The sequence below is a fragment of the Xenopus laevis genome, chromosome 3L, assembly GCF_017654675.1.
Source record: "Xenopus laevis strain J_2021 chromosome 3L, Xenopus_laevis_v10.1, whole genome shotgun sequence".
Classification (NCBI taxonomy): Eukaryota; Metazoa; Chordata; class Amphibia; order Anura; family Pipidae; genus Xenopus; species Xenopus laevis.
The window spans coordinates 49,683,128-49,755,216 of NC_054375.1; the positions used below are offsets into that span (position 1 = coordinate 49,683,128).

Below are 72,089 nucleotides of genomic sequence, written 5' to 3' on the forward strand. Positions count from 1 at the left end.
GACCTAAATTCTGGGGAGTGAGTTGCAACTGCATCAGTGTAAAATAACTGGGACACTCTAAAAGAACTGTGAGTGAAATGTTCATTTGTTTATTGGCTTAAACTTGCCCAAGTGGGGCTGTGGGTCCTTTGGAAAGGACATTTTTCTTCACCAGCAAGGCTGTAACTATTTTGCTTTTATTGCAACCTCAGATGTTATGAACTTTCATTTTGTGTTTGAGCTTCTGAGTTAAATAAATGCACATGCAAAGATCAGCCGGAAACCTGGTGTACTGTCTCTTATCTTTGTGAAAGGCGCTGCTGCTACTAACTAAAGATGGCTATTACCCCACACTATTTATTTCAGTGTTTTCAATTGTAAAACAATGCAAAATGTCTCATTCCCGTGTGCAAAGTGCAGAATTCTTCTGCAAATCACCAAGTTTTTTTGCCCACAGTGCAGCTTTTTTCCTTGAATTCCCGCATAATAGCAGGTCACCGCTAATACTAACCATTGCAACTTGTGTACGGTGCATAATTATGGATACCAGGCCGCATTCATTTTGGTAAATGGAGTATAGGTATGGGACCTGATATCCAGAATGCTTGGGACCTGGTGTTTTCCTGATCTTTATTTGGAACCCCATACCTCTGCTCAAGCCTGGATTTGCCAACTGGGCACCCCAAGTTGTAATGCTCACTTTAACCTGCAAGTGTCACTATAAGCCTGGCAAAATCTCTCTCTTTAAAAGCAACTGTAGGCTTTTTTCAATGTAAATTGCTTTGCTAAGTAATCACAGGTATCATACTTTCTAAAGGAAAAGGTATGGAAATATGTTTTATAAAGGAATCGGATTATTCATATTCTCTTTTTATTATTATAACACCGCTAATTATACATCGAATTTTCTCTCGTACAGTGGTCCTGTGTTTCATAGAGTTTTGGTGCAGGAGGTGAAGGGACATAACTGAGCTGAATTTTCTTAAAGCCACAAGGGCTTAATTAAATCATTCCACTGGTTATGGGCGAATGCTTTGTACCAAGCAAAAAACTTAGAATTTATCCAATGCACATTTTCCTACATGGCTTTCATTTGTTCAAATGTCAACAAACAATGAGAATATGATTATTCATTTAAAAGGTGCAGTGCTAATTGCTTCTGCATGACTGTTACCCTCTCCTCATTCTGTAGCTGGCAGGTAATACACATGCAGATGGCCTGTACTGACACAAGAGTTGTTTAGGGACTGTCAGAAGATACAGGGCCCTGTGTGTTTCAGTAGTGGATGCATGTCTATGCCAGTAGAGCCCTCATCCCAATGGTCAGTGGGGTTCATTCAGACTCCTGGTACCACCCAGATTATAAACAAAATAGTAAGACTTGACAACATCATTTATCAAGGAGGCATAATATTGAATTTGTGTTAGACCTCCCCCATCATTTCCCAAGACGACCCCCGATTTACTAGAGCTTGTATGTGCATTTATTCTACATGGCTTTCTATAAAGGTTTCTGTACTTTTGAGCAATGTGCACGAGCATATATATATATATATATATATATATATTATATGTAGTTCAATGTGAGACACCTGCACTCTGTCCTCTGTAGTTCCTTGCCGGGTGCTCGGTCAAAAAGATATGTATCAATTGAAGATGGACCAGCACTCCGTTTTCTTTGTCAAAAGTGTTTATTCAATACACTGTGCATCCAACGTTTCGGCCCGCATTGGGGCCTTTATCAAGGATCCTTGATAAAGGCCCCAATGCGGGCCGAAACGTTGGATGCACAGTGTATTGAATAAACACTTTTGACAAAGAAAACGGAGTGCTGGTCCATCTTCAATTGATATATATATATGTATATATTTTATCTGTCAAACCGCCACTGCGTACAAAACCTCAGCAGCACTACTTTGTGTCCTCTGAATACCCTTTGATATTGATTACTGTTTAATCATGATCCCCCTGTGAATACTGGATATTATCTATAAAAGCTGCAAATCCACAAAGCATGATTGGGGCTTTTGTCTGAAAGATGACACTTTCTGCCCAGAATTCCAGTCAATGTGACAAGTGCAGTGCATCTTATATGATATTCCTATGTCGATATGTGCCGCAATTCTCAAAAAACAGAACTAACATGCACTTTTCTTATTTAAAATGTATTGATTTTAAAAGTACCCTTTTTCATTTTAATTAAACCTGGTGTTGCTAGATAAACCTTATACGCACCATACCAATCTGTTATATTCAGCCTCCTTCCCTCACCCTCTGCTCTCTCCAATGCTGTTATCAGATATTTTCCTTCCACGTGATTTCTTCTTCTGTATCTCCTCTGCTTTTCTATTTTTTTCTCCTTATTCTACTTTTTAACCTCTTATATACTTTCTTTTCTTCTAACCCACAATATTCTCCCTTTTTCCTTTTTTCTTCTTTCTTTACAGTTTTGTTGTGTTCCATGTTATACCTTACTTCATTCATTTTCTACCCCCCTTCTGAGCCTCCGTTTACTCTCATCTTCTGTTCTATTTACTATGTATTAAATATTCTGCTTTCCATTTTCTCTTGTGCTGTGTATAGTAGTGAATGTGTGAATACCTTCGGGTTACAGTGAAAAGACTTATTGCTATTCCAAGTCTTGCATGATATGCAGTAAGCTAATACTCCAATACAGATGTAGCCAGGGCTATCCAAAAAATGAATTCTCAGTTCATGTCAAAGGCTAATCAATGTATAATGGCTCAAGATAACATGAATACACTGTTCAGACATTCACCTTTTATTATTTTTACTACTTTAACAATTTCATTAACAAATGTGAAATTGTTGATGTTTGATGTTAATAACTATTGAAAAGTTGCTTTCTTTTAGGGTTGCTAGCTGCCTGGTTTGGACCCGGACAAGCCGGTTTTCGGGAGGACTGTCCAGGTCAAAACTGCTGCCCAGTTTTCAAAATAAACAAATAAAAAGAAATGGAACAGATTGGTTAGTGAAGAAAGGGTGTTATAGATGTGGAAAAATAGGTGCAAAGTGTGCAAGCATATATTAGTACAGAATACTTTTAAAAGTAACACAACAGGATAGATTTTTCCTATACATAGTTACATCAATTGTGACTCTAGAGGGATTATATATTTAGCTACCTGCAGTTGTGGCAAACAATATGTGGGCAGAACATTTAGATCTCTCAAAGAATGGGCTAAAGTGCATCTTATACCCATTAATTTAAAAAAGATAGATGAAGATAACCCTCACAATAAAAGAATTTTAGTCATAGGTAGACGCTTTATGTCTAAACACAATGGAAATTTTGACCAGATTAAATTCCAATTCATAGAAAAGTGTTAAACTAGGACTAAGGGGAGGCGATATTAACAGAATAATTGATAAAAGAGAAGAGTATTGGATATTTACCTTGAAAACATGTTACCCTCAGGTTAAATTGTGATTGGGAAGTCTCTTGTTTTTATACACATGCACATAAACATTCTCTTAGCTTCCAATGAGGTTGATATTTATTGTAATACTTGCTTTTACAGATTTGACTTGTAATATGCAAAAAATGTTTCTTTTAAAACCAGCTGATAATTTTAATTGATGTTGCTATATAAGACACAAGGCTGAACTATATGGTGCGCCTTCTTCAGATCTGACCCGCTGAGAGGAAGCGCATGCGATGAGACGGATGCGCCGAATATAATGTAAGGAATATAAATTTTGCACCTACAAACTATGTGCATCCGACACGACTGTCGGATGTGAATGCCGCACATTGAGTCTTCATACGACAGTCGTGACAGATACGTGCAGTTTGTAGGTGCGACATTTCTATTCCTTACATTATATTCGGTGCATCCGTCTAGTTGCATGCACTTCCTCTCATTGCATCTGATCTGAAAAAGGCGCACAGTGTAGTTCAGCCCATAGAGTAACTACTGATGCCAGTAAATGCCAGAATGAGGCATGAAACGTGCCAGGTGACCACACATGTCATAGAATGGGAAGTATGTTTCATGATGATGCCTCTTTATTGTTTTAAATATAGCCTGAAATAAAGCTTTTTGAATTTAATTGCTGTCTGCAGGACACTTTCCTTAACCTTCCTTGGCACTATTAGCTGCATTATTAGCTAAGGGCAACAAATTTGCATCTCCCCTCCCACAACCACCCTCCAGTTAGAGTTAGAATTATGTTCTGCTTCTATGATAAAGAGAACAGATCATGTGAAAAATATGAAACACATTTATTAAATTCAAGCAGGTCTGCAGAGGTTGCAACGCTTTTTTTAATTAAATGCAGCTCAGCAACTTGCACTTAAGTACCCCTGAATTTTCAAGCAAGCAGGTAACCCTAGAATTAGAGGACAGCATTGCTATGTGTATAGCAGGATGGATAGGAAGTGATACCTAAAAAGGCCTTTACTGCATGGAAAAAATATTAAGCATAATGTGGCTGCAACAGAATGGATTGTGTTTTGATTTGAACAAATAAGGAGAAATCCCCAGGACGCAAGTGAAAGATCTTTGGAAATAACTCTACTGCGCCCTATTTAATATGTGTAGAGGAAATACAAGAAGGTTTTGTGATAATGTGTTCAGGGACGGATTTACATAGCACTGTATACATTGCCCCCATCCCCTCACATTTCTTTCTGGACATGTGCAAATTTTTAGCATCGAGTCCGGAGTACTGGAGATTGGTGCACATGATATTATGAAAAATATTGTATCTCCTGCGAATCCCCAGTGCATCTGAACCAGTGTGGGTGTGGTTGGGTGGCATGCCGCCCCCCTAAAATTCTGCCACCCTAGCCGGGCCTTTGTGACATTTTCACAAATCCAGGCCTGAATGTGTTATTGATTGTTGGATAGTAGCTCACAATTTTGGAGACTAACCTTGGCTGCAGTTACCGTACTGAATCTGGCATTAAAAATACATTTTTAGGAGTCCTTCAAAAGTTGGTCCCTAACAGCGTTTGAGAAAAAAATACTTTGCAAGATTATTATGCGTTCAAACTCTCATTCTTTATTAAAAATATATAATCCTTTGCTTACCCATTAACAGGACGAAAAGCATTTCTTAAATATTTCATAGTGTTAACATATGATGAAAAGTATTCCATTCTGGAAAGATTACCTCTGCTCTTTTTTATTAACTTAATTCATTTCAATAATTCATTCCATGTCTACTTCGGTTAACAGGGTTTTGCTAACCGCTTTTTGTTCAGTCAAAAAAGGGTCTCCTTCTGAAAAATGATTTAATCCTTGTCAAAAGAAAACCTTTAAAGCCATGTCCCATGTAAAACCTTGTACTTACATAAATTGGAAAGTTTGGGATTTTCTTTCGTCATTATTCATAAGCGTGCATGTAATCCCCTGGTGTCTGCAAAGTTACTTAAAATGTTATTCAGTTTTGGTACACTTAGGGGCCCATTTACTTAGTTCGAGTGAAGGAATAGAATAAAAACAACTTTGAATTTCTAATGTTTTTTTTGGCTACTTCGACTACGACTTCGAATCAAACATTTCAAACTAAAAATCGTTCGACTATTCGATAGTCGAAGTACTGTCTCTTTAAAAAAAACTTCGACCCCCTAGTTCGCCACCTAAAAACTACCGAAGTCAATGTTAGCCTATGGGGAAGGTCCCCATAGGCTTTGGAACAATTTTTAGGTCGAAGAAAAATCGTTTGATCGATGGATTAAAATCCTTCGAATCGAACGTTTCTAAGGATTTAATCGTTCGATCGAACGATTTGCGGTAAATCCTTCGACTTACATTCGGCAGTCGAATATCGAGGGTTAATTAACCCTCGATATTCGACCATAAGTAAATTTGCCCCTAAGTTCTTAAATAAAAGGCAACATGCTATAAACTACAGTAATTATTTGCTATAAATTGACTTTACAGGAGTTTGGAAGCAATATTTGACTTTTACATTTCTTTTACCATTGTTATGGTAGAAGCTGCTGCTGAGCTAATACCCTATATCTAGAGCATGACCTATATAATACATTTTTTTGGTGTGTGGCATATGTATGTATGTATGTATGTATGTATGTATGTATGTATGTATGTATGTATGTATGTATGTATGCCCTGTTCTGTGAGAGGGAAAGGAGAGCTACTAATGCTGTATGGGAAAAGATTTTTCAGTTGACTGCATGCCACTGTGTTATTTGGCATAAGGAGTTTATTGCTGGACACTTAAGATTTTCCCACAAGGAAGCAAGTTCCCTGGTAGCAAGGATTGGCTACAAGCTACTGCCCTAAGGTCTTGGGGAGTGAGCTGCACCTGCTTCAAAGAGAAATCACAGGTAATCTCCAAAGGACTGTGAGTGAACTTTTTATTTGCCTGTTGGATTTAACTTGCCCAAGTGGGGCTGTGGTAGTCTGTAAGACTGCTGCACAACCATTGTCGGACTGGCCCACCGGGATACCAGGAAAACTCCCGGTGGGCCCCGGTGTCTGTGGGCCCTTGTGCTGCTAAACATTTGGCCTATTTCATGGCCATTCCCTATTTCTTTCCGAACAAAGTGGCTAAATAAATGGAATAATAGATTATAGTATGTAAAGAATAGGAGAATAGAGGTTGAGAGAGTAGAAGAAGAATAATAGTACTGAGAGTGGCCCCTGGTCTATGGTTCATTGGTGGGCCCCTGGTCTAAGGTTTTTGGGTGGGCCCCTAATGTCCCAGTCCGACACTGGTGCTAACAGTTAGAACATATAAAACTTAGAAAAATGCTTTTGCACTCAAGGGACTTTTGCAAGAATTTTTTTTTATTCTCTCGCTCATATTTTATATATAAATTATGTTTTTTTTTTAATAAAGGCTAGAGTGCTAGCGAAAACGACAGTTCTTTTTAATCATTTTTTCACTAAGACCTGAGAGTGCGGACATTGTTGCTTCTTTTGAAGACACAGCAGTTGACGTTCACACATAGAGCGACTCCCACTTCCCAGTAAGGCAGCTTAGTGTATATCACCAAAATGCTGAAACAGCTACGGTATATGTGGGAGCGAGGCTTTAACGTTTTAGCCCTGTGAAGACCAGGGGAATTTGTAGACTGGGCAGCACCACAGTAAATACAAAATATAGTTAAAACTATAAGAAAGCAAACTACTTGTTTAAAATAACTTATTGTACATTAGCATTCAGCATGTCTTATTGGAGCATGTGTTTAACAATTTCTGCTCAAAGGTTTCTATAGTAACATACTGATAAAATCATCATTATTGACATATATATATATATATATATATATATATAACAGTACAAGAGAAAGCCAGCACTCTCAATAAATGGTATAATTTGCCTGGGTGCAGTATCAAAATTTTAAGTATACAACCAACAAGAAAGATCCGCACCACCACAGTATAGCGATCTGTTTACCTCGGATCCCGGAGGAAGGTAGCTGATCCAGGAGAACTGATGGTAACAGGAACCTCTCTACGGCTCCGTTATTCACCGACGCCCTTTTGGGGCCCCGGGCTTTCTGCTGCGGAGGTGGTAGAGAAGCCAGGCGAGTTACCAGGAGCGAAGTAACAAGGGATCAGGCAAGGCGTAGTCAAGTGCAGGCAAAGGTTGTTTCCAGAAGACAGGTTTCAGAGAAGCGAAGTACCAAGGGGTCAGGCTAAGGCGTAGTTAAATGCAGGCAGAGGTCGGATTCAGGCAACGAAAGTTCGGAGGTCAGGAAAACAAGCAGAGGAAACTCGAACAACCAGGGCTTTAGTAGGAACTGAAGCCAGCTTGGGCAATGTGAGGAGGAAGAGGAAGGTATTTAAGGGAACAGGAACCAATCAGGAGCAGGCTGAGGAAGACAGACACATCAGGGACCAATAGGAAGCCAGGCGCCCAAATTAGAGGTCATTGCTCCTAAGTATGCGAGCGTCCATTCCTGCGCAGGCGTCCGATTTGACGTGCGCGGGACTCAAAACCAGTGGCAGGTGTTACACACAGGTCTTACATAAAAAATAAAAAAGGTTTATTTCAAAATGTGAGACTAACACTCCTCCGACACTTTGAGAAAGGCCTCGGAGGAGGCCGAAACGTTAGTCTCGCATTTTGCAATAAAACTTTTTTATTTAAGAACTGTGAGTGCGGATCTTTCTTGTTGTGTGTATATATATATATATATATATATATATATATATATATATATATATATATATATATAAATATATATAAGGAACGCTCTTTAATTCACCGGCTGTTCTAAAAACTCATGAAAGTTTTTTTTTTTAGCATGTTTGGAAATGTGCCGATATATTCATGAATGTCTTAATTTTCTTTGTATACAAGTCAATGCTTCTGCCATGTTAAGTAAGGCTGTATTTTCCACTTCAGAAATGTCAGGCTCTGCTGGGATTCGAGGCAGGGACCTTTGGGTTTCTGGGCCAGGTGAGCAGCCTGTAGGGTCGTTCTATTTCACTTCACTGGATATAGTTCAACCATGCAGATGGTTTGTATCATAACTTGCACGGTTATAGTTTGGTGCTGTGGGATGCAACTGTACCTTATCTGTACTTATACAGTATATTTTATAAATTATGTTGTAGAAATAAGGTTTCCATTTCTAGTGGATGTTTAAAGGGGTGTCTATGAAGATTCTAATTTATCCAGCTCGATATACAGTATCTAGTAGAATTAAGTCAAAGGCAACTGGACATTTAGGGGCACATTTACCTAGGGTCGAATATCGAGGGTTAATTAACCCTCGATATTCGACCGTCGAAGTAAAATCCTTCGACTTCGAATATCGAAGTCGAAGGATTTTGCGCTATTCCTACGATCAAAGGTATAATCGAACGATTCGAAGGATTTTAATCCATCGATCGAAGGATATTCCTTTGATCAGGAAATTGTTAGGAAGCCTATGGGGACCTTCCCCATAGGCTAACATTGGCCTCAGTAGGTTTTAGGTGGCGAACTAGGGGGTCGAAGAAATTTTTAAAGAGACAGTACTTCGACTATCGAATGGTCGAATAGTCGAACGATGTTTAGTTCGAATCGTTCGATTCAAAGGTCGTAGTCGAAGGTAGAAGTAGCCCATTCGATGATCGAAGTAGCTATATTCGACCATTCGAAATTCGAACTATTTTTCCTCTATTCCTTCACTCGAACTAAGTAAATGGGCTCCCTAGAGTTTTTCTTGAAAACGTTCACCACTCATCTGAGTGGCTTCTTCAGTTCAACTGAATTGGTAGGGAACTCCCTGGTATTCACCTTTAAATTAAATTTAAGTATGTTATACCATGGCCAATTCTAAACAACTTTTCAATTTGTCTTCATTTATTTATTTTTTAAAGTTTTTTTTTAATTATTTGCCCTTTTCTTCTAACTCTTTCCAGCTTTCAAATGGGGGTCAATGACTCCATCTAAAAAGAAATGCTCTGTAAGGCTACACACATTTATTGTTAATGCTACTGTCTTTCTACTCAGGCCCTCTCCTATCCATATCCAAATGAATGCATGGTTGCTAGGGTCATTTTAGACCCTAGAAACCAGGTTTCTTAAATTGCAAACAGAAAAGCTGCTAAATAAAGAAACTAAACTCCAAACCACAAATAATAAAAAAATGAAAAGCAATTGCAAATTGTCTCAGAATATCACTCTCTACATCATGCTAAAATTGAACTCAAAAGGTGAACAATCCCTTTAAGTCAAAATGTAGTGCAGATAAGAACTAGTGAAGAATAGGTTTATAGATGTCTAGTCGGAGTACCCATCAATCAACAGTTTACTGCCTCCTCCCACGGCATCAGTACAATAATGAGAATCTTGTGTGGCCTGATCACTGTCATCAGATCAGAATATATATGCTGAAATGGAATACTTATTCTTGGCCAGTATAATTCCATAAAGCTGTAAATGGAAATGACAGCTGCGGAAGTATACATGATGGTATGTGTGGGCAAACAGAAACACATAATTCCTAAGTCACTGAAAGGGCCTTTGAACACAAGGGAGTTATATAACAAACTGGCATCTATTGCAGTTAATCCCAAAGGGTTAACAACTCTCCCCCCCCCCTCCACACACAAAACGGCCTCAATTGCAGTGGAAACCTTTGCCTAACCCAGACTATTTCTCAAAACTCACATCTCATTATTAAACTTCTGCCATCTGTTCAGAGCCACAGTAATTATCCTTGCATAATAATGGAGCCGGATAAAACCATCCTTTCTAGAATATAGATTGTGGTACATCTCAATAGTAGGACAGGAAAACCCAAGGATTACAGACCACAGTACTAACGACTTGCCTAATCCTTTCAATTCTATGGAATCATCTGTACATTGCTGGACAGTCTGGCATCACTAGCAGAGCATTTAAAACATGTTCCTTAAAATATCATTCAAAACCTTCTTTCTATTCAGGGAAAAAATGAAATCAAGTACCTGAGAATTCTTCAGTCTAAATCATCTTTGTATCAATCTAACTCATTATCGTAAGTCAACCTTTGCAATGAGAGAGATGTTGCTGTAATGTGCTTGCTTTGGTGCAAATTTTTGATCTTGTCGTTCTCTCGGATGCTTTTGCTGCTTATAGATCAGACTGATTAAAATGCAAGAATGTTAGTGAATAATATGTAGGAAAAGTAGAGCATCAGAATGAGACAGCAGCCTTAACAGATTTAGCTGTAGTTTTGCATCAAGTATCGTAGAGAATAATATATGATGGGCGAATTTATTCGGCAGACGCGACAACGCCAACAACAAACGCATACCCATTGACCTTAACGCAATTGGACAAAATTTTCTATAAAAAAAAACTATAAAAAAAAAAATGAAGACCAATTTAAACGTTTCATAGAATTGGCCGTTCTATAATATACTTAAAGTTAACTTAAAAAGGTGAACCCCCCTTTAAGGGACTGATTTACAACTTTCTGCCCGATATTGAGATAACCAGACAGATATCCACCCAATCGCTGCTACGTGATGCAACCCTAATTCTCTTCTGGGAATATTGTTGCTACTGGATTATTTCCTACTTTTCCTGATTTGAAATCTTCCTGCACCAACGTGTCTCTGATTTTAATCTCTATTTAGTCCTGTCTTGCCTGTCCCTCCTCTTCCCCAGTACCTGCTTCTTCCTCAGTCGTCACTAACCAATTCTGTCAGGTTTTGGCCCTGACAGTAACACCAGGCCCTCCTGAAGGCCACCATACTTGACAGACCACATAGAGACATCAGGCCATGAAATGTAGAAGTGATATCCACATATTTTACTATATGGGTGTCATCATTATATGACAAAGTAGTACAAGCTGGCACACAAAGCGAGTGAAACCTGGTACGTTTATTGCGTCACAACATTTCGAGGGCGTTCCTCTTCAGATGTCATCATTGTATGACACACGTTGCAATGAGATCTGACACAACAATAGTCATTAGACACTGAATATAACGATCACAAAACAGCATTATAAAGATATATTTTAATGCTTAATTGTATATTTTATGTATTTAAACAAATATAACATTGGACAAAGCGCTCACCTATAATATTGCACAGGTAATGCTCCTGCATAATGGACTCCCGCTAACAAAACAGTCATAACCAGGGCCGCTTTAATAAGTGGGCAAAGTGGGCATCTGTCCAGGGCCCACTTATTTTGGGGGCCCACTGCTGTCTTGGTGCCGGTGTGTCTCAGCTGGCCGTCTGATCCACTTCCATTTCACTCTACCACCCCCCCACCCAACCGTTGTAGTGGAAGAGGCCTGCAGCGCTAGTTCCCGACTGTCACACTCACACACCGTGACGCTGCCCACCATCACAGTACCAGACACTGTGACATTGTGGGTATTTATGGTGTGGGGTATTTATACAGGGTATTGCCCCTTTGCCATCATGCTATGGGTTCTGGGGGGTATTTATACGTGAAACTGCTATTGTGTTCATCCTTCAGTTTTAATAGTTTTTAATTTGCCTTTTCCTTCTGACCTGACTTTCAAATGGGGGTCACAGAGTAGACCCCCGGCAGCCCATAAACTATTGTGCTATGGGCTGTATTGTTAAGAGACTAAATTTTGTTGTTATTGGTATTTATTACTAATCTTCTACTTGGGTCTCTCATACTCCTGTTTTTCATTGAAATCACTACTTGGTTGGTAGGGTAATTTGAGGCCTAGCAACCAGATAGCTGTTAAAATTTCAAACTGGAGAGCTGCTGAATAATTAAAAACCACACATAATAAAAAATGAACACCAATTGCAAATTGTCTTTGAATATCACTTTCAACATCATACTAACAGTTATTTTGAAGGTGAACAACCCCTTTAATGAACAAGGAGCTCCATTTCCCCAGTTTCACTACTTAATTCGATCTATGTTTTCTCATAGTTGCTGCTCTCTTGGCTCTGCCTTACTGCCAATCACAAGCACAGACAAGGTTACTGAGACTTTCTGTTCATTGGCCATATTTGAGGTTTTAAGTGATCCTTTGGGTTTAACCCTTTCCATGCCAGCAATTTTGTTGGGTTTAGGAATGTTTCGGGGGAAAAGGGGCACTGGTTGCTCATTGATAGCCTTGAACCCATGTCTATGCTGTCATCAGGCTTTCATTTTACTTTCCGACAACATAGCAGATATGTAGTCAGCATGAAAAGGGTTAAATGGAAACCATGACTCGTGTCTTAAAATGCTTGTTTTAAATGACCTCCATAAATCCCAAATGATCTCCTGTCGTCATTATTCAAATGAATCTAGTGTTTTGAAAATACAGTTGGATATTAATTATCATTATCATTTGAATAATACACGGCGTACTTTCATTGTAATTTTGCTGTTTACTGTTCAGAATATTGAATAAATGAATATAAAGCATAATGAATCTGGCTGGGTTTCATGGAAAAAAAACCACTTAGGTTAATTGTGGTCAGACAAAACAGTAATTTTGTATAGGCATGTCTTAGTGATCCATCAGTACAAATATTTGTTAATAATCCATGCAGAAAAGTATAATTAACTCTCTTTCCAAAGCAGCACATTGATTTGATGAGAAATGGTGATCCGGGAGTTAATTAATTGTATAAAAGATGATGCAATTTACCTTAAAGGGAAATCTAAATATGATTTATGGAGTCGGTTTATTTTTTTTAAGCAATATTATCTGCGCAGACAATGCTTGCTTTATTGTTGGGAACTATGTTTTTATGGATATTGTTACAATGTGTTTATCGGCATTCTACAGAAAAATGTGTATCCGGCACGGAATTTATTTATTAGCTGAGCTAAACAGGATGGAAACAAAATAAAATGAAAGAAGAAAAATGTAATTCAATAACTTTTCGTCCGAGATTGTTAAACCTATCCTGTGGTTTAGTTATTAGTAGATGGAATTGCAATTGAAAGCAGTATCCGTCTCTCCCATTATGCACTGCAGACTCGATGAAACAATGTAGCAGAACTCCTCCAGGCAACAAACAATTTCCCACAATGCTGTGCATGATTCCTCGCAGCTCTGTTAATCAGCTGGCTACTTCTACATTGTTTCAGCACTCAGAACCGGCAGTGCAGAGAACTGCAAGCGACAGGCAAATACTGCTTTCAATAGCAATTGCATTTACAAATAACTTTAAAGCCATTGACAGTTTGCAATAAATGTGTTACTGAGAATCAAATATACTTATATTGTGCAAAAATTAGATTTTTGAGTTTGAAACCCCTTTTAAACTTAACTAATAGTGTAATAATATTATTAAATATTATTAAATATTCTGCTCCTCCTGCCACTACTATTGACAGTGATCACCAAGCATCTCCTTTTCATAACTCTAGCCGCTCATTGATCCTGGAAAAAATTAGAATTGTATAGGACATTTGTTCAGACATTACAAATGATGTCTCTTTTTTAGTAAAGATATTGTATCAGTGGTGCAGCCTCATTGTCAGAATGCTATTACAGTGATATAGGGGTGTAAGACAGGGTCACCATTCATTTAGTTGTGACCCTCTTCCTGAATTTAGGAGGCATTAAGCAAGAGGGATGCCGCTGGTTTTCTACTAATGCGTTTTTATAAGTGAAGGCACCACTCTCCCATGGGATGTTTAAGGGCTGGGATTGAATGCACTAAGAGGCTAAAAGCATATATTCTGTGTTCAAGTTTCCCAGACTGTTATTTATTACTAATGTGAATCAGACGTTGCAGTGAATAACAAGACAGATTTCTTTCATATCTGAGGTTTAAGCAATCCTTGGTTATCCCAGGCTAGGAGCCCTGTATGAGACAGTCGTAGGATTTAAAATAAAATAACCATGTTACATGCTATAGGAACTCTCATCAAATATTGGACATCAAAGCCTCAGAGTTGTACTAGGAAGTAATTGCTTATTCTTAACCCTGTATCTGCAGAACTCAGGACTAATGGCAATGAGCAAAGCCAAGGAATCCGACACATTGAACATTTTCATGATCCCCCCAGCTTGCATGTACTCCAGTTTCTTTTACATTACAAATAAATTCAGGCAGGTTAACTGGCTCCTGAAAAAATAGGCCATTGACTGTAAAACTCTACTGGGGCAGGGAGTTTTTTGACAAATATAAAATGGCAAACCAATGAATAAGAAAAGTTCCTTTGTATAGGGCAGTGATCCCCAACCAGTGGCTTATGAACAACATATTGCTCACCAACCCCTTGGATGTTGCTCCCTTGTTTTGGAGGCAAGTTTTGGTGCATACAAAATAGATACTGCCAAATAGAGCCTCCTGTAGGCTGCCAGTCCATATAGGGGCTACCAGAGAGCCAATCACAGCCCTTATTTGACATCCCAGGGGACTTTTTTCATGCTTGTGTTGCTTCCAACTCTTTTTATATTTGAATGTGGCTCACGGGTAAAAAATGTTGAGGGACCCCTGGTATAGGGAATAAAGCTGTGACTAATACATATGGAACAAAAGCAAGCACATCAGAGGATGTCTAATAATTTCTAGGTTCTCTGTGCAAGGTTTCTTAATTCAGTCAGTTATAATAGCAACTGTCAGTTTAGAATTCCAGTTATGCTATGTGAACCATGAGTGAGGGAAAAGACGGTATAGCAGTTACTTAGGATAAATGCATAAGAGAGCAATGAATGCTTAAGTGCTATTGGCAGATGGTACTGTCAAGTACATTACTATAGAGTGTTTTTAATGTATAATAGTTGATTCGAGTTCATAGATGTGGTGTTTCAGCTGAATGATACATAACAACTTATTAAAGGAGAAGTGTAAATCATACACTTGATAAAGAGCTATGAAGCTCGAAAAAGTGTTGTGTTGGTGAATAAAGGCACTTTTTGCAGCAGTACTTCTGTGCTTCATGGTATCTGTACCCACACATTGGATTTATCAAATCATCTATTTGACCTGCCACTCTATTTATTGCTACCCTGCACATATAAGATTCCCATTTGTCTTTAGCCATCTTTTGTCTTGTATATACAATGCCCCTACCTGATCTATTGTGTTCAGTGGAATCTTAGCGAATACATATTTATGAAGTGATCCACAATAGCCCAAAGAGAAAAGCTACAGGTATTTTGAAATAAACATATCAGTCTCACTAGAACCTGTTCCACGTTTAATAATAACAAACTCTTTGAATAATAAAGTAAATAAATTCCTACTGTAATAGCAAACAATAGGGTTGATTTGCCACCAATATAGATTCATGCCGCTTAGTTACCATGACGTACAAGCTACTGTTGTTTTTATTACTATTATTATTTTTAAAGATGAATCATTTTTAAAAATGTAAATAATTAACTTTGTGGATTATGAGTTTCCGGATAACAGATGCCATACCTGTATTAACTGGGATGTAACCATTGTTGTTGTAGAAGAAGACCTAAATGGGAGTTAAGCTTTCATAAAATTGTGTTGCACACAGTACACTTAGAAATCCCACACAGTACCCGCCAGTGATGTATACGCACAATCACAAAATGTATAACATGATACATAGGCATACATGCACTGAATAACCACTATATTTAGATTTATAGATTTAGATTGCATGCGGTTGGGAGATTGCATTGAATTGTTGAGTAATTATGTAGTAATGCCTTTTATCTATGTCCTTCTCTGTGCAAGTGCGCTGATACATTACATACCAAAAGGTGCCTTTACAAGTTAACAAATCACATTTCAAATTGGTTTTTCATTGCTCCCTGTCTATAAATATACAAGCAGAGCAGCGGCGTGTCTTTGTAAGCCAAGTTTCTTCTTTACTTGATTTATAGCAATGGCCTCCCAATATAGATAATGTGCTCCAAAGGCAGTTCTGGATGTCGTTGTGGGTAATACTCATTTTTGTATTTGATAAAGATTCATGTAAAATCTATGATAAAGTGCTTAGAATTCATCTCAGCTGCTGCAAATCTTGTCAGCTCCTTCACATCTATTGTGCACACCCTGCAGAATACAGTATGTAGAAGAATACACTAAGATGTATTGGGAGCGGTAGAGGATGAACCAGGGCCGGAACTGGGGCTAGGCAAAAGAGTCACATACCTAGGGTGCTATGGTAAGGGGGGGTGCTAGGCATGTCACCAAATGAGCAGATCTCTCCCCGATATGCCCAAATTGAGATTGGGCTGAACCGATTGTGGGCCCTAGGACCCAATGATCGTATCACAATGCAGCAAATAAGGGTGGTTGGATTGCGGGACCGCATCAACTAACAGATGTGGCCGCATTCCGACGAGATTTTTTACCCTGACAAATCTGTCGTTTTAGGCTGCAAGTAGAAATTGATAACTCACCACATTAGGGAAGAGGCCCAGGTGCACCGCCCTGAGCCCTCAGCAGGGGGAGCGGACAAACCGAAAAAACGTTTTGGAGCAGGCACTCCAAAGGCAATCTTGCACCAGGCAGATACATTTCAAAGTGAAGTTTATTGTGTCCACAGCCTTACGCGTTTCGTGATAAGCACTTAATCATAGGGATTTTTTACCCTGCCCGATCGACATCTAGCCGACTTTCGTCCAGATATCGATCCAGGAAGCCCGCTGGAAGGCTCCACACATGGGCCAATAAGCTGCCGACTCTGTCTGTCGGCAGCTTTTATTGGCCCCTGTATGGGGGCCTTTAGGCAGATGGAGCAGGTAAGTACTTTCACTTTCTATTCTGAACTTGCTAGATGTCACTGCATTTCCCACATTCCCCCTCCCTCCTATGTGTAGCCAGTGCATAGGCATCAGGTGCCCCATTCTGTCGCATAAATAAGATTTTGGCATGTGACAAAGCTTGCCTTAACGCTTTTGACAAAATGGCTGCTGCTGTGATTGTGAATTCCAAAACTAAAAGAAACAAGATTTAAATTATTTATTAGGGTGACAGGTCCCCTTTAAGGTTCTTAAGGTCTAGTAATACTAGCAACTAATTATAGGCTTGCTTTCAAACAGCAGACCAGTAAATGCCACCCCTGATTGGTTGCTATGGGTTACTAGACCTAGACTTTATCACTTTGCATTTTAATTAAATTAAAACTATTTTATCCAACTCTAAGGTATGCTTCTACTATGGCTTATTACAATTATCACTATTAGTTCTTAACCCCCTACCTGAAATTTCAGGGGTTGGAGGTCCGTTTAATGTATTTCTAGTTGAATGTTTTTTTTTTTGTTTTTTTTTTTGGTTTTATTAATTTTAATCATATTAAAGTAAGATCTATTGAATGTGATATATTATTGGTGAATGCCTGACAACCATCAAGATTTGAATTTGCGATGTTCTAAGATGACAGACTGCCTTTGTATAGATGAGAAGTAGTAACTAAATAGCAGTAGTTGTTTTCTTTATGCCCCCAGCCTCCTCTGCAGCCTTATTTATTGATAGAATCTCCTTCCCCCATGTTTAGCAATATACATTAAATATTTACTTGGTCGTTCTTAAGCAATAAGGCAACAAATACACACAACAGAGTTTCATTCTTATGCCATAAATACACAGAAAATATGACTACAAAAGATACAAATGCATTCATTGCCCAAATAAAGGATGGCTGTTTTGATTAAGGGTTTGGTAGATGTTTTTTTTAACACAGAATGGATAAATCCCAGATCCTTTTCTCTTTTTGTTTCTGAAAAATGTAGGTCAGTTAACTAATAACCTTGATTTATACAGCTCTGAAGCTAGTCACATAGTCTCCAGGAGAAGCTTTAACATCTCTCCAAACTCACTCACATTTAGTACAACAATTGTGTGACTGTGTCAGGAAACACTCAGCACTCACCCACGGCTGTCAAGACCATCCCCATATACTGTATGATAATTACTCCACTGAAACAAAACATTTATGATTCAAAAGGAAATAGACTTATTTAGACGTTTAACATGCTGATGAATAATAATCTGAAACACAAGTCAGTCGGCTCAGTTGATGCCGTCCTGCTAGATGGAAGCATTTATGATTGGTGCTGCTGCTTTGCATTGCAGGGTTTAATACCAGCTAGAGTACTGTCTGCAAGAAGTGTTTGCTTGTCTGGGTTTCCCTCCATGTATTCTGAGTTTACGCCTACCCTCTAACAGGAGGAAAGTTATTTGGCTTCTAAAATTGACTATAGAATGTGAGAATGTGATTGGGACTGATGTGAATGATGTATAACAATGATCGACTTTAGACTATAGGGCCATATGCAGTCTTCCAAGGAATTTTACAGTATATCTTAGTTTCAAGTTCCACATTGACAATGGCACCCATGCAATTTCTAGCGCAGGGAAATATTGTCACCACTGATTCAGTGCCAACTGTGCTGAAGCTTTCACCTTGCATTATGGCTGAAATGCGTGCACTGTAGGGATGAGCGTAATTGTTTTTTTCATGAAAATGAAGCCCATAGACTCCAACTGGTGAAAAAAAACTTCATGAGTTTTTTGTTGCCCGTTGACTTCAATGCACTTTGGCAAATTTTCACAGTTCTGCAAAGAGAAACGGGTCTGATTCGCTCATCACTAGACTGATGATCACCAGTTGGGTGGTTTTGGCTAGAAATGTGGTCAACAATTGTGGGTTAGGGTTGGGTGCAGGTCAGACTGGGGAAGTACACTCCACTGCTCCTAAAGATTCCGTCTTGGAACCAGAGGTGTGCACAGAAGTAGCGTACAGAGATAGAAGACATTAGTATGGGTTTGGTTTGGGTCCTACAATGGAAACATTTTGCGGGTAGGGTCAGGTGCAGGTTAAGGTTTTGCAGGTCAGGGTCAGATGTGGGGTGAGTATTTACTGACCTGCACATCACTACTGCACTGAGCATGCTTGGACCACCAACCACCAAAAGATGGAAAGCTCAGATCAGTAGCTACAGAGAACAATTCCAGAAGCTCAGATCATCTAGGAACATCTCCATTATGATAAAGCTGCCCAATGAGTGTTGACTGCAACCTAAATGTAAGGAGATTTCATTCAGTTTTAAAGGTTCACTGGATTTTTTCCTGGAGTCCACAGTACCCATTGCAGCTTCAGTTTCATGGACAGATTATTTCTTAGCAGGTTGGAACATAAGACCACATGTGGTATATGGGTTGTAGTTATTGCATTCAAGTGGTGTTATCATTGAATTTCCACCCCATGCATTTGTGTGTGTTTCATCACAGCCTATAACTGAAATGACAAACTAAAGATACTCAAAGTTTTTGAGAAGCTGAGATAACATAAACAAGCCTTTCTGAAATATTTAGATGCTGAAAATGCAACATCAAAATGCCTCCAAACACTTCATGTTGCTGGCACTGAAAACAGGCACCAACATGGACAAATACACGTTTTCAGTTAACAACTGCATGAAAATGAACTGTGCTTAGTTTCCATTGCCAGGAATGATATGACGTTGGCATGTTAACACTTGGCTTGTTGTAAGACAAAAACAGACTCCTTACAATTTTTTTTCTTGCAATGAAGCCAATTGATTGGATGTCACCATCAGACATTTTAAACTGGGTAATGGAAAGAAACTGCTGTAATACATGGCAATGTTACATAACTTTTTTTTGGACACATCAGATTAGCTTCCCCTTGTGAGTTATGATATGATTGTATTCATTATACATGTGAACTTACAGGCTGTTCAGTGGTTGTACAGAAAGAAGCTCTGACCTGAAAACTTTGCTTATCTATAAATCATGTTAACTGTTCATTTGCCAAATGAAAAATATAGAAGTGCCTGTCAAGATGTTTCTGCCTTGGCTAGTTTTAGGAAGGCATCTTGGCAGTATAATGTGATCCAAATTAAGATTTTATAATGTCACAATAGCAAGTGCCAGAGTGGGATTGTATCACTTCCATTGGGTTTGTATGAGACTTTTCATCCAAGTCTGCTTCCTCTAATTATACAACCCACTGTGGGAACCCTAGAGTTACTGTCATGTACAAGGTGCCAGTAGCTCAAGGATTTAACAGAGACAATAGGCTCCCTTGAGTTCTGTTCAACAAAAGAAGCACTTTGAATTACGTGTGGTGCAACTATACGAAGTTCAAGGAATGTGTTTGTACATGGGTACTTGAGTAATGTGTAACATCAATAAGCACAACATTTGCGGTCATTTTAGCCGGGCCACACTTGATACTGTATCCTAAAATGACTCTTTATCTTCTACTAGGATATGGTCTTCCACTAATTATCATCATTATCTCTGCCCTTGGCTGAACTTCAAATGCTAGTGGCGCCTTGGCTGGTGGCACATGTACAATTTATTTTTGTACAATTTAATTTTAACAAACTTAACAGGAACCACAGCACTTGGGTAACTTGTGACCACCTGGTATCCTAAATGTTCACTAGCTTACACCCAAAAGCTAGTGAACATCTCTCTGGGCCCAATGTACTTCTATAAACCTGGAGGTCTCAGATGTACCAGATCGCCTAAGGGAACATTATAAATTAGCCATGTAAGCAAAATTGCCACATAACCCCAAACCAGGATAAATTTATAGGTACAGGAACCATTATCCAGAAACCCATTTATCCAGAAAGCTCCAAATTATGGTAAGTTTTGTCCCATAGACTACATTTTAATCAAATAATTAAATTTTTTAGAAATTCCTTTTTCTCTATAATAATAAAACAGTACCCTGTACTTGATGCTACACTTGATATAATTAATCCTTATTGGAGGTAAAACAATCCTTAGGTTTTATTAACGTTTACATGATTTTTTAAGTAGAGATGGATATGTACGGAGATCCAAATTACAGAAAAAACCCTTGTCCGGAAAACTGCAGGTCCTGAAAATTCTGCATAACAGGTCCCCTATCTGTACTTATAATCTGCCAAATCAGCAGAATTGTTTATTGAAATTTAATAGAAGAAGTTCACAACACACACTATTTACAATTTATATATAGAAAGTGCCTTATATGTCACACAGCTTATTGCAGAATAGAAAGGCACAGTTCAATCCCCCCTACACAGACAAAAATAATAAGACCAACTGCACATTGTCTCAGGTTACAGCCTAGGTAGTTACACCATAAGTGTTATTTAGAGGCACAAACCTAGTAGAAAGCAAATTATCCTATCACTAGGGTGACCCTAGCAACATGTTCTATTGCTGATTTATTATTGTTTAGGGTGGTGGCAGACGGGGAGATTAGTCGCCCAGTGACAAATCTTCTCTACTTTGGGCAACTAATGTCGCCGGCAAGATGGAATACGAATCGCTTCGGATTTCTGAAGTTACCTTGATGTGACCCCAAAAATCTATAGCCACAGAGTGTAGATTGTCGTGATAAATTATCTTCATATCCAAAAACGGTTGTCATTACTGATGTTATGATATCCTTTTCAACTTGTAAAAAACCACTAATTGCTTTTCAAAATCTTATGAAAACCACAGGCTGTTGCTGAAATAAGCACAGTTAAATGCCATGTCATATGAAACCCACAGCTGTTGTATTCAGTAGAATGTTATTTAACTTTTTGTATGTAAGTAATATAAGGTATGGGTCTTGGTCAGACAGGTAACCCAACCACAAGGTGTCCACCAATTTCTTATGGGAGCGGAAACTACATGGCATGACAAGTTCTTCCCTGGGGTTAAGGGTAGCTGGTGAACTTCGATCATTTCCACTATTTTATGGAATATGTTGTCTGAGTGTGTCACTGAACAGGCTAGATCAGGTCACCCTCAAAATAAGTTTGGGGATGGGGTGTTAGTGCTCTCCACCAGTGAATAGGTCCAGAATCTGGGCAAGGATAGCCTCCACTGAAGTCGAATTTGAAGCATGGATCCTGTGTACAAGACATAGATTATGTTGTGGTTCTGCAGTAACACTACACACAGTAGGTAGAGCAGCCAATCCTGTGATCCACTGTGGATGGTAGAGACAAATTGCTCTAAGAGAAGCTGGTGAGAAGAGCAGGTTGGACCATACAGTGCCCCAAAGTATACAAGTGACATCACATGCATCTGTATGAAAATAAAGCATAATAAAAACATGCAGGGCTTTAAACGCAATCAGCCCTGCACCAGTCCCAGCGGATTTATGCAGTAAGTAAACTGTAATGGCTGGGGGGGCATTTTTTTTTCTTTTGAAAATGTATTTAATTATAATAGCACCTGAAGGCCACCCTCAAAAACTGCAGCCCTAGGCACAAGCCCTCTGTGCCTATATATATGTGTGTAAGTGTCACCACAAGGTGGTAGTAGAGGGTAATTTTTGGTGTTTAGTGCAATTCCTCCCCCAGTCACTAGAGGGAGCTAGTGGGTCAGAAGTGTATTTAAAGGGTTCTTTCCACTCTAGAAGTAGATAGAGGTAGACACTCAGTGTGAAGTACTGGGTACTTCAGCTGGTTTAGGGATAGCTAGCACGGGTAGCTAAAACCCCAATGAGGAGGTAGAGGCTTAAGAGCCAAGGCTAAGCCAGTTAGGGCAAAAGTGTCAGAGAGGCATAGGTCCTGGAGGAACGTTGTTTCGTTTCACTGTGTACTGTACAAATGTATATGGATGAAATGACCATAAACTCACTCTTGACTTCTCTTTCACTCTTGAGGGGCAAGAAATTCCTACCCGGAGAAGGACAGTGGGGCATAGCATGTACGATGGGCTGTCAGGACCGGGAGGTGAGTGACCCTGGAAAGGGATGCGCCTGTGGAGCCTCTGGAGGAATACCGGAATGTTAAAGGTGATTACTTTGCAAGTGATGGAGTGACTATAACTGAGTTGTGATGAGACTGTTTTAGATACTCTGGAGTGTGAAAGGAAACCGATATGCATGGATGGAAGGGAATCTGTAAATAAAAAGTTCTTCTTTGTTGGACCACGGAGTGTTTTACATTTTTAACCTTCCTGGAGAGAACTGGTAAAAACCCCAAGCAACCTGGTAAGGTCATTACAGTAAAGCGGTAAATACCCCTAACAAATAGGGGCAACCACTGGGTAAGCACCATCCTGAGCACAGACGGGATAGAGGGACTTATGTTTCTAACCTGGTCACAGGCAGTGGCAAGACCAGAGCTTTTGACATCCAGTTACATGAAATGATTTAAGATTTCTCCAATAGTAAATATATAAAGAGACCTAAGATGGTGCACACATAGAGGAGTCACCAAATGCAGATGTCCTGGAGCGTATGTGTGATATTGGCAAGCTAAAGACCTGTGTTACCTTCTTGCAAATAAGCCCTGTTGCAGTCTGTTGCTGATAATATCAAGCTGGGCAGCAACATAAGCTTTAAGTGATCCTCAAGGTGACATATCTTTCTTTAACCCTGTCAGTGCTGAAGCAGCGTTCCCCAGCCCTCCACACAGCAGCAAGCAGATTATCAGTGGAAAGTATGCAGCCTTACATGTTCTCATTTATAACCCGGGCAAGTGCAAAGCTTGGCAAAAACAAAGCTATCTATTAACAATGTCCCCAGGGAGCTGTGCACACAGATCAGGCACATTTCATCACACAAGCCTTTGTCTCACTTGTGGCCCATATTTTAACATTACCCAAAGCCCATTAGAAATAATAACACAATAAAAAAAACCATTAGGTATAAAGTGTTGACGTAGACTCCTTTGCTTTACTTCTTAAAATTGCTCTTTTTCTACAAACATCAGCAGGGAATGAGGAATTCCTTTATCTCTGGAAGGAAAGCCCAGATGAAGGAATTAGCAGCACAATGTTCAACTGCCGGACCGGTTGGGATTTCAGTCACACTATCCTTACTTGGCTTTGTGGAATGGAGGGAGGTTCCTTTATTAAATGCTCTACAGGAGTGAAAATAGACCGATTAGCTGTATTTATTATGCTTTATTTTCATAGCAGCATCATACTACAGGGACGTATACAGACATCAGACCTGCGCCAGGGCAAGCTCAGTTTCCAACTGGAGACACCAATACAGTAGGTCTCATTAATCAGAGGCCAACTGATAACCAATGTGTGTTCTGACCAAACTAGCAAACCCCATGCAGACAGAAAACTCCATTATGATTAAGGGCCATTGTCAGAATCGAGCCCAGCTAGCTACTGTGCCTCCGTGCTACCCAAGAAGCTTGCTTACTATATATTTAGAAGTCTTCATATTTTCTTGCTTTGGGCTTACCGTACTTAAACAAGCTTAAAGGTATATGGAAGGAATGGTTTTTGCCGGCACTCTGCTATTGCTAAATGGATACCTCACATAGTAAATAAGGTTTTTTATTCCCAAATCTCACCCTGACTGGCTCATAGTCTAGCCTTGGTGTAACATTTCTCATGCTTTGCAAAGGCATAAAGAAATGCACATACCTTGATCGATATTCACAAGCATTTATTCAAGTGCTTACAATCAGCAAGTATTGTGTTTTATATGCATTCAGGACACTTGCTGTACACGTTTTTTTTTGTATATGAAATGCTTAAAATGCATAAGGTGGAATGTAATATGCTTCGTTATAACAAAAAACGTTCACAGAGAAGCTTGTGCCTGTTCGCAACCATGTTTGAGCCATTTTTGGCTGATTAAGATGTCAACTGCTAAAAAGCGTGCGACCAAACTGCTTTTGCGAACGTTCGCAGTGTATGTAATAAAATTTCATAATTGCAAACGAAACTCCAGGGCAGGTGTTAAAGGTTCACAATGCGCAATTAAGAATGGAATGGAATAAAAGCCTAATGAAGAATATTACAAATATTTATTCACAAAGTTTTGCTCTTTGTGAATTTTATTACACCCCCCCACTAGTGTTTAATTAGCATTCATTTAATGCAGGCAACATGACTGCTGTATACCAGGCTGCTCCCTGTATATGTAGCGTTATGTTGCACAAGGTGAGCTTTTCTGGGTGTCACCACCATGTGCCAAAGGAAAAGCAATCTGGGAAGAAGATATGGTCACACAAGGCATTACAGTTGCAGGGAGCACCCTGCTTGTTTATTGTGTAGAAATGGTTGCATTTCCGCACAATAAACAAGCAGGGTGCTCCCTGCAACTGTAATGCCTCGTGTGCTGATATCTTCTTCCCAGATCGATTGTGAGGTTGCCGGATCCTCTAATATTGTGCACTGGGCTGATCTCTACAAGGGTGTGCGATTGTTCTGTTTGCTTCCAAAGGAAAAGCACAGCACTTGTGTACCATTTACTTCATATGTAGAATATTCATACCTTCCATCCAACACACAAATGCTATTATGTATCATATTTAATATTCTTCCTTTTAAAACATTTTACCCTAAACATGCATATTTCCACTGGCAAATTATTCAGATGCAGGTTTTGAGAACATGTCACTGTCATCTTTTCCTTCATAAGTAAAGACAAGGAAAAAGAAAACTATACTTTAAAATCAACAAATAAACTAAGCATTGGACTAACAGACTGAACTGAAGTATGCCCAGCGGACATTCTTCATGTGTTTCTCTTAAATCCCTGTGTCTCTGTTCCATCTGCTGCGGTTATCCGGAAAAGTAGCCCCATAATGTGCTCGTCGCCTAATTGAATTTCGCCCACTAGGGGGAGACAGACAGTCACGTTCTGTAACCAGGACAGAAGCCAATGTGTAGGAAGCACCGTCAGGTTTATGGAAACAACTGCACTTCCAAAGTGTTTAAGACAAGGCAGCTTTGTTTGAATGGGTATGCTGCTTTTATCTCCTGTTTCATACCACCGCAAACCTTTTAAGGATCAGTTCAGTTTTTACCAAAACCAGGTAAGTGATGCAATACCTGGTAATTTTATTTTTGCTGTGAATATTCATGTCCTGATATGTCTCAATATGCCAATATCGTGTGCAGTTCTGGCACAAGGACATTACATTTCATGGTGACAGCATAGTTGTATCCACTGTATTGTGACTATCTATCTATCTATCTATCTATCTATCTATCTATCTATCTATCTATCTATCAATCATCTATCTACTATCATCTTTCAGTCATCAATCTATCTACCTATCTTCTTTCTTTCTTTCTTTCTTTCTTTCTTTCTTTCTTTCTTTCTTTCTTTCTTTCTTTCTTTCTTTCTTTCTTTCTTTCTTTCTTTCTTTCTTTCTTTCTTTCTTATATGTGTATATACACAGACTGTTTTTATTATACGAAATTTCTGTTAATATTTTCTTATTGCCTGCCTGGTGTATTTCAGAGAGGAATGACTGGCCAGCTAATAATACAAGGGCTGAAGTTGTTCACTCCTTTATTGGCTTAGGTCCTGCTGAGGGTCACCATGAAATCTTGCTCTTGGCTTGGCTATTGCAACTAGGAAGAACCAGCCCTCTGGTGATATAATTTACTCTCATACATTAGACTGAATGGCAAAATTGATGTTGCTCCAGAGCAATACGATGCTTTCTGATAGAAACCTACCAGCAAAATGTCAAATAGTGGGACTACAGCCAGGTTTCTCCTCCAGTGTGGACCTTGATTTTGTTTGCATAAGAAAAGCATTGAGGGACGCAGAAAAAAGAAATACAATGGCATGATTCCACGATAGACTTTTATGGGAAAGCCTCGAATTACAAACTGTTGGGATTTTTTCTTTCACATGAAAACCTCTGGAATTTCCCGGCAGTCTGACAGCAGATTAGAGATTCCTAGAACATTTTTCTCTTGCACTGTAGGACACTTGGAATTCTAACTAGTCAGGAGATTAAACAGTTAATTTAGGAGCTTCCCCAAACACTGCATTAAAGGCAGGAGCCTGAAATCAGTGCCAGTTTACCATTAGAAACATTTTAATAATTAAATAAGTATTGGAAAACAGTAAGTACAAAGGTATATGAATGAGGAGCTTTTGTCTGACTTGACATGGATAAATTCCAACTATGGAGGATAAAGAGGTTCTCACATTTCCTCAAAGCCCTCAGGAAAGAGCCAGCGTACAGTAAATATTCTTGGTTATCCAGCAACTCTGTGGATAAAAGAATGTAGAGGTACAAGCAGACTTAAAGGAGTTTAACCCAGTATTAGAGAAGTTCTCCACCTAAACATCTATCTGGAAGCCAGCGGTCAGCGTCAGACCAGGTAGAGTATCAGCCTTTTAATAGAGAGAGAAAAATATACACAAAATATAAAGCAGGGATTGTTAACCAAGGGATTAGGACCCAAAAATGTATCCCACTCCCCTCCCCAAGTGTTATTTCCTCCTAAAACAGAATATAGTAATTAACGTAAGATACATACCTGTTATATAATAATTTTGGAGCACAATGTTGGGTCCCCTGACATTAAAGTTAAACAAAACCTGCCCTCAACATTGGAGGAGACTTTAAGATAAATGAGCCACAGAATAAAGCAATTTCCGACTAAACAAAGCCATAACTGTAAGCGGCTCTATAGGTTTGCTAAGATTATGGAAGAGTTTTAGGTGAACAGAGTTACGGGGATTTAATATTAGGATGCTCATATCTAGTTAAAGTGGCACATCAGCAAATGAGTGGGCTAAACTTTTCCTTTATGACGGTTGTAAGATATAAGAGAAATAAGAGGGGGTTGTTGACCGTAAAAGTGTATAACGAATTATAATTATTTGCTTGAAATCCAGTTTTATGACTGCAAAGCTGACTTGAATGTAAACACAGAGCAGTAAGAGTATTTGGGAGCATATAGCTGGATAATGGCATTTCATATCTGCTGTAAGAGCAGCAAGTACATGGTAAGTAAATAAATATATACTAATATCACTATACTCAACCTACTCATATATCTGCAGTATTCATGCCGAATCAATCCCAAACAATTGTATGTATGAAACCCGTTATCCAGAAAGCTCCGAATTACAGAAATGCCATCTCCCATAGACTCCACTGTATACAATTAATCCAAATTTTAAAAATGTCCTTTTTCTCTGTAATAATAAACCCATACCTTGTACTTGATCCCAAGATATAACTGATCTTTATTGGTAGCAAAACCAGACTACTGGGTTTATTTAATCCAGTCAGAGCTAGATAAGACTTAATGGGCAGGGTAGTGCTTTTGGGGCCCACACATTTACAACTGCTTTGCAGTATTGGGGGCAGTATCCATCTCAGTTCCAGTCAAACTAAGGTTACCTGATTGTTAAAGTTAAATGTGGGGACAGGGGTATGAGCAGGGGGGACGCATATTGCACTATGACAAATATTTGACCATGCCCACTTTTGGAGACGTGCCCCCTAAAAACACCTCCCTATTGACTATATAGATAGCAAAGCATCTATATTAGCTATTTTTAAACCATAAATCTCATCATTCATAAACAAAAAAAAAAACATTGATTCATTCATGGTTGTCAATTTCATTTATACACAAAACATTTAGCAGGATAAACGCAGTGGTAATTTCATATAAAACATCCCAAGAACTCATAGCAGGAAGCAGGTCCGGACTGAGAATTAAAATAGGCCCTGGCATTTCAGGTACACAGAGGCCCAATCAGCCCACACAGAGGCCCAATCAGCCCCCACCAGCCCACTAAATACTGACTTTCTATGGCACCTTATAGCAGCCCCTCTGGCATTTGCCAGAACCCACAGATTGCCATTCCGGGCCTGGCAGAAAGACACCATGGCAATTTCATGTATAATACCCTCATAACTCATAGCAGGAATAGACAGTGGTCATTTCATATAAAATCCCCCCCAGAACTCATAGCAGGATGAACTCATTGGCAATTTCAAGTACAATACTCCAGAACTCCTAGCAGGATTACGTAGTGACCATTTCATGTAAAATACCCTTCAGAACATATAGCAGGTTAAACACAGTCTCAATTTCATATAAAACACCACAAGAACTGATAGCAGGATGACATAGTGGCAATTTCATTAAAATGACCCTAGAACGTATTGTTGGAGGACAGTGACAATTTCATGTAATAAACCCCCAGAACTCATAGCAGGATAAATGCAGTCTTAGTTTCATGTATAATACCTCCAAAACTCATAGCAGGATGAAGTGGCAATTTCATGTACAATACCCACAGAAGATTTAATGCAGTGGAAATTTCATGTAAAACATCCCAAGAAGTCACAGCAGGGTGACACAGTGGCAATTTCATGTACAATACCCCCAGAACTTATAGCAGGATGAATGCAGTGGTAATTTCATGTACAATACCCCCAGAACTTATAGCAGGATGAATACAGTGGTAATTTCATGTACAATACCCCCAGAAGTCATAGCAGGATAAATGCAGTGGCAATTTCATCTAAACAACACAAGAACTCATAGCAGGATAACACAGTAGCAATTTCATGTAAAATATCCCCAGGACTCATAGCAGGATGACACAGTGGCTATTTCATGTAAAATACCTCCAGAAGTCATAGCAGGATAGCCATAGTCTCAATTTCATGTGTAATCCACCCCAAAAATAAACAATTTCATGTGGCAATTTGAATTAATTAGAATTTTTTTAAAAAACAAGATTTTTATAACTGTAATAATAAAACAGTACCTTGTACTTAATCCCAACTAAGCTGTGTGAATCCTATTGGGTTTATTTAATGTTTGAATGATTTTTAGCAGCGGTATGGTGATCCAAATTACAGAAAAATCATCTGGAAAACCCCAGGTCCCGAACAGTCCACAAAACAGATCCATACCTGTACAGAAAAGTGCAAACCAGAGGACAAACGTTAAAATAATACATTTTATTTATTTATTAAAACAAGTACAAAAAAAGAGTTCTAAAGATTAAGTGCCATATTCTTAGAGACATGTGAGGAAGGAGGTTCCTGCCCTGCAGTGCTTACAATCTAAATCAATTTAACCTTGCGCCATTTATTTTACAGTAACCCCGAAATTACGAAGAATCAAAGAGGTCTTATTTTTGTAGCATATAAAGTGCAGTGATTATCATTTAACATATGAGCTAATGAGTTCATAAATCATTTTTACAAACCTTAATTGAAATGATAGAAATAATGTCAGCATTTATCATAGCTACTTCTGCAAATATTTAGATCCTTAACTGTATTAAGTAATTTTCCCACCATGATTTGGTATCTTAAACCATAGGGCTCATTTACATTTGCAAGTACAATGAGCAAAGTGCAGTTTTGAGCATTTTTCCCAGCCTCCATAATGCAGCATATTTTTACTGGAATTGTAGAATAATTTCCGTTGTAACAGGGCAATGCAACTGCAATGTGCCTACCTCAATTGAATTCTATTCACCAAAATTAACTCAGCTGTGTGGGCATTCCTCTGCAAATAGGACACAATTGCACAGAAGTCCATCCGCCGCCATTTCCAGTGTTCAGCTTTCAAGTGAAGCCTGTGCCCTATACTTTAAGCGCAAGTGTGCTGCACCTATTGGCCTTGGATGCCATAGTTAGAAGGTAATGGTGTCTACTGGGTTCCTCTGCATTAAAAAGCACAGCAAAACTCTATTCAGAATGGAAGACAGAAAGGACTGAGCGGCGCTGTGCACAATTAGTGCAAGTACCTAATGAAAGTGTTTTTACATTCAGCTTACTGCAGGAGAATTGAGGGGACACCAAATAAACATGTGGACATAAATGAGCCCTCGTATCTCAGTTACTATTAACCTATGGTTACTAATAAATCTTAGTAGTTACATTTAGGGTAGGGACACACTGGACAATTTGTCGCCAACGTTTTAAAAAAGTAAATCGCGGCGACAAGACGATCGTCTTTTTTGAACAGACGATTCACAGCGACTATTGGCACAGAGCGATTTGTATCCCATTACTCTGTGCGGTACCTGCTCCACCCAAACGGGAAACGGTTTGTGCTTCCCGCTGTAACCTGGCGTCTTTACGTGCTTGCGTTCTTGCGTCATTGCGTTCGCATTGTAATTTGAATACAATTGCTGCTACTTATCTGTATGTGTGTGCATGTCTAGGAGATTTCAGTGCTTTTCTAAGTACATGCTATTTCTGATAAATCGCTCGGAAAAGGGTCTCAGTGCGTTTTGGAGCTACAGGCGATTCACAAACGCGCTGTGGGCACAGGAGCTGGCGTCTTTCATTTGTTTTTGTTCAGAGACAAAACGAGCGATATGTCGCCGCGATTTGCTTTTTAAAAACGTTGGCGACAAATCGTCCAGTGTGTCCCTACCCTTAGCTAGATAATTAATAATCAACATTACTGATAAAGCTCGATGATGCAAATACTGATACAGATGGAAAGGTCCATATGGACAGAGAATATGAATATGTACTATATAATAAAATACATCAGTGGAATAAATTGGAGCAGGGCTGGCTTTAGGGTAAATGGCATCCTGCAACTAGTGCAGTGGTCAGCCATCGACACTTTAAAAAGCTATGTACAAAAAGCAGTGGTCCCTTATATGGCACATATCTAGAGATTGATAGTTAAAACGTATATGCATTATATACTAATTTGTTTTTTTCAGTTGTGATCATAGAAGGACAATGGCATCATATGCAACAGGTCTAAAATGCTAAAGGCCTGTATAAAGACATATTTCATATTATAAGAACTGAAAACATTTCTGACAGATATAATCATTAAGCTGCTTTTCCTCAATCAATCAGGTTTATTACAGCACAAGATCGTCTTGACCTTTTCCATTCATGTCTCCTAACATGCTTTCTGACTTCTTACATATGTTGTATAAATAAAGTGGCCACAGCATCTATATTTTAACAACCTCCGATGTTCCAGACCCTGTTGGAAACCTGTAAATGCTTCTTTTGGATCTTACAGTTATACCACAGATTGAGTCTCTGGCTTTGGTATCTGAGAATCATGTGATTTCACGTAGTGACCTAATTCTTAAACCTCCCACAGGCCCTCCGGGCACTGCCACTGTGTTTGAGGTCAGCCGCTATCGAACTGATGTTTATACAACATCAAATGTAAGTCAGGGAGATCAATAGTTTTAATTAATTTGTAGTTTACTTTCATATTTTCTTTGTATCGTTTTCTTCTTTGTTTATTTAATATATATACATAAAGTTCATTCAGATAATGGAAAAACAATTGTTCTCACTGAAGTAGAAAATAATACAGCTCCATGCCATGGTTTACAGTCCATGAAAGAGTGGATTTAAAACTGCGGTTCACTGGTTCCATAAAGATAAAGACACATGCACTGGGAAGCAGGAATTGTAGTTTTCTTTTACAATTTACATTTTTTGTATTAACAATTATTTCACTCATAGAAGTGTAACTTTGAAGTAGTCAACTAACCTATATCAAATAGTGGGATAGTTGCTTTGTTTTAAAGGGGACCTGTCATCCTAACATATAATTCCAAATCCTTTTCCTTTAGTAATTTAGACTTTGTTTACTTCTCCCAGTTACAGCTGGCAGGTACCATTTTGTGGAAACTGTTAAAGGCAGGTTTTGTATCAGCCCAAAATCTTGTGTACGCTTGAGAATGGGGGACCCATGCCCATGATACACAATTATAAACTATAAAGAGGGAGGGGGGGATGTGAGAAGGGCAGTGACATCTGGGAAAAGCTGAATGGAAAGTGAAAGAAACTGACTGCCCAACCTCTGTGTCTCTGGAATAGAGGTGGGGAAGACAATGTATGATTGACAGCTCAGATCATTTATAAGAGGTATGGACGTTTTCATTAAAAAAAGAATTTGGTTTCATGTTTAATTTGAAAATGATTTTTATTATGCAGTGTCTGGGTGACAGGCCCCCTTTAAATATGGTCCAGTATGGAGAAATCTGGTGGGACCATATTGTCCAGTGGGAGTTTATTTTGTAACTCCTGGACCTGACCCATACCCACAACCCTCAATTTGACCCACATAGTCCTGCTGCTCGCACCTGACCTAATCCCTTACTTCCTGGACCTGACCCCTGCTGGTCCAGACTACTCAAGAGGAAAAAATGGCAGAGAGGGATAAAGATTTTGGTGAATAACATCATGACGCAGTCTTCAGTCAGCCACACTTCACCGTTTATTTCTACGGACGAACCTTGGACGGGGCAGGAAGGAACTTCAAACCAGAAAGTTAAACTTTAAGATCCTGCTGACTGCCAACAACCTAAACTAGACTAGATTAATAGGAAAGGGAGAACAGGTGCATTTCACCTGAAACCCATCCTGCATTAAGGGTGAGACTTTTCTCCCACAACCATGCCAGATATTGGCTATTCTGTGGGTATCCAGGTCAATGCAGGACTCTGGGTCATATCAGGTCAAATTTATTGACTTTATAATGTCAGCATTGAATTCCTGAATCCAACCTTTTTGTAAGCTAATTGTGCTTGTTAAAGTGCAAGCAGAGGAGGAGCTACTGGGCTGATGAATCTTAAACCTGGAATCTCGATCGCTTCCTTCAAAAGGGAGTGGTGTTTGTTAGATGAGTCCAGGCAGACAAAATCCTTGTGAGTTTCTGTACTTAGACCAATTCTAGTTAACTTGTGGAAGACTACCAAGTGAGACATGGCTTGGGATTCCATATGTCACTTGCCTTGGAGCTGGTGATATTGCAGAAGCTCAATGTGACCTGTGGGTCAGAGGAGAAATTATTTACAGACAGCATATGTGATGTGATAGGGATCAGCTGGATCCTAACAAATGAAACACTGATATAGAATATTTTGCCCTTGCAGAAAACACTTGTTCAGCAGTTTGTGATATATGCAAAATATCCTGTTCTAAAGCCTGAAGGTACCATATTCAAGAGAGAATTTATTTTAAACATATCCAACTTTCAGAGAAATGTTTGGTTATTGAAGAAAATGTTTTCCTACATGATGAGATGACAGTGAGTTTTGTTTCTATGGAGTAAGTTTAAGTTAAGAGGCACAAGGTAAAGTTTTTAAAAAAGGTAATTTTTAAAACCATTAGGTGGGGGTGCAATGAGGCTGTGACCACAAAATACATATAGACAAATACAAGAGTCCTCTGCACTCAACCCATTAACAATATATTTTAGACAACTGAGACATTTTGTGCATACATATACTGAAAAATGCCTTACCCTTTAAACAAAACAGGGATTGTTTGTCTATATATTGCAATATATTTAAGCTGGACAACTACGTCAAAGTCATCCCATATCTGGCCAGTCCTTTGCTCAATTTTCATCTGATTCATTAAGAATTCTATTGCTTCATTATACATTTTACAAAGTTTTACCTGCAACTTACTTGCTGCTTTCAAAGTAAACCTCCCAAACTTGGCTGCCCCACCCTTCCCAACTATAGTCAGGTGATCCCACTGGTGTCTAATAAAAGGGCAGCCAAGTTTGTGACAATTAAAAAAGCTTGCAAAATTCTAATTGAAAAAAACTCAGTTTAGTTTTACCTAGGACAACCCCCATTGACTTGTACATGAATTTACAAGTTGTTTGATGGCACTGTTTGAGTTTTTGGAAATGTTTGTGCTTTATAAATATTGAACATTCCAGTTTTGAATAAAGAAATCATGAGTTTTTTCACACATACAAAATTAAATTGTGGTAAAAGTTCTAATTCAAACGTTGATAATCAGACCATACTGTTGTTGAAGAGAACTGGTGAGGATTCTTTATGGCGTGTTGAGTTATAAATCTATCAATTGATTTGATTTGTAAATGGCAAAGCAGAAACAGGACTCGGACAGGCACACATTTTAATCCATTCCAGTCCCAAAGCCTGCCACACTGCCCATGCTAATGCTATCGTAACTACAAAAGAAATGGGTCAGTATATGGATATTTAATCCTCCAGGTATAGGTTAGTAGCAAGGAAAACTGGTATAGAGTGTATTTAATGATATTAAAGCATTTGCAATTTTTATTTATGGAAAGCCAAAAGCCACTGATTGTGAGACCTGCAACAGGTTGTGTTTTAAAGTACAGTATGGGATCCGATATCCTGAAAGCGCTGTCCAGAAAGCTCCAAATAACTGGAAGGTCATTTCCTATAGAATCCACTTTAATCAAAAAAATTTTTAAATTATTTCATTTTTACTATAATAATAAAACAGTAGCGTGTACTTGATCCCAACTAAGATATAATAAATTCTTATTAGAGGCCACACAATCCTATTGGGTTTAATTAATGTTTAAATGTTTTTTCATTAGCCACAAAGTATGGCTATTCAAATTACAGAAAGGTCCCTTATCTGGAAATCTCCAGGTCCTGAGCATTCTGGATTACAGGTCCCTTACCTGTATAAAGATGGCAATACATGGGCTGATAAAAGCTACTCATGTGTGGGGCCGTCTGATGGGCCTACCCCACTAACATCTGGCTGAAAATCAAACGGATGTTGATGCCAGGTTTGAAATCTTGTTGGGACAAGGACAGCATTGACTGATTAATGTGGTCTTTGCCCTGAAGGCCTCTATCCCCATCATTCTGATCTGATCATTTGGCCCAAGGGTCAAACAATCCGATCAACCCAGTAAATCCCACCTCAAGTTCTGCTGGTATGGCGACCTTAAGTTGGTACTATGTGTGTGTGTCTGATGCTATGGTTGCAGATGGACTAGAATATAAACTGCCCCAAAGGAATACAATTGAAGTAATAACATTACACAAATCATAGAAAATGTATTTTTATATTTAGGCAGCAACAAGGAATGGTCTATTTTTGCAGAGATATAAAGCCATTTTGGATCATCTTAATAGCTGCTTGCTTTAATGCCTTATACATTATTAAAGTCACTTATTATAATGCACTAAAATGAAATAGGAGGGCAGGAGGAAAAGGAATCGATTTCATTTTAGTGAGCACTTTACAGAAAGTCAGAGTTCATAATGTAAACTAAGAGAACAGAGAAAATTAATGCAATTGCAAGACAATAGAATTAATTGTTTTACATCACCCCATTATTTATTGTAGCTTTGAACCAATTGACTCGCAATTGCTTTTGCTGCCATTTACAGGAGAAGAGACTTGCCTTTATAATAAAGCATGAAAAAAATTGTGGATGAAATCAAAAAGAAATAATATTGATATAAAAATAAAAACTATATCAAGTGATATTCAATTTCTTTTTAATGTTTTGATAACTTCCCTATATAGTTCTGATGAGATACAAAGTCCTGAGAGTTTCTTTCCTATTCCTTCTGCCTCAAAAATATATTCATATTCAAATTGGAAATGGTTTGATGTTTCTAATCTGACTTGTTAAGAATAAAGGGGGCCCTAACCATAGGAACAACCACTGCTTAGTTCCAAAAACAGAAACATAATTAATTTTCTTTATAATGGCTTTATTTATAGTAACTTTGCATTCAGTCGACTATAAAGAGTAAGGTATTTGTTCTCAGAATAGGAACCCAAAAGGCGATACTGCAATTAATGCTTATATATGGCATCATCCTGAATTACTTATGTTCTTGCAATGCCATTTTAAAAGGATTATGCCACTTATGGTGAAACCGTGTAAGTTTCAATGCTTTATTCCTGCTGCTCATTAGCAAAGTTAAATTAAGCAGCTAGAACAATGGAGCTTGCTGTTTCTCATACAAATGCATGCCAGGCAATCATCGTAAAACAGCCCATTTTTTAAATTGAACTGAGCTCGTTTTAGGAAGATTATCCTACTAATAAGATGCTCAGTGTGTAGTGCTGCCACACACTGCTTCTGTTTCAGGTGGTTGGAGCTTAACTTAATTCATTATGAAAGAGAAATAATATGCTGAAAAAAGCAAATAATGTATGCAAGAACAAGGTGCAATAAATAAAAAAAAAAATTGCAGCTGTATTTTCAGATTCTTTGAGTAGCAACAAGATTAAGTTTTATAGAATCTGCTTATTCTTCCCTCCCACTGGTGACATGGTCCATTCTTCTGTAATGAAGGAATCCCTTGATTAAAAATGCTCACATCAAGCTTTGTCATAGTGTTCCTATATAGAATTATTACAAGTGGACACAGTTCTAGGTGCAATGTTGGCAGTGAATTTAAAATGCTTTGCACCTAACCTACACACTGCCTACTAAACAGATTGTCTTCATGTAACTCCTTACATTGCTCCCAAATACTTGCTGTTCAATACATGGTCCAATTATTTTCACTTCTGACATCAAGCATGAGGACTTGTACCTCTTTGTGGTGGGGAGCAATAGAATTGGGATTATGGCAAAAGACATTGCATAGTGGGTTTTTATCCATCGTTAGCACTTTTAGAACTTTTTCTAAGCATTTCCATTTTAGGTTACTGGAATGTTAGGTCATAATGTCTTGCTGCTTGGTCCACTAAACAGTTTTGAACACTTCTTGGGTGAAATTTATTGCAGCAAAATAGCCTGCTAACAGTGAAACAGGGGCAGTGCACATCCTCCCTCCTGCCGGCTGCAATGGGGCCCTGTACTGTACCTGAACGGTACATTCTTTTTAAGCTCTTCTGCATTGAAACTACTACTAGTCCTAGAATTAGATTTTCAAGCTCTACACATATACATACAGTATACAATTATAGATTGATAAATGTGCATACATAACATGAAAGCATATTCCTAGCAGACATGACAATTTGCACTTGTTTTTTGCAGTTTGTTTAAGTAGAAAATCACATTTCATTTTATGGCATGGAACTGCACCCAGTCATATGTGAATTCTTTCAGAGTTCTCCTCTGGTGAACTGTGGCAAACTGTTGGTTCACCTTTTGATAAATATTCCCCTTTGTAGGGTCAGAACTAGGGGTAGGCAAAAGATGCATGTGCCTAGGGCGCAACACCCAGCACCAACACTATTGGAGCTCTTGAGCATCTGACTGTGGCTGAAGAGGGAAGTTAAAGGGAGTGTGTGGTTTGAAGGTGAACGAGGGATGTTGGCAAGCATGTGGGGGGCAAGTGAGCAGTTCCCCTTGCCTTCTGACCCACCGAGCCACCTTTTTATCTACTTGAAGGTTGTTGAGGAACCCTGACAATTTATGTATAAACACCTATGTTCTCCCTGCTCGTGTTACACCATTATTTCTTCCTAGTTACATTCAGCATATGGGCTTATACCAACCAACAAGGAGTCTGACCCCTAATAATCAGTTTGGTGCATTCACATTACTCCATGGCAAAGAACCGCTCAATCTGAAGTTGTCTTGGTCAGATTTATGGCTTATGGGTCGGCAGGCATGTATTTTACTGAGCTGAGAGTGTAGAAACCTAGTAGAGTGGTAACAGATAACGGCAGTGATGGAGTTTCCTGGTGGAGACATAGTGCTGATTAAAGATACACTTTCAAAGATTTTATTATTGTGCTTTTTATATAAGTTTGGTGGAGAACATTGACACCTCCTTGACTTGGCTCTGATGCTCTGTCATAGTAATCCACCCTGGCCTGTTTTGACATCTCATGTATTGAAGCTTGACGTGTCCGTGGTTTGGATGCATATCTAGGGCTCATTTCAGTTTGACACTGACTTCTACAACTCATCCTGGAGCACAGAATGCTGGGATATTTAGTTGACTTGTGTGTTACTACTGTGTGGTGTTGTCCCATTACCAATCTATATTGTAACAGGCGGAAAGGCGTCGAATTGATTTGTTAAATCACAAATTTCCCTTTCTTGGTCAGGAATCCCATTCAGTTTAGCGTTTTTTCTTCTCTGGAAGAACTGAACTGTGAATGAGGAGACCTGCCAGTCAAAGTACAGCAATCTGCAGTCTGAAGCTAAAAATGGATTTCAGCCAGCTGGAAAGGTCTGACTGCATTCCAAGAAGCCAATTCATTATTTAAGTGAGCTCCGGCATGGAAAACAACTTTTTAATTCCAGGATCATTTGAGATGTTCAATCAAACAGGTTAAGAAATTGATAAAATGTATCTCTTGATATATCATGCTGCTGGATATACTCATTCTGAATAGATTATGGGTCAGGTTAGATTTACTAAAGCACAGAAAAAAAAAACCCAAAACGCATTTCTCTTTAATTCCTTTTTCAAGCATAGAAACATGTTTAAATATGGATTGAACTAAACCAGCTGGGAATACTGTTTGCAGTGAAGATTTTGTTCAACATAATGTGTCCTAGTCCTGCATTGGGAGCTACAGCTATTCCTCAGTGCATGCAGTTAAATTTGCCAGGTCTCACTGTAGAAACAAACCTGAGTTGAAATTTTAAAACCCCTCAACTATATGCTCCGACATTTTGAAGTCTTAGTTGCCCTTTATAAACCTTTGGAGGAATGGAAGGTATTTATGAAGGTGGGACCTTGCTAGTGTACATCAAAACAGAGAAATCACAAATACTGACTATTTATACAAGATAAAATAAACACGTATATACAGTATGTAATGAACAAAAGTTCAGACGCACACTCCATAGTGATTAAGGGACTCACCGGTGCTCTATCTCAATTGGAGAGATGCTCCATTGGGGTGAAAGAGAATTGTGGCTTACACTACATGTGGTGGATACACAAATTCAATTATTTTTCCCCTGCAGAACTAAACACATAATATGATTTATATTTAAAACTGTGATATGTGAATACCCCATTTTTGCAGGTATTTTAGAAAATTGGCTTGACATGCTAGAACAAGAAATAATGATGAACATTGAAAGTGTGATTTTGAAGGTATGACAACATATTCTAATATACTGAATATAATTCTGTAAGAGGATTGGTGATGTTGTCTCCTGTTCGGTCTCTTTTAAATGCTATATAAATGAACATTTATAGTGAGATGGTGAATGGGCGTTAGAAAGGACACATCATATACCCAAAATGTTGCATTTAAATGAAATTGAAATGTCTTTCTTGTAAAGGTATGGGATCCTTTATCCAGAAATCCGTTACCCAGAAAGCTAAGAATTACAGAAAGGCCATCTCTTATAGACTCGATTTTATCCAAATAATCCATATTTAAAAAATAATTTCCTTTTTCTCTGTAATAATAAAATGGAATGAAAAAGCATATAAAACAATGTTGGCACTGGCATCTAATACAGGTATGGGATCCTTTATCCAGAAACCCATTATCCAAAAAAGCTCCAAAATATCCAATGCCATCCCCCACAGACTCCATTTAGATCAAATAATTCTAATCTTTAAAAATGCTTTCCTTGTTCTCTATAATAATAATATGGTACATTGTACTTGATTTACGGATCCGCACACACACTATTGTCTGCAGTTGGGGACGTGGCCCCTCTTTTTATTATTATACACCAGCAAGATCAACGTTTCGGGGGGGGGGGGTTTGAGGCTTTTGAAATGGAAAGAGGAAGAAGGCAAATAATCTAAAAACTATGAAAAAATAAACAATGATGACCAAATGAAAAGTTGCTTAGAATATGCCATTCTGTAACATACTAAAAGTTAACATAAAGGTGAACAACCCCTTTAATTGCATGCTAGAACTTTCCTGTCTTATGGAAGATGGGACCAGGCCCGGATTTGTAGCGAGGCCACAAAGGGCCGGGCCTAGGACGGCAAAGTATTAGGGGTGCCATGCTGCTCCGGCCACTTTTTCAGGAGCACTGGGGAAGTGCATCTCCCCAGTGCTCCAGCTCCTCCTCCGTGCTCCTCGCACGGGTGGAGGTAGTGCGGTCGGGCGTCCGCCCGTGAAATCCAACTCTGCATGGGAAATATTATAGTTTGAGTTTTGAGACATAAAAACATAATCTGTAAAAAGAGGAGAATACTAGGAAACCCAGGAAGGAGGGAAACCCTAATCAATATGAACATGGTATATAAATACTAGTTCATTCATGATTATTATTACACTTGACTGGCTCTAAAACTTTAGGACAAAAATGCTTTAAAATATAAGATTAAAAATTCGTTGTGGCTGTAGTGTAAGGAAATACATGCAGACATATTCACAAACAATCACTCATATTGGATTGTCCTCTATTTGAAGCTAGAGGACATGATAAAATCAAAGTGGTAACGTTTCCGAGTATTGTTATTATAGCAACTGAACACACAGCACACATTTAAACATATCTTTATTTTCTTGTTTGTGTGATGAAAAGTCACATGATTTTTTGGATTCAGATTCGGTTCAGCCAAATCCAAATCCTCCTGAAAAAATCTTGAACCGAATCCTGGATTTGGTGCATCCCTAGTTTAAACCCTTCCTATACATGAATGCCCCAGGCTACTTGACAGCTCATGTGTCATATCCCCAGGGAAGAACCTTTGCATTGCTTCAAACACTGTGCGCTTAATGCATAATATGTTTTATTTCACTGAACTGAACAGAACTGTTATACTAAAGGTTTTAATAAAAAATAAGACTTTTTTTTTTCAAAAATAAATTTTTCTATTGTATAGCTTATAATAAAGGTAGCAGTGAAGTGTAAACCTTATGTATCAGTTTGGTAAATTTCCAATGGAAAAGTATTTGTGTGTGTGTGTGTGTGTATTTGTACAATATGATCTGAAATACACAAGAAACAATAACACAAATCTGCCTGTTTGATTGTGCTTTCTTTTCTCTGATTCTGTTTATTTATAGAATAAACACATGTAGCCATTATTTTTAGGAGAGGACAGTGAAAACAGGAAGGAATTTTGTAGTCCATCTAGCTCCACTGCAAAACAATTAGAGGGCACACAATTTTTAAGGACCAAGCCCTGCTTTTATGGGCACACCCATTAGCTGTATAGTCTGTTTTGGTACAACATATATTTTAAAGAAAATTATATTTTTACTTGACAAATCATTTCTGTGTGTTTCTGATTGTTCAGATAAGGGCTAATATTTCATGATAATGAGTGCAATGGGTTCTGGGGTAGTTTTATTTATAACATATATAATGAAATTAATAATGTCATCTAAACTGCACTGAACAGTAAATATTGGCTACTGGCATCTGAAATACAGTGAGCTCAGTAGCATCTATTGTGCAATTACAATGTGATTAATGGCTACAGTAATCTATGTAAATCAAACGGCATATTAATAAACAATTGTTTATTTAGCATATAATACAATGTTGGCACTAGCATCTAATACAGGTATGGGATCCTTTATCTAGAAACCCATTATCCAAAAAAGCTCCAAAATATCGAATGCCATCCCTCATAGACTCCGTTTAGATCTAATAATTCAAATTTTTTAAAAATGCTTTCCTTGTTCTCTATAATAATAAAATGGTACATTGTACTTTATTTGCGGATCCGCACACACGCTATTGTCTGCATTCGGGGACGTGGCCCCTCTTTTTATTATTATACACCAGCAAGATCAACGTTTCGGGGGGGGGGGGGTCAACCTCCATTCATCTGGATACAATCTCAAGTGTGACACACACAGGGCCGCCATTAGAAATCACGGGGCCCCGTACAACAAAATTTTTGGGGCCCCCTGGGCCCCGCCCACACTGACGACCAAGCTCCGCCCCATATCCCGCCCACATCGCAGTTAAAAGACCACACAGACATCAGCGCTAAAAAAGTAACCCCCCCCCACACAAGTTGTAAAAAGCTATTGATGGTCAGGGCCCCCTTATAAAAAAAATTGGGGCCCCAAAAAAAAAAAATTAAAATTTTTTTTTTTAAAAACATTGGTGGCAGGGGCCCCCTGTTAAAAAAAACTTGGGGCCCCACCAAAAAAAATGTAAAAAAAACTAAAAAATAAACAAACATTGGTGGCAGGGGCCCCCTTCTAAGTTAAAAACAAATTGGGGCCCCAAAAAAAAATTTGAAAAAAAATTAATTTTTTTTTGAAAAAAAAAAAACATTGGCGGCAGGGGCCCCCTTATAAGTTAAAAACAAATTGGGGCCCCAAAAAAAAAATTTGGAGAAAAAAAAATTTTTTTGAAAAAAAAAATTGGTGGCAGGGGCCCCCTTACAAGTTAAAAACAAATTGGGGCCCCAAAAAAAATTTAAAAAAAAAATAATTTTTTTTTGAAAAAAAAAAAAAACTGGTGGCAGGGGCCCCCTTACAAGTTAAAAAAATTTGGGGCCACCAAAAAGAAAATTAATTTTTTTTTTGAAAAAAAAAACCCAAAAAAAAAACAATGGTGGCAAGGGGCCCCTTACGAGTTAAAAAAAAAATTGGGGCCCCAAAAACAAAAGTTTTAAAAAAAAGATTGGTGGCAGGGGCCTATAGAATATTAAAATAATACATTGGTGGCCAGGGGATTAAAAAAAAAAAAAACACAAACTGGTGTTCAGTAGAATTGAACTCATGGCTTCAGTACTTCAACTTCGCCTCCTTTCGTGGTCTTTTCACCGCTTCAGGACTTCGGCTTCGGCTGTTTTCGTGACTTCGGGTCTTTGCGCTGCTTCAGGACTTCGGCTTCGGCTGTTTTCGTGACTTCGGGTCTTTTCGGCGCTTCGTGACTTCGGGACTTCGGCTTTTTCCGTGACTTCGGGTCTTTTCGTCGCATCGGCTTCGGCTTTTCGGCACTTCCGCATTCGGCACTGAAGAGGCAAGACGTACGGCTCGGGCGCTCGTAAGGGGGGCCCGGATCTTCAAAAAAATGCAGCGCTGCCGGGCCCCCCTTCATGCCCGGGCCCGGTACGCTTGTCCCCCCTGTCCCCCCCTGATGGCGGCCCTGGACACACACCTATATGTGTTTGTTAAACCCCCCAGAAACGTCGATCTTGTTGGTGGCCACGTCCCCGACTGCAGACAATAGTATGTGTGCTGATATGTGAATTCCCTACTGTTGCTAAGTGACCTTGCCGGGTTGACGGAGGACCAGCACCACCATTGCAGTAGAAGTGGAGTTGCGGGAGAGCGGTAGATATAATACATTACATTGTACTTGATCCCAACTAAGATATAATTAGTCCTTAGTGGAGGCAAAACAATCCTGCTGGGTTTAATTAATGTTTACATTTACGAAAATAACCCTTATCAAGAAAACCCCAGGTCCCGAGCATTCTGGTTAACTGGTCCCATACCTGTAAAATAATAAAAGCTATTTGTATCCCTCTTTAAATAGCAGTACTGGCAAATAATTCAGGGGCACATTCACTAAGCTCGGGTGAATGAATAGAGGGTAAAAAACTTTTTTGTGCTCCTCGACTATCGAATTGGCATAAATTACCCTGAGTAGAATGATTTGAATAGATCGAGCGAAAAAACGCTGCGACTATTCGCCCATTCGATAGTCTAAGTACTGTCTTTTTTAAAAATCATTCGACTGCCTACTTCGCCAGATGAAACCTACCGAATTGCTTTAAAAGCCTATGGGAAAGTCCCATAGGCTTTTTTTCTAAGTTTTTGATCGAATAAAAAGGCATTCGACTGATCATTTGATCGGATGAAAATCCTTTGATCGAATATTCGATCGCTCGACTATTCGACGGGCGAATATTCGCCCATTCGACTATTCGTCCGCGCGTAAATTCCCCCAAATTCCCTATTCGATTCTATTCCCCAGTCGAATTTCGAGGGATTTAACCCCTTGAAATTTGACCCTTGATACATCTGCCCCTAAGTGTCCCTAACTCCGCATCCCCTGCCAAAACTCTTGGTGGCATAGAGGCATAGTCAATAGTGATAGTAATAGTGTTTATAAATACCAGTTCATACATGATTATTATTATACTTGACGACCGGCTTTAAAACTTGCTTTAAAGTTAAAGACAAAAATGCTTTAAAGGAGAACTAAACCCTAAAAATGGATATGGATAAAAATGCTATGCTTTATATACTGAATTTATTGCACCAACCTAAAGTTTCAACTTCTCAAAAGCAGCAATGATCCAGGACTTCAAACTTGTCACATGGGGTCACCATCTTGGAAAGTGTCTGCGACACTCACATGCTCAGAGGGCTCTGAGCAGCTGTTGAGAAGCTAAGCTTTGGGGTCATTGCAATTTATGCTACAGGGCTGATTATTAAATTATGATACTAGTTGTACTGGTTTCTGTGCTGCCATGTAATAATTATCTGTATTAATTACTAATTAGCCCTATATTGTGACATTTCTATTCTATGTGTACTGTATATTGTGAGTGGGTACCTAAGCTCAGTAACTGACAGCAGCACAGAGCATGTGCAGTGAATCAGCAGAAAAGAAGATGGGGAGCTACTGGGGCATGGGGCATCTTTGGAGACACAGATCTTAACTTCTAAAGGGCATTGATTGCCTGGGGCTGGTACAGAAGCCCAACACATAATGTACAACATTTCTAGCCTACTTCTTTACTTTCCTTGTCCTTTAAAATATAAGATTAAAAACTAGTTGTGGCTGTAGTGTAAGGAAATACATGAAGGCATATTCACAAGCAATCACTCATATTGGATTGTCCTCTATTTGAAGCTAGAGGACATGATAAAATCTAAGCTATAACGTTTCTGAGAGTATTGCTATTATAGCAAAGGCACAATTAGGTAAAACATTCATCAACCAATAGATATTCCAAAAGTTTTGCTGAACAATTTAGCCAAAATATGTTTGACATCTGCAGTGAGACAAATATTAAATGGAACATTTTTGGTCTGCCAACGTTGCATGTGGATTATGCCCTTTTAAGTGTTCATTAATGACATTTAAATCAGTAGTAAGACAGTAGTATCTCAGTGTATGGCACTAATAAGAATCGTACAGGGTCAAAGATCATCACACCCTGTGGAGTGTGAACATTTAGTGCCATCTTTTAAGGTGGTCCTATATGACTCAATAAAAGTTGCCAAATTGGTTTCTGAAGATCAAGTTGGCCCCTGCTGATCATAGCCATTCCCCAGGCACACGTGTGTCATCCTTGAGCACTAATGGCTCTTGAACCCTTTAGTGCTTATGTACTTCTGCACAGGGGAATCGTAAACTACTCCTTATATGCCTGTCTATTGTGCTATTCTGTTTCAATAAAACACAGACTTGGCTTAAACAACAGGTATGGAAAACCCTGGTTTCAGACAGGCTGCTACAAAATTGCTTTAGGAAAATGGGGAAAGTAGACAGTTTGTGGTATAAATAGTATCTGTTTTCCTACTCCTCCCATACCCTAGAATTTTCCCTAAATGACTTTCAGGTTGGGTTCCCCTTATTTGCTACGTGTATTTTTTCGGAATGCGACTCTTACGTTTGTAATTTGGTTGCTAAATTCGAAACCCCTTGTATAGTTTGTACAGGTTATAGGTGTGGGCCTGAAAAGAACAATATAGTATAAATAAAACCAAGTAACCTTTTGATTTCTAAGGCTACTGACCCTAGAAACCACATAGTAATTTAAAATGAAAAGGCTAATACGCTGAAAAAGCACAAAAATGAGGATTCATGTGCAAACTTGTTTTAAAATGTCACTATTTCCATAATACTTAAAAAAATACATTGAAATACCCATTAATTCCCTGGCATATATAATTTTTTCTGTTCAGACTCCTGTTCATCTTCTCATCTATCATTCAAAACATTGACTCATTGCTAAGGCCAGTGGTACAAATTTAAATTCCATTTTGAGGACCTGTAGAACAAAACACAAGGAACAATTGCAGTCTGGCTATCACACAGGCATGGCATCTATTATCCAGAAGTTTTGAATATGGGGTTTCTAGATAAGGGGACTTTTTGTAATATGCATACCTTAAGTCTGCTTAAAAACAATTAAACATAAAATAAACCCAGAATATACAGAATATATATAGAGAAAAAGGAAATGGCCATCCCATAATTTGGAGCTTTCTGGATATCAGATCACATACCTGTATTGTTTTTTATCATTCATATTATATTTAAAGGAGAACTTGAATTATGTTGCCAATTGTTGTCATGGGACATCTGCTCTATTAAAAGGAGACGCACACTCATATAAGCAAATATTTTCATATTCATTTCTTAGAAATTAGGTCAGAGGATAAAATGCCTTAGACAATCTCTACAGCATGGCTGCCTCTTAAGCAGACCTCATTATTCATAGATTTAATGCTTCAGATTGCATAGTAATACGTAAAGACTGAATTATACAGGAACAGTATTTAAATAAAAAATCCTGACACTACATACCAATGTTACATCAAAAAACTGTATAAATGAAATAAATTCAATAAACGAACTTGCTACAAAATCCAATAAAGCCCTGGATGAAATTTTACCTTGTTCGGCTGCATACAAATGAAACCAAGGTCTTCCAAGATTGTTTACTAAAAAGTAATCACTCAGGGGGTTATTTATCAAAGTCTGAATGCCAAAAACTGAAAAAAAATTAGTTTTTTAACTATGAAATCCGAATTTTTTGTGGAAAAAAACCTAATTTTTCCAGATACTCAGAGGATTGAAAAAGTCTGAATCTGAAAATCCGGCATTTCAGACCTGCCAATGTTGTATATAAGTCAATGGGAGAGGTCCCTATCATATTTGGAAGTTTCTGTGGTCTCCGCTGGAATTAGCCTGAAAATCAGACTATTTTGGACTTTTCGGGCAAAAATTCCCCAAAAAATGGGATTTCCATGGAATGCCTGAAAAAAAACGGGAAAAAACTCTTAAAAAATTGTAAGATTCGGATTTTCACTAGAATTTATCGAGTTTGTCCTCCAACAAACCAATAAATAATGTCACATCATGGATTCTAGTTTGGTTATTTGAAAAAAAAAAAAAAATAACCCCCTTGGTGGAACTGTGCAGCCTTTTTTCAACATGAGCTCAGTGTATAGGGCTTGTGCCAAACATTCTTTTTGCCTGTTGTTTTACTTAAGAAAAAGCTATGTTTTTTGTTATTTCTGGCACTAAACAAGAATATGAAGCCAGTTTCACTTTAGCGCTTCCTGTCACTTCCTGTCCAGAAGAGCAATGGAGAATCTGAAAAAACTAAGGGGGTTATTTATCAAGGTCCGAATTTATCTCAATATCGGCTGCTACAAACTCCGACTTCGGGTTTTTAGCGGTTATTTGTTATTAAAATTTCCCAAAAATTTGCTTTGCGGGAAAAGCTCAGATTTTCACGATTTTTTTGTGAATTTTCCCCGAAATCTCAGAATTTTTGGAGTTTCACCAAAAAGCTCCAAAAACATTGTGAAATTGCCCGAAACCCCCAACACAACCAAAAATCAATGGGACTGTTCCCATTGACTTTTATGCAACCTCGACAGGTTTGAGATGCCGTGTTTTTATATTCGGGCTTTTTAGCCCTCGGGGTTTAATAAATTCTGAAAAATTTGTGATTTTTTTTAAAAGTCCGATATTATAAAAAAAAATCACAAATTTTTCGGATTTCAGGGAATTTCAGGTATTCGGAGCTTAGTAAATAACCCCCTAAGTGTCAACCTAGAAGGCACTGATAAAGAGCTGCTCAAAGGCTGCTGTCTTTTTGTTTAACGGTAGATAAAGAACAATGTACTGTATTTATAAAGGTAAGGGGGAGCATGTACAGTGAAAAAACCCAACTTTCAAATTAATGCTATAGAATGGTAATACTATAGGAAAATATATATTTTAAATTACAAGGATAGACAGAATGCATTTTTTTGCACCAACTGTGCTAATTTTTTAGCACAGTTTTTTTAGACGTATACTGTTCCTTTACTGTGGCTCAAAACTGTATAAAATGATCAACTGAGAAGGGCATAGAAGTTTTATTTTTACCACTCACGGAGTGGATGGCTTACAGTTGGGTAACTAAAGAATTAAAAGAGCAGATTTATTTATAAGTGTATTTTTTCCCCATGGTCTAAGTCTATGTGCCGGTTTAGGAGGAGTGTGATGTTGGCACAGTAATAGGTAGTTTGCCAGTCATACAAACTGGAGAACTCATTATGAAATACAATCAGCATACTCATCTCATTCTGTTCTAATTACACCTTTTGTAATCCTGGGCCAGATAGAAGCATATCAACAGGGCATTAATGCAAATATATATATATATGCTGTAATCTTCATGCATTTGCAAATAGACGTTAAGATGTGAATGTTGAAATAACTTCTCTTGTCACGTCATTTTAATGGTGATAAAAGCTGCATTATAGCACTTAAGAATTTCCTTTTGAATGAAAAATCAGGAATTTAGAATAGTGTAGGATGAAGAAAGTTGGGGAGGGGTGGTTGCTTTTTTGCATTAACACTAAAAATGTTCTTGTTTTTCTACCTACAGTGTGTTGGAACACTTCTCGTGAAGAGTTCTGAGTCACTTCAAAAGGTTACAACACTGAGCTGAATAAAAGAGTTGCGTTGCCTGCGATGCATTTGCAAAACATGCTGGGGAACAAGGAGAATGCTTCCTGCAGACCATTACATTTTGCCTACCAGTCCAGGGGAAAGTGACCACGATGGATCATTGAGAAATTTCACTTAACGTCTGCAATTTTGCACTTTATTTTTTAAAAAGAAGGCAAACCACTAGTATAATTGTCAAATGAATTTATTTAAGGCCTTGTTGGGACTGAATAAACTATCCCTAGGAAAAGCTTGTGTTTATATTGTCATAGTAATTTAAAATGAAAATTGGAATTGACTTTCCTTCTTCCTCTGGGGATTGTAGACCAGCCGATAATAGCGGATCCTGTTCTTAAAGAATAATGCCATGAATTCCACTTGGAGGACGCCATGACATTTAATATCACAAGTATGGATGAAGACGTTTTACTTACAGAAAGGGAATCATCTTTTCGAGTTCTTACAGGCTGTTTCCTTTCTGTATTAATTCTTTCAACTCTTTTGGGTAATACCTTGGTCTGTGCAGCTGTCATCAGGTTTCGCCACCTTCGATCAAAAGTCACAAATTTCTTTGTGATTTCCTTAGCTGTATCTGACTTACTAGTTGCTGTCTTGGTGATGCCCTGGAAAGCTGTGGCTGAAATAGCTGGATTTTGGCCCTTTGGTACTTTCTGCAATATTTGGGTTGCTTTTGATATTATGTGTTCAACAGCTTCAATCTTGAACCTATGTGTCATCAGTGTTGACCGCTATTGGGCCATCTCAAGTCCATTTAGATATGAAAGAAAAATGACACCAAAGGTAGCGTTTATCATGATCGGTGTTGCATGGACTTTGTCAGTCTTAATATCATTCATTCCTGTACAGCTCAACTGGCACAAAGCAAAGACCACCAGTTTCTTTGATCTAAACATCACTTTACATGATAGAACAATGGACAACTGCGATTCAAGTCTAAATAGGACATACGCAATTTCCTCTTCATTAATTAGCTTCTATATACCAGTGGCCATCATGATTGTAACCTACACTCGGATTTACAGAATAGCAGCCAAACAAATAAGGCGCATCTCAGCTTTGGAAAGGGCAGCAGTGCATGCCAAGAATTGTCAGAACAGTACTAGCAACAGAAACAGTCTTGACTGTCAGCAACCAGAAAGCTCATTAAAGACCTCTTTTAAAAGAGAAACAAAGGTTTTAAAAACATTATCTGTTATCATGGGAGTTTTTGTATGTTGCTGGTTGCCCTTTTTTATACTGAACTGCATAGTGCCATTTTGTGATCCTAGTCTAACCACAAGTGGAACAGAACCGTTCTGCATTAGCTCTACCACCTTCGATGTGTTTGTATGGTTCGGGTGGGCAAATTCATCTTTGAATCCCATCATATATGCCTTTAATGCTGATTTCCGTAAAGCATTTTCAAACCTTCTAGGCTGCTACAGGCTCTGCCCTACATCAAACAACATCATAGAAACTGTCAGTATCAACAACAATGGAGCTGTGGTCTATTCATGCCAGCAGGAGCCGAAAGGTTCCATACCAAACGAGTGCAATTTAGTTTACCTGATCCCCCATGCAATCATTTGCCCCGAAGATGAAGTGCTGAAAAAAGAAGATGAAAGTGGCCTGTCTAAAAGCTTGGAGAAAATGTCTCCTGCATTTTCAGGGATTTTGGATTATGATGCAGATGTCTCTCTGGAAAAGATAAACCCAATTACACAGAATGGGCAACCAAAAACCTGAGGAGGGAATGTGGAATAAAGTTGCATGAAGCCGGTTTACAGACATCAAACACTGGCTCTAAGACCAACACCTGCTTGAGTACTTTGAAAGTTCAACATTGCTTCTGTTTTTTTTTCAAGCATTCCAGTGTATTTTATAAGTGTGCTTCTATTTGTGGTGTTCAGTGGAAAATATAAATAAAGCGAGGCCACTTTCAAGGTTTAATGTTGGAAATAATAATCTTAAGAATGTGTTTTGGATTGTAGTTCATAATATAAGAACGTTAAGCAACGCCCTCTTACATAATGTGATTACAAAAAAGTCTTGGGGAAATAGACGAATGGTTTCACATTTTTGTCTATTGCACCTGAATGGATTGTACAGTATGTAAAATGAGTACATGCCTTTGTAATTCCATTTTGAAAAAATGCAACTGAGCCTTATAGTAGAAGTGAATATTTTTTTAATGGAGAGATCATTGTAAGCATACATTTTGTTGATATATTATGTTAAATTAATATTTTTAAGAGATGTTTTAAAAAAAAATCTATAAAGATGTACCTTTACTTCGTTTATTTTAACAAACTTAGCTTGTGATTGCCGTCCAAAGTTTCACAGATACATGCAGTATAATTGATATTTCGTGAATAACCAATCACTCTTCGCTCCATTTTTCAGCATCTGGTTTTTCCTCTTGAAGTAGATTGTATCAAAGTATGTCAGTAGCTTTATTATCAGCTGTGTCTCATTCATGCACATCTTTGATACATGTATATACAATATGGTGGAGTTTTTTTGTTTTTAGGCTTGTCAGAAAAATCATGATTGGGCAGCAATATAGGCAACACCCCTGATCCAACAGGAAATGTTATTTCCAGTATAGCAAGGATAGGTTCTCTCATGGTATTGAAAAGTTGCAAAATCGATGTAAAAGACTCTAAAAAAATACAGTTATCAGGCCAAACACTCCTGCTCTATTCGAGCAGTCAAATTTTTTGGACCCTTATATGCAATTTTCACTTTGTATCTTCTTGGATCCTAATGAGCTTGCAGACATATTATTTCAAACGTAATGTTTCCTAGTAACAGAAATGTAATAATATTAAAAACACATCCATGGATCATGTGTACTAACCATGTGTACTAACCCTAAAAAGTTTTTTAAATATATTAATAGTAAAAAGATGCAGGTTGAGAGTGTTGCTCCTCTAAACAATGGTACCAGTATGGTTGTAACAGAAAAGGCAAATGTGCTAAATCAGTTCTTTTCTTCAGTGTATACAATAGAGGAGACTGAGTTTCCAGGCTCACTTCATAGCTGCACTAATGGCTCAGCTCAATCTAGTCAGTGGTTGACACAGGATATGATTCATAAAGCTTCAATAAAAATTGATGTAAACAAGGCTCCATGGCTTGATGGCATACACCCCCGGGTTCTAAGAGAGCTTAGTTCAGTTTTAGACCAGCCCCTATTTCTGATTTTCTCAGATTCACTTTCATCTGGTATGGTACCTATGGATTGGAGAAAAGCTGATGTTATTCCAATATTTAAAAAGGGATTACAATCTCAGCCTGGCAATTAAAGGCCAGTAAATTTGACATTTGTGGTGGGCAAATTATTTGAAGGCTTGTTAAGGGATCGCATTCAAAATTTTGTTCTAGTGAATGGCATTATGAGCAGCAATCAGCATGGCTTTATGAAGGATAGGTCATGTCAGACAAATTTCATTGCTGTTTATGATGAGGTAAGTAAGATGCTGGACAGTGGGGGGGGGGCAGTAGATGTGATCTATTTGAATTTTGCCAAAGCGTTTGATACAGTGCCCAACAAACGACTGCTTTCTAAACTAAGGTCTGTTGGGCTTAATGAAGTCGTTTGCACATGGATAGGAAACTGGATACAGGATCGGGTACAGAGGGTGGTTGTTAATGGTACATTCTCCACTTGGAGTAAGCTTCTTAGTGGGGTCCCTCAGGGCTCGATATTGGGTCCACTTTTATTTAACTTGTTCATTAATGACTTAGGGGAGGGTGTTGTAAGTAACGTATCAGTGTTTGCAGATGACACAAAACTATCCAGCCCAATTAATTCCATCCCAGATGTGGCATCCTTGCAACATGATCTTGACAAACTGGCAATCTGGGCAGCTAAGTGGCAAATGAGATTCAATGTTGATAAATGGAAAGTCATGCACCTGGGATGTACAAATATCCAAGCCACTTATACCCTTAATGGGACTGCACTAGGCAAATCAATTATGGAAAAGGACCTTGGAGTCCTTGTAGATGATAAATTTGGCTGTAGCAAGCAATGCATCATCAAGGGCAAATAAGGTCTTGAGCTGTATTAAAAGGGGCATAGAGTCACGGGAGGTCATTCTTCCACTGTACAGAGCACTTGTAAGGCCCCATCTAGAATATGTCCTACAGTTTTGGTCTCCATCAGTCAAACAGGACATTATTGTATTAGAGAGGGTACAGAGAAGAGCAACTAAGCTGGTAAAAGGTATGGAAAATCTTAGCTATGAGGAAAGACTGGCCAAATTGGGGATGTTCACACTGGAGAAGAGGCGCTTAAGGGGAGATATGATAACTATGTATAAATATATAAGGGGATCATATTATAATCTCTCTAATGCTTTATTTACCAGTAGGTCTTTCCAGCTGACACAAGGTCACCTATTTCGATGAGAAGAAAAAAGGTTCCGCCTAAATATTCGGAAGGGGTCTTTTACAGTGAGATGTGGAATTCTCTCCCTGAATCAGTTGTACAGGCTGATACATTAGATAGCTTTAAGAAGGGGTTGGATGGCTTTTTAGCAAGTGACGGAATACAGAGTTATGGAAGATAGCTCATAGTACAAGTTGATCCAGGGTCTAGTCCGATTGCCATTTTGGAGTCAGGAAGGAATTTTTCCCCCCTCTGAGGCAAATTGGAGAGGCTTCAGATGTTTTTTTTTTGCCTTCCTCTGGATCAACTAGCAGTTAGGCAGATTAAAAAAAAACTATAAGATTGAACTTGATGGACGTGTGTCTTTTTTAAACCTTACTTACTATGTTACTATGTTACTATGTAGAGGAGAAATGTTTAAGGTGCAGCAAAAAAAAGTACTAAATTCTAAGTTCCTCTGTGAAAAGTTTATGGTTTTTGCACTAACCCATCCCTTTGATAGTGTGCAGCTATTATAATTTCAATGCAAGCATAATAGAACAATAATATGTAAATTTTTTGTATTTAATAAAGGAAAACTTATAGGTTTTTATTTTATGAGTTTAATTTATACTCAACATGAGCAGATGGATAGTGACTGGCTTATCCTCGACCAAGATGGAAGAATCTTTGCCTATGTATGGGGCCCAGGTGGCCAACACCTGTTTGTTTGGTGACCTGGCCAGAAAAACAGATCTTTGTGCACAGTATATGACCAGTTCTAGTTGGTACCTCCTAATTGTATTTGAAAACTATTGCACTGCAGAGCAAATATAAGACCAAAGGAAGATTAATTATAATTGTGTCTTGGAAATAATACTTTTTCTGCCCCTAGTAAATTAACAACATGTTGCTCACCAAGTTCTAGGATGTTGCTTCCATTGGCCTCAAAGCAGGTGCTTATTTTTGAATTCCTGACTTGGAGGCAAGTTTTGGTTGCATAAAAACCAGGTGTATTGCAAAACAGAACCTCCTGTAGGCTGTCAGTCCACTTGGGGCTACCAAATAGACAATCATAGCACCCAACTATTTTTATATTTGAATGTGGCTCACAGGTAAAAAAGGGTGAAGACCCTCATATATACACCATGCCAGTTCCCTGACGTTTCCCTGACCACAGTAATGAAGGGATTATTAAGGGGTTATGATGTAGATCAAAGAGGAAACAAAATACATATAAATTGCTAAGGACTTTCTGCGATGAGCAGGACAGGAATAACCTACTCCAAATCCATCCAACTTAAAAAGCCCATTAGCTGGCTAGACGGCCTTCTGAATCTTTTGAGAAGGTTGTTAGACTTATACAATCAGAATTGTGCACATTGTACCACCATGAAGGTCACAAACTGGGTCTGCACGTGTGAATGGCAATACAGTGGCATATCTATTTAGGCAAAGGTTTAGTAAATCTACATAAAACATGGAAACTATGTACTGTGTAGAATCAGTTCCACTGATGGATTTTATTGTACTCCAAACATCTGGTACAGTTGTTCTGGTACCATAAACTTGCCATACCCTTTATGCAAAACACTTAAGGACAATGCAGGGGCTCAACTATCAAATTAAGTAATTCTATTGAAAATACACAAAGTATGTAATATAAAGAAACAATCCTTTTATTTTATTCATCTAGTATGTCTATACTGTAGGTATAGGTCCTGTTATCCAGAATGTTTGGGACCTGTGGTTTTCGGGATAAGGGATCTTACTGTAAATTGGATCACCATACCTCAAGTCTTAAAGGGATTCTGTGATGATTTTTATGATGTAAATTACACTGCACTGCGTACACTGCAAATAATTCACTCTACCATATAAAATTTCATTTCTGAACCAGCAAATATTTTTTTGAGTTGTAATATTGGTGTGTAGGCAACCATCTCAGGTCATTTTGCCTGGTCATGTGCTTTCAGAAAGAGCCAGGACTTTAGGATGGAACTGCTTTCTGACAGGCTATTGTTTCTCCAACTTAATGTAGGGACCCCTACTGGGTAATCTGCCCTGCAGCTTTAAGGCCCCCACCTTTTTTCTTAGAGTGATCTGCCAGGAGAGAATGACACTCCCCTGCTACACTGCTATATAGTGTGTGTAGGGAGTGGCCACTTCCTCTTTGGCCTGTGGATGGTGATCCAGCTGGGTGTGCTCAGGGGAGCCTGGGCACAGCTAGGCCCAGAAAGGCCCATGTGCTTTGGAAGAAGAAGTCGGGGACCAGGTAACCCCATGAATGAGGAATAGTTGCACTAGGGCAGACTTGTTATAGTCTCTCTAGGAGAGAAAGGCAGAGAGGTGAGAGAGAAAGAGCAACTGAAGCTCCAACAAGGATTTGCAGTAAGGGAGTAGCTTCCCAGAGGCTCTGTGTGTTGCCTCCAGTCAGGGACCTCAGTGAAGAGGGACTGTAGGGTAGAAGCTGCTTTCCTGACAACTTCCAGGAGGGAATGTGTGTGAATACTACAAATGCCTAATGGAGACCTTTCCTCTGTGAGAAATGCCTAATGCCTGCAGCTCTGTGTGAGAAATGTGCTATTGCCTCAGCTCCTGCGTGACTACTAAACCTGTGGTCACTTGCCTCGTGCATAGTTAAATAAACCGTTTTCTGTTTTACTGCAAGAACCTCCTGGCGCCCATCTTTTGTTGTATGCACAGTAGCCTGGGGGGATGTCGTTGCACTACACCATAGAGGGAACACTTCCACATGGCGAAGGCCCTGACCCTGTTGTGTGAAGTCGCGTGTAACCCGTGCTTCTACTGCTAGCTGGACAGTTTAACTATTTGTGTGCTATGCAGCCCAAATAGGTGTTACATTTGGCACCCAACGTGGGGCTCGATTCCCTAAAACCAGGCTGTGCATTGTTTTGTTCGAATCGTATGGATTTCCTTCAAAGTATTTGGCCGTGGGTTCGGGCTTGGAGGTTCGCCCCGAATTTCACGAAGGCCTGCGGATGTCAGTTGGATGGGAGGAAGATGGATGTCCCGGATGGAGCCATTTCCTGCTCATGTGTGATCCCGGATCATGGATCTGGAAGAGGAGAACCTGGAGGATGGATTCTTCTGATGTTTGCTACAGCTCTTCTATGGACTCCTGCAGAGTGAGATGCCTAGAGTGCTGCTTGCTTGTTTTTTGTGGCTGGAAGGACTGCTGGACTAAGTGGGTTCTAATTCAGGACTATTGATCCCCACCACCATTTCTTCTGCCTTCACCTACTCGCTGAGTAGTGTTTCTGCACCCAAGGACTGGCCTGTGTGGACCCTTGGGAGGGGGAGAAGTATTTTTGCTGATGTGTAATAAAGTTGACCAACTGCAATGTTTATTATGCAATTGAAAATGTTTGATACAGTATTGTGCATGCTGTGTTTCCTTTACAGTGACCATTGTTACCAGGTATGCCTTAGGAGAGGATACCAGAAGTGGATGTGATGGTACTGTAAGTTGATATATGTTGGGGATGTTTAAACCATTGTCGGGACGAAATGGGTTTTTCCCCCGGGTGTATGTAGGGACCCCTACTGGGTAATCTGCCCTGCAGCTTTAAGGCCCCCACCTTTTTTCTTAGAGTGATCTGCCAGGAGAGAATGACACTCCCCTGCTACACTGCTATATAGTGTGTGTAGGGAGTGGCCACTTCCTCTTTGGCCTGTGGATGGTGATCCAGCTGGGTGTGCTCAGGGGAGCCTGGGCACAGCTAGGCCCAGAAAGGCCCATGTGCTTTGGAAGAAGAAGTCGGGGACCAGGTAACCCCATGAATGAGGAATAGTTGCACTAGGGCAGACTTGTTATAGTCTCTCTAGGAGAGAAAGGCAGAGAGGTGAGAGAGAAAGAGCAACTGAAGCTCCAACAAGGATTTGCAGTAAGGGAGTAGCTTCCCAGAGGCTCTGTGTGTTGCCTCCAGTCAGGGACCTCAGTGAAGAGGGACTGTAGGGTAGAAGCTGCTTTCCTGACAACTTCCAGGAGGGAATGTGTGTGAATACTACAAATGCCTAATGGAGACCTTTCCTCTGTGAGAAATGCCTAATGCCTGCAGCTCTGTGTGAGAAATGTGCTATTGCCTCAGCTCCTGCGTGACTACTAAACCTGTGGTCACTTGCCTCGTGCATAGTTAAATAAACCGTTTTCTGTTTTACTGCAAGAACCTCCTGGCGCCCATCTTTTGTTGTATGCACAGTAGCCTGGGGGGATGTCGTTGCACTACACCATAGAGGGAACACTTCCACATGGCGAAGGCCCTGACCCTGTTGTGTGAAGTCGCGTGTAACCCGTGCTTCTACTGCTAGCTGGACAGTTTAACTATTTGTGTGCTATGCAGCCCAAATAGGTGTTACATTAATGTAACTGAATGTGATGCAGTATAACTTGGATTTTACTACTAACTGCTGTAATTAAATCTACCAGACAGCTGTTGACTTGTGTTAGGGAGCTGCTATCTGGTTACCTTCCTAGTGTTCTTGGGTGATATCACTCCAACTTGCAGTAAAGAGTGACTGAAGTTTATCAGAGCAGAAGTCACATGACTTGGGGCAGCTGGGAACCTGACAATATGTCAGATTTCAAAATTAAATATAAAAAAATCTGTTTGCTCTTTTTAGAAATGGATTTCATTGCAGAATTCTGCCAAAGCATCAACTAATGTGTTTTGAATTTTTTTCCCCCATGACAGTATCCCTTTAAAAACTTTTATCTCCCTTTAAATATTAAATAAACCCAAATAGGCTTGTTTTGCCTCCAATAAAGATTTACTGAATCTTAGTTGGGTACTGTTTGATAATTGCTTCAAAAAAGGAGATCATAAAAATTTTAATTACTGTATTTGGATAAAATTGAGTCTATGGGAAGATGGCCTTCCTAATTTGGAACTTTCTGGGTAAAGAATTCCATACCTGTAATAATAAAAATGGGACTGTGGCTGGGAAGAAAAAGTGATTACTGGACATGACTTATGGCAGTACCATCTATTTATATCATACTTGTGCTATATTGGCTACCACATCCTGAACATCAGTATTAAGCATAAGTAAATAAACTGTAGCAACATAAGCAGAATGTGTACAAATGGTTTTAGGTGCTTCCCTCTTTAAAATTAAAAGAAAAGGTCATCTTACATTTCATAGTTAATATTATATAGATATAAATATTCTCAAGCAGTTTGCAGTTGGTTGCATTTTTGTTTTCTTAATTATTTGCATTTCTTTTATCCAAAATGTATCCACATTTTTTTGCTTGAGTCAACACTTGCATTCAGTCACAAGGCATATTCATTTAAGGCTAGATACTTCAGTTTTACTGCTATTTTAACTACAATCACAACATGAAATTTTCAGTTGTATTTGCCATGCTTCACATTTTATTATGTGCATGTTTTGCTAGATTGTAGCATTATAAAGACATATTTTTGGGAGAAAAAAAAACAAACATCCTTCTTAAGCAGTGCTGGAGTTATGCTGGCCATAATGCACTAATAAAATAGTATCACATGATTTAAGGTAAGGTATGTTTGGGAACTGATTTCCATGTACTATGGATATCAGTCGGTTCATGATTGGGTAGGTATGAAAATAATATCTTCTGATGCACATCAGCCAATGCATGATGCATCAACCTTTCCAATTTTGTTGAATTACAAATCCAGCACGGAGTTTTGGTTCAAAACAGATGAAGTAATATGTCAGACATCACCGAAAAATGGTGATAAAAATCCTAAATGTATTACCTAAATTATTTAAAAATTATATTAAATTTCACCATAAGGACACACATCTGAAACTGGGCACCCCCATTAAGTACCATCTCTTTTGTCCCATAAATTAATTTTAGCCCACTGTGAATGTTTTTTTTTAAAAAAATTCTAATGTGAAAGCAAGTTATGGCAACTAAACGCATTATTTTTGTATTACTGTATTCCTTTTTTTTATTGTGACTCTTAACCCCAAATCTATTCAATTTTCTTTTTGCCATTCAGCCTTATCTTAATAGTGCAATCCTAGGGAGAAACCTAAATCTTCCCAGTGGCAATCCACAACAAATGGCGCACACCTAGCACAAATACGAACATCATTGAAATGAATGGTGGGCCATGTATACTGTGTATGAACTAGATGCCCCAAGAAGGTCTGCTCCATCTGCATTAATTAACAATAATCATAAATAATAAAAAAAATTTAGGACAAAGAAAAGCCACATTTTGTAAAAAAACCCATAAATCTATTTTAGATGGATAGGTTTTGTGGAGAACTCTTTCTTATCTCATGGCCACAGCATATATTTATTAAGACACACAGCTTCATAAAAATGCTGTTACTCAGAAATGCATTTATTTATCAAAGTCTTTCCCTGCTTTGTTACGAGCGCCATTGTACGGATAAAATGGATGTTTTTTTATTTGCTTTCATAAATCACAGTGGTGGCTGGTGCTTCTAAAAAGAGAACAAATTACTGTAGCAGTGTAGGACACATGCTGAATATATTAAGGCTCTTCGGCCTTCTGATGTAACCCGTCAGGTTTTTGTGATTGTATAGTCAGGTATTTTGTGTTGCTTTTAAATTTCTAATATCTATTTTGCCTGAAAAAATGCCTAACTTCAATCCTTAAAGTACAAAAAGCATTAATAATGAAGGCCTCACTGCAATAAAAAATATCATTATATCATAGAAATAAAAGGCTGATATACTGATCAATTATGGAATTGCAAAACAATACACTGTTGTAGAATAAAACACACAAATCTTTCATGTCAGAGAATTACTTTGTACAACACAGTTATTATTAGATTTTTTTTATAAGCTTAGAGAGGCCAGCGTATATAGATAAGGTTAGCTCATCAAAGTAATTATAGCTACTCAGATTCATTCACATAAATATATTAATAAAAGGAGACTAATGAGTTTTCCTGCACAGAATAAGCCAAAGTATGCCTATAAGTTATACTGAATATTCATAAAAATGAAAGGTATTTTTAACGTTATGCGAAAATGTTAAAAACAGAAACTAATAATAAGTTATTAAAAATAGTTATTATAAAGAATATTCTTTATGCAATTATATTTCCGTTCTGGATGGTGCTGATTTTACTGTTCATGTGAAATGAATTCTAATTGAAGTAAATTATGCACTAATTGATACTGAATAAGACATTCCAATTTTTGGCTCATGCCTAATTAAGGGCCAGAGGGTTCCAATGTTTTTACAAAAGTCCCAGAAGATATTTTAATATCTCATTTTAACACTCTATAAGGTAGCAGCCATTCCGCTCTACTAAATAAATGTAAAATGTTCCTTTTCAGGTAAACAGATGTTCATAGAAAATGTAAATCACAATTGCCTTAGAAATAAGTAACATATTTTTATTATTTCATGTAACAAGAGCTATTAATATTATTACTTACTTATACCATTGAAGTAACATTTCCAAATAAACAGGGTTCAAATCATGTTTCATAGTGATTTCAGAACTAATTATCAACAGTTTCCTGCTATAAAACATGTCTGCAAATGATTTGTGTGAGTTTGTATGAGTTCCAAAGTCATAATCAGATATCTTACAGCTGTTTAATTATAACATATGAGCTACAATTAAGTTTTATTGTTCACAGAGCTAGTATTCATATTTAATGGCACGTTTCATCATTTGAAAATTCAAAAAAACAATATGGAGAACTAGGAAAGACTGCATCAGGAAAGGTAACAATGTAACAACCCTATAAAAACCTGCCACGTAATTGACTGCAAGATATAGGTAGGATTAATTATCTGGAATGCTTGGTAGCTGTGGCTTTCCGAGCAAGAGATCTTTTCATAATTTCGAAAAGAATTTAGCCTCTTCACAATTATTTAACAAAGTAATCAGCCTCTTGAAATGAATTAATCTATCATGTCGGAGATAAAGTGTAAGTTATTTTAGGCAGTTTATTACATATTACATTGTTTTTTAAACTCCAACTTTCTGAAAATGTTGTTCCATGTACTCAATGAAAATGAATTCCATGAATACTATATTGAAAAAAACAAAAAACAATATCAACTCTTACAACATACAGTATTATGCAGAACTTAGAGGCAGTTCAGCCATTCTTTTACATCAGTATCTGCCTCAGTGGTGTTTGCAATCTAATTGAATGGTCAGTTTAATCGAAAGAAAGGCCAACACATTCAGACCAGACAAAGTGCTAAAAAGCAGCTAGATCTTCCTCAATCTTCTGTCACTTACATCATATCCTGTGTGCCGAAAATGCATTAAAGTTAAAGTTCCAAAAACACTGGCGACTTTTCCTTTTTTGAAGCGGGATTGCCTACAAAAGTCCTAACAAACTTTTTTTTGGGTAACTGGTTTTCTCCAGACATTTCATAACTTATAGAACATTAATTTTACAGTGGGCTCATGTGTAGGGCATTATATTAACTCTCTTGTCTTTATTAAGGTTCCATGGACATTTGTAATGAAAAGTGATAACTTAATTTTTTCCCCATAAAACAAAATTTTAAGATCATTTAAGGATTTACATCCGATGAACCTTTTTAGTGCCAAGACAAACATTATAATTAGGGATGCACTGAATCCAGGATTCGGTTCGGGATTCGGCCAGGATTTGACCTTTTCAGCAGGATTTGGATTCGGCCGAATCCTTGTGCCTGGCCGAACCAAATCCAAATCAAAATTTGCATATATAAATTAGGGGCGGGGAGGAAAATCATGTGACTTTTCGTCAAAAAAGATGGGTTTTTTGCATTTTTTTTCTTCCCTGACCCTAATTTGCATATTCAAATTAGGATTCGGATTCAGTTTGGTATTCGGCCAAATTTTTCATCAAGGATTCGGGGATTCGGCCGAATCCCAAATAGTGGATTCGGTACATCCCTAACTCTCCTGGCAAAGTGTATTTCCTTTATTAGTTCATATTAGCACTTGCCTTAATGTAACGTTGTATCAATCAACTGAATGTAAAATGAATCAGTAATTGAAATCATGAGCACATTATTGAAACTGGAAACGACACCTCCTCCCTATAAAGATATTAATGTAAGGATTCGAAACCTAGAAAATACAGTATGTGTATGAAGTTGTTTATGTTATAGAACATACTGCAATGGTGTCTCATGCTTTTGTAATGTTATTATATATATATTTCCTTGTGTTCATTTCTCTCCTGTTTAAACATTATTGAAGCCCTTTTCTTTTTCTGGTCAGTTAGTAAAATATAGAGGGGAATATACAATCTGCTGTTTAAATTTACATTTTTGAGTTGCTAAGGAATTTAGCCACTACATAAAGGTATGATAATATACACAAAGGGGCACATTTACTATGGGTCGAATATCGAGGGTTAATTAACCCTCGATATTCGTCCATCGAAGTTAAATCCTTCGACTTCGAATATCGAATTCAAAGGAATTACCGCAATTTGTTCGAATTACGATGCAAAAGGATTTAATCCATCGATCAAACGATTTTCCTTTCGATCAGAAATAGCTAGGAAAGCCTATGGGGACCTTCCCCATAGGCTAACATTGGTGCTCGGTAGGTTTTAGGTGGTCCAAGTTTTTTTAAAAAGAGACAGTACTATCGAATGGTCGAATAGTCGAACGATTTTTAGTTCGAATCGTTCGATTCAAAGTCGTGGCCGAAGGTAGAAGTAGCCAATTTGATGGTCGAAGTAGCCAGAAAAATACTTGGAAATTCGAAGTATTTTTCATTCTAATCCTTCACTCGAGCTAAGTAAATGTGCCTCCAAGAGTCTTTACTAAGCAATAGATGTAAGGTTACTCCTACTATCCCTATATTAAAGATGGGGAAACATTTACTTATACATCTACCTTTATCCCAAAAGGCACCAAGCTTGTCTTTGATCATCTTATTTTAGAGACACATGAATATGTGAGTTAAAGAGGATCGCTAACCATTTTTTTGCATAATGAAAGAAAGGTCATTCTAAGCAATGTCACAAAAAACAACATAAAACTACTGATATTTTTCATATTAATGCAAATTGGAAAGCTCCATAGAATTGCATTTCAAGAAAAATGAAAAGGACACAGAAGAATTTTGTATTATTATAGAAGAAATGTTAAGGGTTTGATGAGGTTCTAACTGGTACCCAGTTTCAGTCTTATGTTCTCCTTGGAATGAGATAGAGGCCAAGAAATATTGGTGTTATGGTCCAGAAGAGTTTACATTGCTATTTAATAGAACACATTAAAATAGGGTGATTTTCTGTATTGTAAAACAAAGGTGGGGTCATTTATAAATCCATATAATCTACACGTGATCTACAAAATAAATTTATAAAAAAATTATCCACATTCATTGTAATCAAGTGGCGTTAAATCGAGTGGCCGCAAATTGCTTTGAACAATAGGGAAATGCAACAACCGTGCAATTTCCCTTATTTTGTATAGTGTAATAATAATAAGTAATTCCCATTTTGGCTTAATGCCAAGGTTTCAGGTCATAGAATCTCAGATAGGCTGCAGCTGTGAGCTATTTTCCCTAGTACGTTTAGTGAGATATTCTGGATTATAGCCATTACACGGAGAAGCTAGAATTTTCAGTTTATCATTCTGATGATAATAAGGAGTGTAAATGTTTTGCTCACCTTAATGTTCTTTGGTTTCATTTTTCCTATGTGAATGTATTCTGTTGGCAGTTCAGTGACTGGCCAGTAGATGTCACTATAGAAAAGAGTAAAGGTTTTTCATGCCCCAGTGAAAGTGTTAGCCAGCTAGGCTGGGTCCTTAGCAAGCGAGGCTGGGTCATTTTTCCCATGGGGGGGAGTAGTTCCCCAGAGGTTATAAAAAGGGATGTTGCCGTGTGTTCTGTCTCTGTCCAGTGCACCCATTGGAAGTGGGGTGTGCTACTTGAGCCTGAGGTGAAGGTAGGCCTCAGTATAGGAGTAATTGAGTGTCAGGTCAGAAACTTTAATAGGTCACTATAGGAGTTCATGAAAGTTCAGGAAAGTTAGTGAGCAGCCAAGGCTCCAACAAGGAGTTAGTGAAGGGTTAGCACCCTGCGGTGACATTGCCACCAGGTTAGGGACTCAAGTGGTTCGGCTGAGGGATAGAGAGATCCTTGGAGCATGAGACCAGCTGTGAGGTACCTTCAATGGGGAATGTGCACCAAAGGCAGGACAGGCAGCTCAATTCACAAAGCTGACTAACAAAGGATCAGACAGTATCCGTGAGTAATCCATTTGTGTAAATGACCTGCTACCACTACTTACTTCATGAAGTGTGCCACCAGTTCAATAAATGTTCTGCTGTTTTAAAGAACCACTGGCGCCCAAAGTTTATTTGATCAAGAGTGAATAATGTGTGTGCAAATACCAGTGTGGTAATCCCTTCCTCCATACCATAAGCGAGGGCCCCACCTGAGGATAAAGTGTCTAATTATATTGTGCCTACCGGGAGTTTCTGGGAATTGAACCCCTTGCCCGGGTACAAAAACCAGTGGATAGTAACCCAAGGGAAGGTTTAGGAAGACCCTGACCCATACACCTGTTACATAAGTCAGTATAATAACATACTCACCCTGGTTAGAAATGGCAATAAGATTAGCTACATTCATAGAAACAAAAATCACATTTAATATAAATGACTAACAAACAAGCTATAGTATTTGAGAGAGAATAAAATATATTATTTCAACGAAACTACACATCAGGAACCTCAACAGATTTATCTAAATATGCAAAACATAGTAAATTTCATACTGGGGAAAAATAAAATTGGTAACTGTAGATTTGTTGCTTGACGCACTGCTTAAGGAACGGCAATAAACACAAATGAACCATCATTAACTGTTTGCTCAGCTAAGTAAACCTTATTAAACCTTTGTATAGGTAAACCATATGAAGATGAACCGCTGATACAGGGTGTTCTTAAACAGTGCTTATGTTACAAGCTGCACTCAATTTAAATTATCCACCAACAGTGTCTGTAATTGCCTCATTTAAACTCACAGATCAGGAAGGGTTTGATAAAAAAAGGTAAATAAAGCCATATCATATGGCATAAATAGGCTTATTATCACAGCTGAATGCTAGAAGAGTATTTTTCAATAAATGAATCCATCAATTGAACAATCAGGTTCCAGTGCTGCTGTTTCATCTCATTTTATTGACCTACAAAATATTGTTGTAAATAAATAACAATGAAGGTTTAGCTACACTGTGAACAAACTATAGGAATAACAACATGATGTTTTCAGCTTCATGACAATTGTATTGAATATGCTATGATTCACTCCACTTTCTTGCAACCCTTCTATTCTATCAATGGGCAAAAATAAAAGGCAATTATGCTATATGATATGACCAATGGTTAATTTATATTCAAAGTAAATAACCAGATACAATTTTTGAAAGACATATATATATCAAAAGATTGTTTTATTAGTGACAGGAGAAACGAGAGTGATTGTTATGTGACCTGATGAGCATACAAATCCTTGTCATTTTACAGAGCCATTTTAGAATACAATGAACCCAGAATGTATTTTGTGAGCAGATAATGTGCTGACTTGGCTGTATAATTTAATCCCTCCAGTCATAACTGGGTTGCATAATGTAGTTGTGCTTGGTCTAATAATGTGGGGCACTAATTAAAACAGAAAGGCTATACTAATAGATGCTTGGATATCCAACTTAGACCCTTATGTGGCCGCAATGCAGAATTCCACTGCTATGTTTTGTTTCCATTTTTGTACAGGAAAAAAAAAAAGATAAACTGGGCCGCTTTTTTCCCTTAGGAAAAGCCAGTAGTAATTTTCTGTTAAATTCAGCTGTGAGAAAAGAAAGAGCAAGGCAGAGGCTGAAGCAGTTGTATATACTGTACTTATAATAAACTGAGAAAACTAGTAATGCAGGAATTTGAAAATGGGAACTCCACCAAAAACACTTTCTTTGCATAATAAAAGTCTAATTAACTACTACTGTCCAGTATACCTTAATTAAACAGTTTAATGGTATTCAAGCTACTTGTGAATGAAATACACGGATAAAGGATGTGGACAGTGACCTAAATAGATGTTACACGGCAAAATTATTTTAGGGCCCCTAACATATCCAGAGGTTGTCCTGTTTTACCAATGTATGTTGGAATTGCTCTTTATTTGGGCCTCATGGTTCCCCCTATACCTCCTACCCCCCTCCCCCCGCAGCTGCATGGTCTGCTTCCTTTGTAGTTTTTCCCCTGGATTTGAAAATCTCAAGCCTACCTAAAAAAGCAAGAACGAGTTCCACTACGTTGTGGGGAAAGATTTGAAAAATTGGATGAAGAATTTGGGAACTCCAAGGTAAGCAGAAAATGAATTTTTAATTAGGGATGCACCGAATCCACTCTTTTGGATTTGGACGAATACCAGACCGAATCAGAATCCTAATTTGCATATGCAAATTAGGGGTGCGAAGGGGAGAACATTTTTACTTCCTTGTTTTGTGACAAAAAGTCACGTGATTTCCCTCCCCGCCCCTAATTAGCATATGCAAATTAGGATTTCGTTCAGCCAGCCAGAAGGATTTGGCTGAATCCGAATCCAGCTGAAAAAGGCTGAATCCTGGCCAAATCCCAAATTCCATTTAGCTTTTCTGTTCTCATGCAGAATTATGGAATGATTTTACTGGGTAAAAGAAATAGAGCCCACTGACACTTAGGTCCATTAAGAGTTTTCCTGGTATCCCAGTGGGTAGTGCAACACTTACTGGAAGCATACAGGGGTATTATCCAACAAAGGACTATTAATCTGGCATAGTCTGTTGCAAAACAGAAATGGAGTAAATCTTCTCTTCCATACAAAAATAAAAATGTGCACTGGTAAGATGGTCAGGGATCAATCAGCATTGTCAAAAACCAAATAGCAAGATAGATCTGAAGACTAGTGATGAGTAAATCTGCCCCCGTTTTACTTCACTGAAAAATTCGCAAAACCAGTAAAGTCTATAGGAGACTTTTAATTTTGTGTTGCAACAATTTTTTGTAGGAAAATATAGTAGAGCCTATGGGCGACTTTTTTGTAGCAAAATATATACAAGTGTCTATGGGTGACTTTTTTTCCTTACTCCAATTGCAAAGTCAATTGGACGCTGATTTTCCGCCGATTCACGAATTTCGCTGGAAATTTGTGAATTTTTCAGCTAAACGCCCCAAATTCGCCTATCACTAGTCAATGCCCATTTTTTTCACTCCAAAACATTGAAGTGAATGTGAGTGAAAAACTGCAAGATTTTCTAACTGAGATTTCTTTCTTTTTTTCACTTTTGTGAAAATGTATGCATCTGAATAAAATCAACTGTTCATTAAGATTCACATCCAATATGTGTCTTGTGACTTATTTTGGTTGAAAAATAAAATTGTAGCTTAATATTGAAAACTCATAACATGTATTTAGGACATTTGTGATTGTATGTCTAAGCTACTTCCTGGTAAGAAGATTGCTGCCAGTTGTGTATGCTATGCAGATTAATTTGTTTATGAGTTTTACTCTGTAAACTGGATTATGGCAATATTTAGTTTCTAACCGTGGACTCAAAATATATGATTTTTAAATATTTTGAATATATCCCCTCCACTTTGTTGTGTCCCTTAGATTTTTAGAGATGGGATTATGCCGATGAATGGGTTTTAAATATATGTATATATATTTTTGGTATCCACAACACTTTCTTCTCTTTAAAGGCAGTGTATTTACACACAGGGGTGACCATTTCAGGATACAAAACACAAATCCTAAAAATTCATCCTGCCCACTGGGCACTACCTCCACACATTTGATGTGTTCCCTCACTAAACTGGGCCCCTTGTGGACTACCAGTAAGAAAACAGTTTTATTGGGGTCACCCCTGTACTCACGGTACTTCTTTTGGGGATTGCTCAGCCTCCTGATTGATTCTCTGTCACTTGGTCTTGGGCTCCCGTTGCTCCTTGCAGTGGAATTCAGCACCCCAGCACCCTTGGGAGTTCCTCACAGCCTTCCTGCTCTGTGCCCTGCTCTGAGAGACCTTCCTTACAACTTTTCTAGAATTAAGTACCTTTCCACAGGACAGCCTTCCTGTGGAAAGAGAGCTCTAATCCATGAGCTGGACTACTGGATCGGAGTACCTGGCTCGCCTGTTCCTTCCAGAATATTCCATCCTCTAGGACCTGGCCACCAAAGCCTTTAAACAGAGAAACTATTTTCTGTTTATTGACATCCTTCCTGGTGCCTACATGTTCTACTGGGGAGAAATTAAAGGAAAAACACACCTTTTTAACCAATTCCTCAGTCACTGTACCACAATATATTTATTGTGACAATCTGGCTGCCCATTATATACAGTTTGGGGGAAAATTAGCAATGGTAGACAGGTAATCATAAAAACAGGGACATCACATCTTCGGGCAAAAACAAAGGTTTATTCAGGCAACTATTCCCAACATAATTTCACAAGAACACAGTTCATTAGCATTTCAACATCACGCATTTACAACTTCTACTCTCTCTTTGGGATTTTCACCATTCAGGGTGGCTTCCACAGTCTGGAACATACAGGCTTCTCACTGAGCCCTTTTCACTCTCCTCTCCAGGTATACCAATTAATCATCCTCGGGAGGCAACTTCGGGAGACTTCGGAAAATGAAGCACTCCGAGTGCCATCCCGCCGGCGATTTACTTTTATCCGGCAGGAGGCAGTTTGGGAAGATTAGTCACCCAGAAGAAGAGAAAATTTGTCGCCTGTCGACTAATCATCCCGATTCTGAGCGTGTGCCCTGACCCTAAACTGGAATTGATAGCATATGATAGTTGCACTTGGCATTAAATCTCACTATAAGTTTTCTATTATAGAAAAAGGTTCTGGTCATAATTTTTTAAAAAGAAGTTAGAGTAATTATGAGAATACTTATGTTGGAGGGACTTTTATGAATTCAGAGCATTCAGAAATTAATTTTCAGCATTCAAGCCAACATGATTATGTAACTTATCCATGTGCTTTTGCTTCATACCAAGGTTTTTCAGCAAAAGCAAGGAAATGCTTCTGGCTGGGTTGTCATTTCAACTTACTATAAGATCACACAGCAAGATACACTGGGAAAATTCCTAGAAAGAGATATATGGGCGAAGAAATCTAAAGTTATATTGATAATGTCATGAATACGACCAGACTGAGCTATTTCAAAAAGCGAGGTCACAGTTCCGCAATAGTAGTGAAAGAATCAGTTTTAAATTGAAATATGCAGAATATATCCCCTATTAAAAAGTAGGGATTATTTTCACTGTCTTGCATATATATTCTACTCTACTAGGATATAATTATTTTGTCAGTTATAGTATGTAAAACTGTTTTGGCATTTTAAAATAGATCATTGATCTCTCTGACTGGGGTTGAAAGGAGTTTCAGCAATTCCCTGTGTTTTTAAGTGACGTAGTCTAAATTCTAGCTGAAAGCCCTCTACAAATACAGATAAGAATAGGAAAAGTCCTAGTCCTAGAAACATTTTCTAGGATATGAAAATTGTATCAGTCATGTTTGCTCTATTTCAGAACCTTTTCGTAAACTGAACAATATTAACTTCCTGTGAATTGCAAAATTGTAGTGTAAGACTGGGTATCTTGTATACGTTAGCTTAGTGTCTCTTACTAGTGGGAACTACAAATAAACTACTTGTTGGTCAAGATAGAAAACAAGCAGCAACCCTACTTGCACGACTTTCCTGAAATTTCTCTCATTATTTGCCAAATAAATAAAAAAACCCAGAGACAAAAACAGCAGAAAATATTATAAGCCAAAAACGATGTAATTAAGAGATATTTACCTAGCTTATATGCAGATGATGACTTTCATAAAAAACTAAAATCAGGTTTAAAAAGTGTCCCTAGACGATCCCATACATTGAGGGATTTATTGTCACCAAGCATGTTCAAAGAAAACAGAAAAGGAGGTAGAATAGGGAACATGGGTCCATTGGGGATTGAGGGAAACGTAGCTGTATAACATGTCAGCACATTTCCAAGGAGTTTAAGTCAACTGTAACAAATACCAGTTATAAAATAAAGGACTACATAAATTGCAAAACATCCACAGTGATCTATTTGGTGACATGCCTAAAGTGCCAAAAGCAATTTGGGGGCTGCACAAATAGAAAACTAAAGGAACGGATACGCGAACATTTTAGCCAAATAAGAAATCCAAAAGCTGTTGAAAAGGGTAATATAGCGAGACATTTTGCTCATGTAATGAAAGTTATCTATCCTGTTTTTTTGTACAAGGGTTTGAAAAATTGAGACTAAGGAGTTAGAGGGGGAGATCTGGTAGGTCTTTTAGCAAAGAGAGAACTGTTTTGGATCTTTTACTTACATACTTGCTTACGGTTTAAACTATGAATTTGACGTAACATGTTTTACGTAATGTATAGCGAGATTCCTTATAGGGCACAGTGATTTAAGAATATGTTTATGATAATTATAAACGTTGTATTCATGTGTAAAGATGAATTAAAACTTCATGGTATGAGGGATTAATTTTGATTTATACTCGTTTTATGGTACTTACTGTTAAAAATGTCCTAATCAGGATTTAAATATATATACACTTTTTTTTGACAGATTGTGTTACTTAAAATATATTGGATGTAGATATACTATAAAGTAAAAACAAGACGTTAATTATGTATATGTGTAATGTTGCTTTAACATCAGAGTGGTATGTGGCAAGGTGATTGGTTTTAAATCTCTAAGGGAGGGATCTGTTTGGGTTAAATACTGTGGTTAAACTGAATAATGTTAATGCCTATGAAGTACCAGTAGTTATGAAGGCGGGACATTAATTGGTTATTATTTTAATTCTACGTTAAATAAAAATAATTTTTTTAACTTTAATGTAGAGTTTTTTTTGGATATATTTTGTGTACCTGATATATGTGCCCTGTGAACTGGGGGCCATATCCCAATAACCTTGGCCTCTTAGACAGGCCCTATAGACAGCAGATAAGTGCTAAATTTTGAAAAACGATTTACACACAAAGCACATATACCTGTAACAATCCTAAAAATGTATGCGTATTTTTATGTTTACAATGCTTTGCAATGCACAAAGCCTGTGATTTTAGTCTTCAGGTTCATCTAAAATGGTCATCTAAAATATATAGTATAAAATGCATCTCCTTATGTGGTAAAATTTGCATACAGATACACAAAAGATCTAGCAAATCAGATCTGTATTCCATGTACGGAAGTAAATGTATAGATACATTTTTATCAGAATATGAGTTACCACCTCCACCTTCAAAGTAGATTTAAGGCCTTATCTCTTTAATTTATGGTTACATTTGAGATAACCACAAAACTAAAATTATTTAGCAGATGGAATGTAAACTTGCATAATTAT

General features: G+C 38.2%; 1 protein-coding gene across 2 annotated transcripts; it reads left to right on the forward strand.

Annotated features, from left to right (window-relative positions):
* The first annotated feature begins 25,959 nt into the window (after window positions 1–25,959).
* Window positions 25,960–51,813, forward strand: drd1.L (dopamine receptor D1 L homeolog). Of its 2 annotated transcripts, none has more exons than XM_018251699.2 (3): window positions 25,960–26,087; window positions 26,519–27,396; window positions 49,250–51,813. In XM_018251699.2, exon 3 carries the CDS (start codon window positions 49,702–49,704, stop codon window positions 51,055–51,057), a length of 1,356 nt encoding a protein of 451 aa, XP_018107188.1. In that variant the 5' UTR covers window positions 25,960–26,087; window positions 26,519–27,396; window positions 49,250–49,701; the 3' UTR covers window positions 51,058–51,813. The 2 variants fall into 2 exon arrangements, with proteins under 2 accessions (XP_018107188.1, XP_041442143.1); XM_041586209.1 differs by having other exon boundaries at window positions 26,582–27,396.
* Window positions 51,814–72,089: the final 20,276 nt, after the last annotated feature.

Bases quoted from the DNA above. Each gene is read 5' to 3' on its own strand.
- drd1.L (XM_018251699.2), top strand. From the start codon at position 49,702: ATGACATTTAATATCACAAGTATGGATGAAGACGTTTTACTTACAGAA.